The 70,213-nt window shown below is 45.7% G+C and overlaps 3 protein-coding genes across 7 annotated transcripts; 2 read left to right on the top strand and 1 right to left on the bottom strand.

Annotated features, from left to right (window-relative positions):
• Positions 1-1,381: 1,381 nt before the first annotated feature.
• On the top strand, positions 1,382-37,242 carry ADAMTS13 (ADAM metallopeptidase with thrombospondin type 1 motif 13). Of its 5 annotated transcripts, XM_082208088.1 has the most exons (32): positions 1,382-1,573; positions 3,032-3,098; positions 3,549-3,832; positions 4,502-4,643; positions 5,209-5,348; positions 6,478-6,561; positions 8,317-8,441; positions 9,175-9,321; positions 12,208-12,342; positions 14,383-14,533; positions 15,068-15,172; positions 15,459-15,610; positions 16,156-16,219; positions 17,765-17,894; positions 18,019-18,167; positions 19,915-20,035; positions 21,608-21,688; positions 23,063-23,244; positions 23,395-23,530; positions 24,286-24,415; positions 25,766-25,945; positions 26,512-26,701; positions 27,659-27,776; positions 28,778-28,907; positions 29,179-29,358; positions 29,549-29,731; positions 30,419-30,623; positions 31,560-31,896; positions 32,574-32,720; positions 33,644-33,820; positions 35,026-35,210; positions 36,669-37,242. In XM_082208088.1, exons 1-32 carry the CDS (start codon positions 1,499-1,501, stop codon positions 36,819-36,821), a joined length of 4,785 nt encoding a protein of 1,594 aa, XP_082064214.1. In that variant the 5' UTR covers positions 1,382-1,498; the 3' UTR covers positions 36,822-37,242. The 5 variants fall into 5 exon arrangements, with proteins under 5 accessions (XP_082064214.1, XP_082064216.1, XP_082064217.1 ...); XM_082208090.1 differs by lacking the exons at positions 1,382-1,573; positions 3,032-3,098; positions 3,549-3,832; positions 4,502-4,643; positions 5,209-5,348 and adding an exon at positions 6,042-6,219; XM_082208091.1 differs by lacking the exons at positions 1,382-1,573; positions 3,032-3,098; positions 3,549-3,832; positions 4,502-4,643; positions 5,209-5,348 and adding an exon at positions 6,046-6,061.
• Positions 37,243-39,467: 2,225 nt separating this feature from the next.
• Positions 39,468-52,658, top strand: CACFD1 (calcium channel flower domain containing 1). Its single transcript, XM_082208117.1, has 5 exons — positions 39,468-39,764; positions 43,998-44,070; positions 47,253-47,378; positions 48,781-48,888; positions 49,014-52,658. Exons 1-5 carry the CDS (start codon positions 39,629-39,631, stop codon positions 49,108-49,110), a joined length of 540 nt encoding a protein of 179 aa, XP_082064243.1. The 5' UTR covers positions 39,468-39,628; the 3' UTR covers positions 49,111-52,658.
• Positions 52,659-54,353: 1,695 nt separating this feature from the next.
• SLC2A6 (solute carrier family 2 member 6) lies at positions 54,354-69,645 on the bottom strand. The gene is made up of 9 exons (XM_082207367.1): positions 69,508-69,645; positions 65,014-65,220; positions 63,439-63,538; positions 61,487-61,698; positions 59,079-59,231; positions 57,892-58,000; positions 57,048-57,221; positions 56,173-56,318; positions 54,354-54,801 (listed from the first exon to the last, which is right to left on the bottom strand). The coding sequence occupies exons 1-9, from the start codon at positions 69,568-69,570 to the stop codon at positions 54,661-54,663; spliced, it is 1,305 nt and encodes a 434-aa protein (XP_082063493.1). The 5' UTR covers positions 69,571-69,645; the 3' UTR covers positions 54,354-54,660.
• Between the last annotated feature and the right edge of the window lie 568 nt (positions 69,646-70,213).

Here is a 70,213-nt window from a genome sequence, read left to right on the forward strand (position 1 = left end):
TGGTGGTACCCGACCGTTATCATGGGCTCCCTTTACACAGCAGTTGGTCATATTCCCTATAACTGTAGGGGCAAAACCTACATTTTTGAAAAGGATAAATTGGAAGGAAAAAAAACCCCTATCCTCCCAGCCTATTTAAACTAGGCTAAAACTCTTCATTCAACACTCAGTTTTCTACACTGGGGCTTTGTTTTTAATATTGAAGTGTATTCTGTCCCATGAGCCCCAACTACCATCCAAAATGGTAGAGCCTAGAGTTTACCACCTCATCAGTTGTTGTAGGAACTAGGCCTAGAAGCCTTCAAAAGGCCAACTCAGAAGAACATTTTTGATGCCTTAATTGCGGAGCCCAACTCAAAGTACAGGCTGTTCTCTTGAAAGCTGTAAATGAAATGTGGACAACCATTGGCCCTAGGGTCCACACAGAGTCTCATTTTATGCATCCCACATGTCTCCTGAATTTACCGGTAATCCCTTTTCTTCTATCCTAACAGAGCTTTTCTTTTCATTATTCACCCCAGCTTTGTTAAATGATTGGAAGGATAAAAATAAATTTCGTGTGTGTGTATATATATTTCTTGCTAGCACAGCATACGGGGGGGGGGAGTAAGGTGTAATGTCCCCCCAAAGTCTGAGAACAAATTGATAGGTTCTACCAGCAGTGTGGAGAACTGGAGTCTATGATATATGAAACCAGAGAGACAAAATTGTCCTGAGTTATCTAATCCAGAATAAAAAACTGCCCTGTTTCAATTTTCACTGAGGCTACCTCAAATTAGTTTTCAGTCCTGTGTAGATGTTCTGTAAAGGTGAGGAGCCCCAGCCTCACAATCTCTCACTGGAGAAGGGTGGATGGGAAATGTGCATAAAGATGAATGTATTAGTGAAAATAACACAGAAACATTAGGAAAAAATGCTTGCAAAAATGTTTACACTAGTCAAAACTGCAGAGAAATATGTGTTTTAATACAAGAAATTGACACCACAGTGCTGTAGAATTTTTGTGAGGGGTTTTAAAAGTTTGCAAACTGCTTCATTAATATGGAGAACTTGATTAAAGATTGGAAAAATGAGAAACTGAAATGACCAAAATTGACAAGAGCCTTCCATCCCTGGTTGACGCAAACCGGGAATCTGCTTGAAAGTAGAACAAATGCCTCTTCCATCCCCCTGCAATCCTGGGCTTGTCTTTTCTGTCTTGTTTTGCTGTGTGTGCATTTTCAAAATAACCCATCCCAAAGCTCCTATTTCCATCACTGATTGTTTGGCTGAGGCCAGTCTGTGCAAACATTGCACAAGCCTTCCTCCGCCCTTCAGCTCCTTTGGCAGAGCCCCCAGCTGCAGCAGAAAAATACCCTTTCCCCTGAAATGCCCCACCTCACTTGTTTAAACTCTCTGCCGTTTGTTGATTCTGCTCCATGACACGAAAAGGCCAAAAGGAAGCCCAGAGTTTCTCACTTGCTCCGAGGTGTACATTGTAGATCCTGCTGGTATCATCATGGCCCTAAATACCTGGGTGGTATTTTGTGCAGTGTTCCCCTTGGGAGTTTGCTGGCTGTCAAGAACCCAACGGGTAAGTTTGACCTGTAGAAAAACAGGGCTGCAAGGGAAAGAGTTCATTTCCTCCTGCAAAAGAAATACTTGATGGAGTTGATCCAGCTCTTTAAATAAAACTGTGGGGTAGTTCAGTGGTAAACCTCCATTAATTTGCTTTGAGCCTGCTCCCTGCTCCTGCATCTCAATGAATGGCACCATCTAGTCAGCAGTTTTTGTGTGGCTAGTATCATGCATGGAAAGAAGCACTCAGTCAGATACTAGGTTGAAAAAATATATAAGCCCAGATCATTGCAGTGGGTGAAGGGGGAATGTATTGCTGTAGTGTTGTCTCTGAACAATACACTTAAAATTTATTTATTATGGCACTTGGACCTCTTTAACCACAGACTTGTCAGAGCAGCTTACAAAGATAAACACTAAGATGGCCCCAGCCCACATATCACAATCTAAAAACACACACAGCACACAAGGAAAAACAAGAGGGAGGGAGGAGTAGAAAGTTCAAGCACAAGTCCTTTCAACTGCAGTTTTTATTTACAGCCAATGCCAGCAGAGGTTCTGGCACACTCTCCAATACTCCTCAGATGAAAATAGGGACATTTCTCCCCACCTCCCAAGTGACCCTCCTCAAATCCCCATTCCACCCCCCCCAGCATTTCCTATCAGAAGAAGAGTGGGTGCCATCACCACTTCACCAATGGGACACAGCACACACACCTTCCACCTTCCTGGAAAAAAACACCTTAATCTTTATTTGATTTTATTCTTTGGTAGATTTACAAAAAGAAAAATACACCAAAAATATCAAAGATTTGCAAGGGATTATGGGGGGGGGGTTAAATAAACCTTTTACAAGCGACACAAGTTTACTTAGAATGTTAGGGGTGCCTTTTGGGATAAAGGCTCCTGACACTTGGCTCCTTTTAGAGCTGGGCTATTTTTTTGTTAAGGGTCCTGGCTATTTAGTTTCTATGTCAACACGGTATCTGTATTTGACCTCTTTAGTTACACAAAGGCCTGTTCACAAAGGTAGCCGCTAAGGAGACAACTGTCAGATAATATAGGGACATGCCAGACCAGTCCCTATCCTCTTGACAACTATGGGTTCCCAAGTCCTGCTTTAAAATCATAATCAATGACACACAAACTAGCCATCTCTTAAGCAGCACACACACATCTTTCATTCCAAATATGTGACTACACTTTCTTGCTTTTAAAAATGGCCCTCAAATACACCCAGCTTAGGAGGGTGGATAGGGATTGGGACCCTCCATATTGCAGTTTCGTCAGGCAGGCTGTCATCTGAAGAAGGCCCCTCTGGTTCACCCCTCATAGTACCCAGGTTCCCTGTCTGCATTGGAGGGGGTGCTCTATCATCCAACTCCACTTCTTCAAAGGGCATCCCATCAAGCCAAGAGTCAGGTCCACACATTCATAGTTTCTGACTCTCTCCCTGTACTCTCGCCCCTTGCAGACGTTTCTGGATTCTTTGGAAACTCATGACACTTCCTCATATTTTGGCACCAATTCAGTTTTTGAAGGTAAGAAGTTAACTACTACCCTGCTTTTGATTTAGCAAGCCCAGTCTGGGTTCAAATAGGTTGTCTGCTCTGCAGTTGCAGGGGGGAAGCCTTCTATTGGCTACCAACTTTGTAACCTGGGTTTGGAGGGAGGAGGGGATGCTGAGTGTGTGTGTGTGTGTGTGTGTGTGTGTGCGCACGTGTGTGTGTATGATTATTAAAATTTGTATACCACCCTATAGACACGGGTCTCAGGACAGTTCACAGGATAAAATCACAACAAAATACACAATCAAAATGAAACAAAAACAACCAAATAGCACCCCCCTCACACACACACACATTGTAAAAGAGCATTTGAATGTCAATCAGCCAAAGACCTGGTTAAAGAATCACTGCACTTGTTTGAATTCTTCATCAATATCTATTGCTTTTATTAACCCCAGTTGTTTCCACTCCCAATTTCCACAGTGCCAGAGTTCAAAGTGGTATACCTGACTTGCTCCTGTGAAGAGGGCCATGCTGGACGGACATCTTGCAAAACCCAACTTTGCTCATTCAGAGCCTCCGGGGAAGTCTTTGCCTTCAAATTCCCAGAGGACCAAGCCCTCTTTTCCACTTCCTTCGTGAGCAACCGAAGGCTGAGCTCATCCGACAGTTTGCTACGCCGTTTCTGGGGCAACTGTTTTGCTGGGGGACAGGTCCTCAGTCCTCCAGGTGCAGAAGGCCAAATGACATATTGTGTAGGGCAGCTGGTGAGTTTAGTCTCAGAATGTTTTAGAAAGCAAAGATCCCCCATGAGGCAGGCAAATATCACATTTCTGCAAGTATCTAAAGTATCTAAAGAGGCCCTGTTGGTTATGTTGCATTTGGGGGTTACCAAGTTGGTGCTGACCTGGGACAGGGCCTTCTCAGTGGTGGTTCTCCATTTGTGAAATGCATCTGGCTGATAGATACTGTTTCTGGCAACTCTGAAATTATTAACTGTGAGGATATGTGATTGTTTCTATATATTTTACAATGTTTTTTTTAATATCGTTAATTGAGATGTATTACTTTTTGGGGTGGGTTTTTGGTTTGCCAGCCTGGGCTTCTTTGACAGCAAGGGAAGAATATAATTTTAATTTAATAGTCATAATCACATCACATAGTTAAACTATGGAACTCATTCCCAGAGTAGGCAGTGATGGCTACCAATTTGGATGGTTTAAAAGAGGACTGGAGAAACTCACGGAGGATAAGGCTTTCAGTGGCTCTGCCTCCACAGCTGAGGCAACAGTACCTCCGAATACCAGTTGCTAGAGTCTGCCCTAAGGGAGAGTGTTTCCTGCAGGCCACTGTGAGAGGTGGATGCTGGACTAGATGGGCCTTTGGCCTGATCCAGGAGATTCTTCTTACTTTCTGATGTTTTTACCTTCCCCTAGCAAGGATTTGTCATTGTCCATGGAGCTAAGATTCACATTAAGCCAGTTAAAAGACAAGACCAAGGGCTGCTGATGGGCCCACTCCTTCCCAAACCTCACATCATCTTAAGGACCCAACAGAACAACAAAACAACACAGACAGGTAGGCATTTTTGTCAGAGCCTTGTCAAGAACCAGGGGGTCTGGTCTGCGTGTTAGTCTATGTTGTTCAGCGTAGGAATGGGGAAGAAATTCAGTACAGTAAAGGTGAACCTACCTGTCCTCTGAAACAATATGCAAATCAAAATGCAGGCACCCCCTGAAATTCGCAATGCAGGTCTCCAGCCAAGTAATACATTTAAAATCGCATATAGTATGTATGAAATACGTTAGCGATAATGACATCCATAGATCTGAAGGCAGCCCTGTTTAGGGAAGCTTTTAATTTTGGTGAATTATTGTATTTTAATATTTTGCTGGAAGCCTCCCAGAGTGGCTGGGGAAACCCAGCCAGATGGGCGGGGGTATAAATAAATTGTTGTTGTTGTTGTTGTTGTTGTTGTTGTTGTTAACTGGATTATATCAGAGAAAACTGTGTAAACAATGTGTATATTAGGAGAACAAAGGAAGCAGCCTCATATCGGCTCTGAGCACTGGTCCAAATAGCTCAGTATTATTTACTGGCTTGGCAGAAGCTCTCGAGGGATTCAGTCTGTGTGCTATTGCAGGGCGGAGGTTCCCGTCCCGATACCGCAGAGGGGCTGAAGGGGACGTGAAACACTTGGAGCTTTTGGTTGTGGTGGGTCCAGATGTCTTTCAATTCCACAAAGAAGATACCGAGAGGTACATCCTCACCAACGTGAACATTGTGAGTTGCTCTCTGGCTGTATGCAGGTGTTTTCTCTCTCTCTCTCTCTCTCTCTCTTTTCCTGATCATGTGGCAGTTTGTATCTTTTATGTGATGCTACACTAAATTTTTTTAAAAGGTCCTGCTGCATCAGGCGTAAAGCTTATCTAAGAGCAGGATTCTCAGATCCCAAGGGCCAGCCTGATGCCCTAACAAGAAGTTTGCAAGCAGGGCATGAACGCACTAGTAGCTAGAGCACAAAAAATAGGTGTGACACAATGATATCTATACATCAGTAACATCTAGCAAACTCTGCCAACATCCTGATAGCGCTGGAGGTTTGCTTCCTCCCCTCCACCCCCAGTAAAACCCTTGCTTCATCAGACCAAACATTTGTTTTATTTTAGCACTCTGTTTCACTTCCATTGTTGGCCAGCCATGGGCTTCCAAAAAGCCAAGCCTCCTCCTTTGCTCTTCCTCCTTTCCACCCAGCAACTGGAATCCAGAGATAGTCTGCCCCTGGATCTGGAGGTTCCATTCAGTTAAGCGTTTGTTATGTATTGGGTTTAACACAGTTTATGTTACAAGGCGTGTTCTAACCAATCATATAAGCGCTGGTAGACGAACGTTCTAATGGCAAGTAAGTGCATGCCCTTTCAACGGTCAACGGTCAACGGTCTGTTCATGCTTGGCATTATTATCGTCCAGTCAGTTTGGTTCTTGTGTTCCTATGAGTGAGCTATTGTCACTGACAAATGTTGAATAAACTTAGTTGAGGAACTTGTACTGCCTTGGGCTTCTGACTTTTTCCAAGCATGTAACAGCGTTTCTAAGACTGTTTTAGCTCTCACATTTATTGCAACAGAGAATGCAAAAAACCAGTGTTTAAAAGGTGGCCCTTTCCTTCCAAAGCTTCACAGAACAAGTTGAAATGGCTTGTGTTCTGCACTGTAATTCATCTACAGCTGTTGATATGCTCATAGCTTTGTCTTAAACCAGGGACTTGAAGCCCTTCATGTAAAGTTAGATTAAAACTTCCATCTATGACGTTTGGCTATGCTGGGGCTGATGGGAGCTGTAGTCCTACAATATCTAAGAGAGCCACATGTTCCCCACCCTTGCCTTAAGCTTTCTTTCTTTTTCTCAACAGGGAGCAGAGCTTCTTCGAGATGCGTCACTGGGAGCACAGTTCAGGGTTCACCTAGTCCAAATGATTGTCCTCACTGAACCTGAGGTATAAATAAATGAAGACCGTGTAGGCTCTAGGCATGGGCAATGTATTGATTAATCACCCGAAAATGGTTTTGAAACCTGCATCACAGTGACAAATTCACGATTTTAGGCAAGGCAATATACTGTGAAAGCCAGCAGGTGTCACCAGTGTTTCATGCATGGCCTCAGTCCTCAGCTCTCCTCAGAGAGCCATGCAAGGCCACCTGAGGCCTCCTCCCTCCCTCCCTCCCTCCACTGCCCAGCCATCCCCATAGATACGGGAGTGGTCACTCACTCGCTCGCCCACCTGCGCGCTTGCCTGCCAGCGCCATCCCTTCTCCTGCCAAACAAGTGGGCTGCCTCCTCCTTTCTGCCTCACACTCGGCGCTGGGAAGCGGAAGCATGGCCAAGTCCTTTGAGCCCCTGAGGAGGCAGCACGCAGGGAGCAGCGGCAAGAGCAGTGCTAGCTCCTCTTCCTCACCTCCAGGCCCAGGCCTTCATGGTGGTTTGGTGGTAGCGGCGGTGGCCATTTCCCCTCAAGCGGCTGCCCGAAAGATGGAGGTTGTGGGACTGGTTGTGGCGCTGGCACCATGAGGCGCAGCATGAAGCAGTGAGGTCCATGGGGAAGACTAGAAGGGAACCAGTGCATCTGCTTGGGGGCAGTGAGAGGTGCTGAGGCGAGATGATACTATCGGTATATGCTGTCCTATCAGTGCAGATAGAAACTACAATGTGGTACAAAGGAGGAATGGCTGTGGAGGGCTGGTTGACTACTGAGATAGTTCAAACCGCTTTGAAGTCCTCCTTCTTCTTCATTTTCAGACATCATTTTATATATATATATATATATATATATATATATATATATATATCTCACTATATCACAATGTGGAACGCTCTGCCTCATGAGACCAGGGCCCTGCAGGATTTGATTTCTTTCCTCAGGGCCTGTAAGACAGAGTTGTTCCGCCTGGCCTTTGGCTTGGAGCCAAATTGATTCCCTCCCTCTCTTTTTTCTTTTCTTTTCCTTCTCCTCCTGCGAGGAGAAGGAAATATTTTATTAATATTAAAATATTAATATTTTAATGTTTCAATATTTTAATGTTGTATTTTAATTTTGTTTTTAAGTTGTAATCATTCAACTTGTTTTTATTATTGCTTGTAAGCCGTTCTAAGCCCGGCCTTGGTTGGGGAGGGCGGGGTATAAATAATAAAAAATATTATTATTATTATTAATGTTTGGCTGGTGATACATCACAATGTTGAAAAGCAGATATCACCCAGCCCTAGTCAGCTCTAGGTTTTAATTGACCCTGACACATGACACCCTTCGTAGGGACCTCTCGCACAGTGAGTCCGTCTCCTAAATGCATCAGGTTCTAGGGACTTTTATCAGTAGCGCGCCCTACTGGGAACCTCCTGGCCTATTAACCTCATATGGATCTGTGTACACTCGGATCCAGAACCCTCGTCACGCAGGAACAAACTAGCACTTAGATTACAATATTAAAGTGAGCCGTGGGCCAAGCTAGAATCAATAACTCGTGAATGGTAAATGAAATGAATCCAACTCACAAATGACGTCCCTAATTGGGTGGTTGTTGGCCATTGGGATGGGTAGGGGGAGGCAAGGAGCCCAAACAGTAGATGGAGCCCCAGCCATAGCCGTTGAGAACCAGAGACAACTAATTCTCGTTTGTGCCCATCCTCCTCCCTGCTGAGTTTTACAAGGGCACCCCTGAGACTAAAGTGGCTTCAGTGAACACCCTCTCTCTAGGAAGGCATCAACATCTCTACCAACATCACTTCCTCAATCATCAGCATTTGCAAATGGGCTGGGAAAGTCAACCCTGAGAATGATTCGGATCCTCACCATGCAGATCTAGTTCTGTACGTGACCAGGTAAATTAAGCTCTCTCTCCTTTCTTTGAGTGATGTGTAATGGAAGGTGGACCATAGGCCCAGTGTGTTCCAAGTTTTGCTTGCTTGAACCTCTCCCGTGAGCACATGGTCCCTACATGGATGGTGTGAGAGCACCCAGTGCTGGAACTTAGCAGTTAAGTAGGTCTTACAATGCCCATGGAACTGCAAAGCAGCTCTTGATAGCCTTGTCCAGGGACAGAAAAAAACTGTGGCCCTCCAGACTCTTAAGTCCCATCAGCCCCAGCCAATACAGCTAGTGGAAAGGGGATAATGGGAATCGTAGTCCAACAGCATGGGGAGAGCCACTGGTTTCCTATCTCTCCATCTGCCTGGGCTCCTCGAGACAACATATTTACTGAGCAATTGCCCTGATCTGCTTGCACAAAACTTACACAGAGGTTAGACAATGCCTGTCTTTATTGAACATCCATCTTGATTTGCTTGCAGGAAGTTTATATGTCTTTCCATTAGTCATTTCTTAACGCTGCACTTTTCAATGCATTCCCCCCCCCCCACTTTCCTAACTTCAAAAAAGTCAAACTTTGTTTAAAAGTAGATTTGTTGCACTAGGGCAACAGAGTTCTTTAATCCCACTTTAATTGTGCACAACCTAAATTTTCCAGTATGCACTTGCACTCCCACAAAACACATTCTGGAGGAACTCCCCCCCCCATTGTTCTAGTGTTCTTCCTCTTTACCTGTTTTGCTTTAGATTTGACCTGGAATTACCTGATGGAAACAAGCAAGTGCGTGGTGTCACTCAGCTGGGTGGGGCCTGTTCCAGTTCATGGAGCTGCATCATCACCGAGGACACTGGATTTGGTCTGGGAGTTACCATTGCCCACGAGATCGGTCACAGGTCAGTGGGCAAGGAATTAATCTCATCATTGTTATTTATTGAACTTGTATACAACCCTTCATCCGAAGATCACAGGGCAGTTCACAACATTAAAAATACCAAATGAAAACACAAAATGCATGATCAAAAACAAATCAATACCCCCCCCCTCTTTCATAAATGCACTGAAAAGGCCATAGAATGTTTAATCAGCCAAAGGCCTGGTTTTAGAGAAATGTTTTTGCCCGGTGCCTAAAGATATGTAATGAAGGCTGGAAGTCCTCTTGTGTTTTGAGGGAACATACAGAGCTAAGGGCAGATCCCTGGCATACATTTAAAGCACATCCAAAACACATTTAAAACACATGACTTTGCTCAAAGAATCTTGGGAGCTGTTGTTTGCTGAGGGTGCCTGGAAATGTAGCTCTGCAAGGAATAAACTGCTTTGTGCTTTGTGGTTTGTATACAGCCTCTGATATTTTTTCTATGTGACTTCTGGGCATAGCTGTCAACCTTCCCTTTTTTTGTGGGAAATTCCCTTATTTCAGCACCATTTCCCACTGCTTCCTGCTGCTATCCCGGATTGTTAGATATCCCGTAGTAGACTGTCCCTGGGACAGGTGATGCTGCTGATCCCTTATTTTCAAATCCGAAAGTTGACAGCTATGCTTCTGGGTGCTTTTATTTCACTTTTCTAATTTAAAACCATGCAATACAATTCAAACAGCAAAGAATGTGTTATCTATTGAAGTTTTCACCCTGGCCACCAGGGGTATTGTGTATGTATATACCGTAGTTTTCACTCAGGTCCATGTAAGTTAATATAGGCGGGAAATCCTGGGTTGTTGTTACAATGTTGACAGCCGGCTGCTTATAAAAGCAGGCCGACTGCTATGTCCACCTACAACTTAATAGAATGAACACTTTATTTTAATATATGGTGTGAATACAGCCAGAGTGCATGATCTGTCTTCAACCTGGAAAAACTTGGGGTTGGGGGGGGGGAGTTACAAGCATCTGTCTGTACCCACCTACATATCCAGCACTCACATGTATTCATACACACATTACAGAGAGATTTGGGCTCTTTTGCTGGAGTTATAACATGTGTCCATTTACAAATATGTGTTTTACCCTTAAACCTATACCCATAAAAGTTCTTGCACAAAGGAATAAAGCTTGGTTTGTTATATGAAATGAAAGTGACAGAATATATATCCGTATTTTGTGCCCCATAGGACGCACTGGCCCATAAGGCGCAAATAGTTTTTTTGGGGGAAAATAAAGAAACAAAATTTTATTTCCCCCCCCCCCCCAGGCACGGGGCTGGGGCGGGGGAAGCCCGAGCTTCCCCCGACCCCAGCCCCCAGAACAGGCTGCTCTGCGCAAGCCGTGGGAGCCCTCCCGCGGCTTGCGCGGAGCTACCCGAAGCCCCGGCGCGACTGCCCAGCGCGCCGGGGCTTCGGGATAAGAGGCAGCTCTGCGCAAGCTGCAGGAGCCCTCCTGTGGCTTGCGCAGAGCTACCCGGACCCCTCCCGCGGCTTGCGCAGAGCTACCCAAAGCCCTGACGCGACTGCCCAGCGCGCTGGGGCTTCGGGATAAGAGGCGGCTCTGCGCAAGCTGCGGGAGCCCTCCTGCGGCTTGCGCAGAGCTACCTGGACCCCTCCCGCGGCTTGCGCAGAGCTACCCAAAGCCCCGACGCGACTGCCCAGCACGCCAGGGCTTCGGGATAAGAGGTGGCTCTGTGCAAGCTGCGGGAGCCCTCCCGCGGCTTGCACGGAGCTACCCGAAGCCCCGGCGTGACTGCTGAGCGCGCCGGGGCTTCGGGATAAGAGGCAGCTCTGTGCATGCCGGGGGAGGGCTCTCATGGCTTGCGCAGAGCTACCCAAAGCCCCGGCGCCACTGCCCAGCGCGCCGGGGCTTCGTGATAAGAGGCAGCTCTGCGCAAGCCGGGGGAGGGCTCCCGGGGCTTACGCAGAGTTTCCTGGAGCCTGGAGAGGGAGAGGGGTCAGTGCTCACCTACCCCTCTCGCTCTCCAGGCTTCAGCGAAAGCCTGCATTCGCCCCATAGGACGCACACACATTTCCCCTTCATTTTTGGAGGGGGAGATGTGCGTCCTATAGGGCGAAAAATACGATAAATGCTACAGCAAAATCACTATTCAGCTGGCAGCAAATTCTTTCATATGTCCACACCTTGATCTGAAGAGTAAAAGATTCCCCAATTGTTTTTAAAAACCTAGAAAAGTGAGAATTTTGCTATAGAACTCACACTGAAAGTAAAGCAGAGAGCAAGGCGGGGGGGGGGAGTACACCCAACCTTAAAGCAAAGCAGGCATGGGAGCGCTGAGTAAGCTTTTTGCTGTTGGAGCTATGAGAGCTATCTAACTTGAAAATCTAGGGAATTATAAATTCACCCAAAGCCCTCTAGTGGAGAAGGGGGTGGGGTGGGCTTGAGATGAACAATTCCTAAAGTTCCAGAGTTATTGTGCTATTGATCTTATCTCAGTTTCTTGCCTGCTTCCCACTCTCTGTGTTTTGCTTAAAACAAAAGGTTGAAAGAATATGTTCCAAGTAAGCAATTGACTAAACCTGCCCATCCTTTTTTTCTACCTGCTGCCTTAAAATTATCTCACCATTAACTTGATCCCATTCATTCAGGTGTTGAACAGACTTTAGTGGCAACTGGCGTCAAGATGTCTTCCTGCCTGGCTTTTAGAATATGTTTGTGATAAGGCTGGTACAAGGGTCAAGCAAGGTCCATGCCATGATTTGCAGTAATAAACCACAGAATTTAAGTTCAGATTCATTCTCTCATTCTCTCTCTCTCTCTCTTTCTCACACACATACACACACACCTATTCACACTTCCTTCCTTTCATTCCTTCCCTTTTTATTTTCATTGCAGCTTTGGGATCCAGCATGACGGAGAAGGGAACCGATGTGCCGGTGATGGGCACATCATGGGCTCTGAAGGTGGCCACAACAGTGTGGATTTGACCTGGTCCGCCTGTAGCAGAGAGCAGTTCTTAGCCTTTGTCAGGTAAAAGGGCCAAGGGGCCCTTCGGACCATGTCTTTTGCAACCTCTTGGGCAGTGGTGGATCAGTGTTCCTTGGGACTGGTAGGAGCACAACAGTAGGGAGAGCCAGCCAACATCAGGCAGAGCCAACTAATTTTTGTTTTCCCCCCATAATCCGCCCTGTTGAATGCTCCCACCCCCTGGAATGATTGTAAGTAAGAAGGCAGGCAGGTGGGCAGGTGGGGGAGACTGAGATTGGCAGGGCTGTGCCCTGCTCACCACCTAATGGACCATCCTTCACTTGGTCCTGGGCACACAGTTAATGGGAACAAAACACCAGGCAAGAGAAGTCACATACACTTTTTATAGATCATTTTAAGAATGGGATTCTGGGATCACATCAGTCTATATACAGGAAGACCACCACTAGCGCTGTGGTCTAAACCACTGAGCCTCTTGGGCTTGCCGATCAGAAGGTTGGCGGTTTGAATCTGCGTGACGGGGTGAGCTCCAGGTTGCTTTGCCCTAGCTTCTGCCAACCTAGCAGTTCAAAAGCATACCAGCGCGAGCAGATAAATAGGTACCACTGTGGCAGGAAGGTAAATGATGTTTCTGTGTGCTCTGGCACTTGTCATGGTGTCCTGTTACGCCAGAAGCGGTTTAGTCATGCTGGCCCCATGACCCAGAAAACTGTTGGTGTACAAACACTGGTTCCCTCGGCCTGAAGCGAGATGAGTGCCACAACCCCATAGTCGTCTTTGACTGGACTTAACTGTCCAGGGGTCCTTTACCTATAGACATGGAGAAGTTACAGTGGTACCTCTGGTTACGTACCTAATTCGTTCCGGAGGTCTGTTCTTAACCTGAAACTGTTCTTAACCTGGAGCACCACTTTAGCTAATGGGGCCTCCTGCTGCCGCTGCGCCACCACCACGCGATATCTGTTCTCATTCTGAAGCAAAGTTCTTAACCCGAGGTACTATTTCTGGGTTGGCAGAGTCTGTAACCTGAAGCATATGTAACCTGAAGCGTATGTAACCCGAGGTACCGCTGTATTTCAGGATCTGTTCTCCACAGGGTGTGGGGAAATAAAACTGGGTAAATATCTCCTGCTATAAGGGAATCTTCCTTTTCCATCCTTTTTTTTTTAATTATTACTATAATCTTACTAACTCATCAATAGCAAAGCCCCAGGGCAAGTTAATGATTCATATAGAAGCAGTGCCGGAGCTTCATGCTCTGGCACGGGGGGGGGGGGCGGAGAGCAGGCGGGGGCGGGGCTGGCACGCGTCCTGGGGGTGGGGCACATCAGCTGCAGGGGCATGGCGCCCAGCGTGGGCGGGGGGAGGGGCAGCCGCGATGACACCCTGCAGGGATCGCTCTGCCACGGACAGTGCGCTCCCCCCGCACTATACCCCGCCAGTGTATAGAAGTCAGTGGAAGCCACTGAAAGCTGAGTCAGCCTTCAATTTCATAGCCCCACTTCCTTCATCTGCAAATACTAAACTGCACTCCCTGAGAGCTCAGCCAGATCCTATCTGAATAGCCCATCCCACTTCATCTGCATATTATAAACAGCCTCTCCCGGAGTGGCTTTGCTCAGCCCCATAGAACTCAATGACAGCCAGTGAGAGCTGAGGTAAGACTTATCTGCATAGTTATCTCCTAGCTACATGACCCCGCCCAGAGTGGCTCGACCATTAAGCGGACTGAGGTGCTTGAAGCCCCCAAAGGCAATATCCCAGTTTGATTTCAGCAAGATTCATGCAAATTGGTGCAGATACAGGGACCGCTTTTCCACCAGTGGTGGAGGTAGCAGGGCGGGCAGAAAAGTAGGTACAGCAGCAACCAGGCAACACTTTCCATTCTGCTTCAAGCAGCAAGACGGGCCACACCACTCCTGACTCCACCTCTTCTATCTGCATAGCCCTGCCCTAGCATCTGGACTATGATGGAACCCACTGGTTTTTTTAAGAGATCACTGGTGGGCTGCACATTTAATAACAGTTGGCACTCCTTGAAGCTAATCCACAAGCAATTTTTCTGTCTTGGTTTTTCCCCAGTACAGGCCAAGCAAGCTGCACAAATGACTTGCCAGACCTCAAGGATAATATCCCAGGAGGGAAGCCAGGCCTTTATTATGGGGTGGATGAGCAGTGCAAAACGGCCTTTGGGGGCGGAGCTACAGCTTGCACTTTCTCCAGGCACGACATTGTATGTATTACATTTATCTGCTGGATCATGCTGATATTACATGCAAATAATCATAGCATTTCCAATTCAGTTACGTATTACATTTTTATCTTATCTTTTCTTCAAAAAGCTCAAGGTGTCATACATTCCACTTCTCCCTTTGCGCCGGTCCCCCCCTGCCCATATTTTATCCTTGCAACAGTTCTGTGGTGTAGGACAGGTTGAGAGATGGTAAGAGGCGCAAGATCAGCCAGTGAGCTTTGTGGCTGAGAAGGGGATTTGAACCCTGGTCTTCCAGATCCTAATCTGACACACCACCACACTGGCTCTCAGATTCACTTTGCGTTTTAGCATGTTCAAAGCATGCCATGTATGTTATCTTTGTCATATTGGACAACAGCCCAGTAAGGTAGGCCAGTGTTGTGGCAGTGTGCTGAGGCTGTGGGAGCGCTTTCCCTTACACTCCCCACTCCCATGTTTTCCCTAAGTCAAATAAATAATAACCAATAAAGCAGCAGGTCACCTATCTTCCTCCCCCCCTTCTCCTATTTCTAGGATATGTGCAAAGTTCTTTCTTGCCACACTAACCCAGCTGACCAATCCAGCTGCACTCGGATCCTCATTCCCCTCCTGGATGGCACTGAATGTGGAATCAATAAGGTAAATGGGTCTTCTGATATGAAACAGCAGTAGAATGGGGGTGAAGACAATGTGGCCCTCTAGATGTCTAGCTCCCTGAATGTCGGCCAGGCTGCCTTGAACTGATGGGAGTCCCATCAGTCTTAAGGAACCTGTAGCCCTCCAGATGTTGTGGTCATGGTTGATGGGAGAGTTCAGCTACATGCATTTTGCTTAGCTTCTCTGTGGCCCTTCTGGGTTCACACCTCCATGGCCTTAGTTGTGCTGCAGTTCTGGTGCTTGATGGCCGTGCTGTTCTCAATTCCAGTGGTGCTCCAAAGGTCGCTGTAGATCTTTGGAAGAACTGATTCCTATTGCAGCGGTCCATGGGAAGTGGTCTACCTGGACCGCCTTTACTGCCTGCTCCCGGAGCTGTGGTGGGGGAATCGTGGCCAGGCGGCGACAGTGCAACAACCCCAGGTGAGTAAGTCCTTGTTAGGGCAGCGCTTTTTGGGGGGACTGTGTTCAAAGGGAGCCATAGAACCTGGGAGAGAGTTGGATGCAGGATGGTGGGGCAAAGCTCCATTCGCCCCAGTGGGACAGCCTCTGCGGCACTTAATTGAAACGAGATGAGTAAATGTCTGCTTAGTAGCGCAGTGCATATTCATAGGTCCTTCCATGACTCCTGGGCAAAGCTGCTTGTCGGCCAGGTGTGTCCCGGGTCTGTGCTGACCAGCATCTTGTCTATGCTCAGAGAGCAGCTTCACTTCAGAAACTGAGATCTGATGGGTCACACACCATGCATTTTTCACTCACCCAATGCAAAGAATCCTGGGGACTGTAGTCCCCCGTCCCCCCCATGGAGCTACAGTTCCCAGCACCCTTAAGAAACTACAGTTCCCAGCACCCTTAAGAAACTACAGTTCGCAGGATTGGGGTCAGGACTTGCTTTAAATGTACAGTGTGGGTGTGATTAAGATCCTCTCTCCTCCTGCCACACATACAAAGGTGTCCTTTCCTTCCAGACCTGCTTTTGGTGGACGTCAGTGTGAGGGAGAAGACTTGCAAGCAGAGATGTGTAATGAACAGGTAGGCAGGCAGCCATTTTTGCTTCTGTCCTCTGTTTAGAAAGCCCTGGCAGTTTTTCCTTTTGTAAATAGTAGGACACTCTTCATATACATAGGCTCTGTGGTGTCTTCCATGATTCCTTACATGTGGAATGTACCAGTTATGCCAGTTTTTGGAAAATCACAGGAGGGGAGAACGCTGTTGCACTTAGATCCCACTAGTGTGCTTCCCATAAGCATCTGGTTGGCCGCTGTGGAGAACAGGATGCTGGACTAAATAAGCAACTGGTCTGATCCAGCAGGCTCTTCTTACATTGGTGAGGAGTCTAGTTCAGCATCCACAGATGTGGACCTCTAATTCCTAGTTTTGTGTCAAGTTTCTAGTCCTCAAGTTGTAGAGAAAATCTCAGGTGCACAGAAAGCTGCCTGATACCAAGTCAGACCATTGGTCCAGCTAACTCCTTATTGTCCATACACTGTTTGGTAGCAACTCTCCAGGGTTTCAGGCAAAAGCCTTTCCCAGTTCTACCTGACTGTCCACCCCCGAGCTATACAGCTCTTCCCAATGGAGCATGTATAGAGGTTGCAATAATAATGATGATGATGATAATAATAATAATAATAATAATAATAATAATAATAATAATAATAATAATATACCCTGCCCATCTGGCTGGGTTTCCCCAGCCACTCTGGGCGGCTTCCAACAAAATATTAAAATAAAATATTCTATTAAACATTAAAAGCTTCCCTAAACAGAGAAAGAACACGCTCCAGATAGTAATGGATGGTCTTAAGGTAGAAAAAGGCTACACAAGGGAATTGCATGGATGTGGTCCCTTGCATACAGGACGCGGGTGGTGCTGTGGTGTAAACCACTGAGCCTAGGGCTTTCCGATCGGAAGGTCAGCGGTTCAAATCCCAGCGACAGGGTGAGCTCCTGTTGTTCAGTCTCAGCTCCTGCCAACCTAGCAGTTCGAAAGCACATCAAAGTAGATAAATAGGTACTGCTCCAGCGGGAAGGTAAACGGCGTTTCCATGCGCTGCTCTGGTTTGCCAGAAGCAGCTTAGTCATGCTGCCCACTTGACCCAGAAAAACTATCTGCGGACAAATGCCAGCTCCCTCAGCCAGTAAAGCGAGATGAGCACTGCAACCCCAGGGTTGTTTGTGACTGGACTTAACTGTCAGGGTCCCTTGCATAAGAGTATTAGCAACTAGAATTAGAATACAGTATGTGTGTACTTGTTTAAATTGAAGTATAGTTGGTGGACACAGGAAGGGTTAAGTACCCCATCTTCCCACCTGCCAATCCATCTCTAAAAGCACTGCCTCTCTTTTGATGCTATCTCCACAAATTCAGGTTTGGGACATGATATTCATCCCTTAAAAGCCCCTGCTTGGAATTAAGCTCCATTTAAATGAGCAGGACTTGCCTCCAACTCCAACTTGTGGTTAGAAGAATGAGCCATTTACTTGTTCCCCCAAAGCAAAGGGCAGCCCAGCTGTTATGGTGGTATGAAATGGCATGTTTGATCTCAGCCATTTGATCTGTCTCCTCTTCCACAGCCCTGCCCAACGACAACCCAGGTGGGTTTCATGGATGAACAATGTGCTTTGACGGATATGAAGCCACTTTACCTCAGCCTTGAGTTCCCATCCTTCTATAAGTGGGTGTCGGCTGTTGGCTACACCAAAGGTAATCCAAATTTGGGTGGGAGTTTTATGAAAAGGTGGTGGGGAGGGGAGTTCTAACATTTTCTCAAAAACCATTTAAATTCATTGTCACACTAAAACTCTTATGTACTTTCTACCCATCACAGGAGACGCCATGTGCAAACACATGTGTAGGGCATCTGGGAAGAATTTCATGGTGAGCCGAGGGGATCGATTCACAGATGGAACAAGGTGTGAGCTGAGCAGCCCTGCAGAAGAGACAGCGGTTGGCCTGTGTGTGATGGGCAGCTGCAGGGTAAGGACAATAGCCATGCAGAGGTGTGCCAGAGAACATCTGGCACTTCATTAAGGCAGGCAGGTCCTGGAGTTGTTGTTTGTAATCCTGTGCCTTTTTCTGACTTGCACCCATTCTTAGTTCGTCTCCTCAGTGACTCAGCCCAGTGAAGCTTTCCCTATAATGTATCTCCAGGACAGGAAAAGCCTTGCTTGTGCATTTATGTAATTATTAATGATTCATTTGACATTAGTTGCTCCCTGCATAAAAATATGCTTTCAAAAGATTAAGAGCTGAAGGCATAACATAAAATCAGAAAACAAGGCTTTGTTATTGAACATAAGAATTTAAGAATAGCCCTGCTGGATTGTGCCAGTGACTCATCCAGTCCAGCATCTTCTTCTTTCAGATGCTCCAGTGGAAATCCCACAAGGAGCAATTGAGCAATAACCCTTTAAAAGAAATAACCTGTTAAACACCACTTAGTTTAGTTTTCCTGGCTGCTGTTAAAGGCACAGGAGCAAGGCTGAAAGGTAAAGGTGGCAACCCTTAATTATGCCTCGCTGTAAACAGCCTTACTAGAAAAATTAACCAATAAACTGAAACTGACACGGGGACAAACAGAAGAAGACGCCTTCACCCCGGTATGGCTCCCCTTTATCACATACACAGCCCAACAAGACAATGACAAAAATCCACCAACAGCATACAAATCAATATGGCTAACCTGATCCAAAACACCCACCCACCCCACTCACACACAAAAACAAAGATCACCACAGCCAACCACAAATGAACAACCACACCCTAGGCCAACCCCAACCTCTCTCACCACCAAAGGAACACAAGTGAACAGCAGAGAACCTGCACAAGCAACACTGACACAAACCCTACATACATTAAGTAAAATAGAAACATTGCCACCCGACCCCACCCCCACCCATCTTCCCCCCTCCCCCTCCCCTTTTCTTTCTAATGTCTCAACAAATGAAACTGATTTGTAAAAATGTTACATGGAAAAATACGAGAGAGAGACATTACACATACTCCTGTAAATCAAGAAAATCTTTAATAAAAATACATTTTTTAAAAAAATATGCCTCCCTGTTTTCCCCATCATCCAGTTGCACAGAAGAGGAAGGGGCCTTAGGAACACAGGAAGCTGCCTTATTCCATGTCAACCCCTTTGTCCATCCAGCTTAGTATTGTCTACACTGACTGGTAGCACTCTCCAGGATTTCAGACCAAGTTCTCCCCCCAGCTTTACCTGGAAATGCCAGAGATAGAACCTAAGACCTTTAGCGTGCAAAGCAGAAGCTCTGCCACTGTAGTGGTTCTTCCACTGGCCACTGTGAGAACAGGACGTTGGACTAGATAGGCCTTTCACTTGATCCAGTAGAACTCTACTTATCTAGTAAACTGCAGTGGGCTGCACAGAATATCCATTTCTTGGGGGAGGGGGAATGGCAATGCTTAGAACCCCCCCAAAAAAGACCCCCCAAAAAAAACCTGCAACTCCCCTAATAAGTAAAGATATATTTAAAAAACAGACAGGCAACTCCCCTGCAATAGACAACACTCTCCAAACAACTCATTTTGGGGGAGGGAGAGGGAGGGGCGGAAACTAAGGGGTGATGGACTGAGGGCCCTATGGTGTCCGTGGGCACCATGCTGGGGACCTTAATCATATCCTATCACTGCATTAGGCCAGTTGTGGCTCCATCATCCCCTGGGCGAACTGAAGCAGCTTTCTTTCTTTTTTGCCCAGATGTTTGGTTGTGATGGTAGGATGGATTCTGTGAAGAGGATGGATATGTGCCGAGTATGTGGTGGAGACAACACTACCTGTTTTGGTGTGAAGGACTCTTACACGGAAGGAAAATCCAGAGGTATAGCACCGCTCCTTCTCTTTTTCCTTTCTAATTGTTACATTTTTATTATTCTTTTTCCTCCAAGAATGGAGCACACTGTTTTTTTAATTACATTCAGAACAAGCCTGGAAGGTAGGTTAAGCTGAAATATAGTGAGTGGCTCCTGGTAGGGATGGGGAAGAAATCAGGCTATCTCAAAACAATTTGCAAACTGAAATTTTGCTTGGATCTAAGTTTAGTTCAGTGATTAAAAGTAAAAAATTTAAAACCAATTTTTGCACTGGGATGCTGAAATCTTTTGGCATAGCTTTGGCATAGTTTTGAATGTCACATGGCTGGGGCTGTAAAAAAGAAGCAACTTCCATTCTGAGCTGTTCTTATCCCAACCAGCACTGTTTCCTTGCCCCTGCAGTTCGGTTTCCACCAGATAATATATTATTTGCCTTGCTTTCTGCTATTTCATGTAAGTTAAATAATAATTTCCATATAACCGCCCAGAGTGACTGGGGAACTCAGCCATATGAGCAGGGTATAAATAATAAATTATTACATTATTATCATATCGCATGTAAGTTACAAATTTAATGCAATGAACAACATAATAATTTCCTCATCATTCATTTAAATACAAAGAAAGCACAATTTAAACTGAGGGCGCATGAAAGGAAGTAATCAATTACACATCCTTTGCAGACTGAAAACACCACCAATTACCAATCGGTATTTGCTGTGATATGGAAGGGGGGGGGCATGTCTTCTTCACCTCCTTCTTCGCTACAATATATCCATTTATTTCCAATTGTCAATGTCAAAAGGGACTAAAATCTATAAAATTCATAGGAAATCAATGTGCCAATTTGCTCAATTTCTCTAGGACCCCATGACACCTCCCCTGTCCTCCATAATCCCTCAAGCAAGGTGTCAAGACCCTAATCCGGTCAAATCGCTCTGCCAAGCCCTTCCTCCGGGCGATGCCAGGTGACAGACTATGCATACATGGACCATTGTCTTCTCAGGATGTGCTTATCTGCGCATATCTCCAGCTCTGCATATTCCCCCCTCCCTCCTCCATATGTTAATCCGGTGTAACCCAACCTCTTCCTAATGTATTCGTGATGTAATCTGTGTAATGTATTCATGATGTAACTGGGATGTATTTTGCACTGTATTCTGGGACATGGAGGGAAATTTCAAAAGTTCATGTCACCCCTTTCTCGCTGTTCAATCTCGCCTTGAACCTGTTGTGCAATAAACTTGGATCTTCTGCAGTTTGCTCCTGTCCGGCTGAGCTCATTTTCTTCCGCAGGGACCCGCGGACCTAGTCCGACGAGCTGGGTGGCAGAGTAGCCCCGCACCCAGATTTTTCCGTAACAGCTGGATTGATTTACATTCCAAACACAGGCCAAGCAAATAAGCACCAGCAATTTCTGCTTCTATTTTTAAATGGAATTTTTCACTTTGCCTGTTTGTGCCTCAATCCCACACATTTTTAGCTGCAGACATCTTCTCCTGCCTCTCGTTTTTCCTTTCTTGGATCTTCTTTGGTATAAATGTGCCCCATTTCTCCCTTCTCTTTTGTCCCCCTTCCAGAGTACGTTACATTTTTGAGGCTCCCTCCTAACACCACCATGGTCCATGTGGTCAACCGGAACCCACTGTTCACGCATTTGGGTGAGTTTAGTAATGCAGCTTTTAAAAAAACAACAACTGAAATCCTTTAAACATATAAGACAAAACTACAGATAGTAAAGTTGCTTTAAGATTACCACAACCAACCTCAATAATTTCTAAAGCAAACCCATACGAGATTTCCTCGAGAATGCAAACATTTTGCAGAGGGAAATCAGTCACAAACCAGAAATATACATTTGCGTAATTAAAGTGGATTAAAGTGCTCTGTTGCTCTAGCACAACAAATTCACTTTTTAAAAGAAAAATATGACTTTTTGTAGTAATGAAAGTTAGGGGAAATGCATTAAAAAGTGGAATAAATGAATAAACACCACACAAGAAAATCGGGATGAATGCTCTCATTTGATGTATAACCTCCCCGCAGACAATTTTGAACAGCAGCTCAGTTAATAGGGTACGTTGTCTGGCCTCTGCATAAACTTTGCCCAAGGAAATCGGGATAAATGCTCAACAAACCCATCATTTTGTGGGAACCCCAATATTCCAATGTAGCAACCCCCCGTTTCCTTTAACCAAAAACCAATCCAAAAACAAATGTCTTGGGAGTGTGCCTACTAAGCCATGCTTTCGCAAAGCTCCATTTTTAATATGCTTATATTCACAGCAAAAGCTGTACCAATTAGATGTGGAGAATAGGGCTGGGCAAACATTGCCCGAAACTGGGTTTGAAACGGGTCATAGCGGTGACAATTTCAGTTTTAAGGTAGGCAGCATACAATGAAGGCCAGCAGGTGTCGCCAGCGTTTCACGCATAGCCTCCTCAGCTCTCCTCAGACTGTCAGTGCCATCGCTTCTCCAGCCAAGCAAGCAAACTGCCTCCTTCCTTCTGCCTCACACTGGGTGCTGGGAAGCAAAGGCAGGGCCGCGTCTTTTGAGTCCCTGTGGTGGGAGCACATGGGGAGCAGTGCTGGCTCCTCTTCCTCACCTCTGGGGCTTCATGGTGGCTTGGCAGTGGCACCAGTTTCCCCTCAATCTGCTGCCCGCAAGATGGAGGTAGTGGAGCTGGCTGGGACGTCGGCAATGTCAGGTGCTCCGTGAGGTGCGGCAAGGCCCATGGGGTAGGCTAGGAGGGAGCTGGTGCACCTGCTTCAGGGCGGCGAGAGGCGCTGAGGCGAGGCAATGCTGTCGGTATATGCTGTGCCATTAGCGCAGCAAAGGAGGAATGACTACGGAGGGCTGGCTGGCTACTGTACTGAGGCAGTTCAATCTGCTTTGAAGTCCTCCTTCCTCCTCATTTTCAGACATCATGATATATTACTCTACTACGATGTTTTGCTGGTGATAACATCGCAATGTTGAAAAGCGGGTATCTCCCATCCCTTGTGGTGACACATTGCTATTGCCTCCTTCTAGCTGTGAAGGTACAAGGGCAGTATGTAGTGGCAGGGAAAGGCAGAATCTCTTTCAACATCACGTATCCCTCGGCCCTGGAAGACAATCAGATAGAATACAAGGTCTTTCTCACTGTGGAGAACCTGCCAAGCTTGGAGGAGATTCATGTTAATGGGCCAACGCAGGAGGACATAGACATACAGGTAACACGGTACGCCTGATAGAGAGGGCTGGCAGGCCATTTGGCCTGTAGGCCTGAGTCTTCCCATTCCCTGCTTAAACTTATTGAAATCAGCCAAGCCATTGGTTGATCTCTGGATGCCATTCAAACCCTGGTTCCTTTTCCCTTCTAGGTTTATAGGAAATATGGGAAGGAGTATGGGGCTGCCACTAGCCCAGACATTGCCTTCAGCTACTTCAGACCAAGTGAGAAAGAGGTACATTCATGGGTACCCCAGCTTGGCCCCTGCTCCGTGAGCTGTGGGGAAGGTGAGGCACATTGTTTTCTGGCTCCACACTCAATTGTGAATGGGACATTTCTGTGATGAAGTTATCTGAGTGCAGAGGTGGGATTGCTCTCCAGGGTGCTGATTTAGAAAAGGTGCACTGGGGCAAGTGGAACACTGTCTCACCAAAACCTCTGTCTACCTTCTTACTTAAATATAGTCCACAGGCCCCGCCTGTCAGCTTCCTCCTTATTTGCAAGGGTTATTGTCATTGGCTATGGCTCCACCTCCTCTTGGTCTTCTTGCACACCCCACCGCTCCCAATTGACACCACTGGGTGTTATAGCCTCAGGTTTCCTGCAAGGGGTTGGATGAGGATGGTTGAGAATTTCATTTGGTCCACAGTTCTAAGTGGACTAACCTGATCCACCCTACTCAGGGCTAAAAGGCATTAACTTTTCAGTTTTGCCACTCTCAAATTCCTTGAGCCCCCCCCCCCAAAAAAAGTGGCAATATGTGTGCTTGGGGTTGAGATGTGCACAAAAATGAGCTTTTTTTGTATTAAATTTGTACAAAGATTCATACTTCACACGGCAAAGTATGTACTGAAAAGCAATTAGTTGTATCCAGCTAAGTTCTACTTAGAGTAGACCCATAGAAAATAATTCACCTGTTAGTTGTGGCCATCTGTTTTAATATTGTCTGTCTTGTCACCTATAGCTGTTCTGTCCAATCAGCACTGACTCCCCTCTTTCCTTCTGGCAAATCCTGATCTCCTTTACATTTCATATTTTGCAGGTGCTCTGAAGGTCAGTTACTCCTGCTTTGACAAGGCAAGGAATGAAATGATGGATGACCTACATTGTCAGAAGACCCCAAGGCCCCCTGCCAGGCAAGAGCCTTGTGCTTTGGCCCCCTGCCAGCCCCAGTGAGTAAAGGTCCTGCTAGTTCTCTTTGTGGGAAAGGAAGAGCCCAGGTGACCCATGTTCATCTTCAAAAACCTCTGCATAGCCCATTGCTGCCATCGCTGTAAAGGCTAAAGTAGGGTATCAGTGGTAGAACATCTGCTTTGCATACAGAAGGTTCCAAGTTCAATCCTATTAGGGCTGGGGATGCCTGAAATCCCAAGAGAACCACTGCCAGCGTGAGCAGAGAATATTGAGCTAGGTGGACCAATGGATTGACTGGGTACAAAGCAACTTTCTATGAAAGGGTTGTAGCTCATGGTTTCCATGCAGATGGTCCCAGATTTAGTTTCCAGCATCTTCAGGTAGGGCTGAAAATAATCCTCTGAAACTCCAAAGAACTGTCAGTGTAGACAGTGAGCTGGGTAACCAACAGTCTGGGTCAATATAGGACAGTAGGACAGCTTCCTATGTTAGTTATGTCCTAACAGTAAATATAGGTTAATTTAGGAGATGTGTACATATTGAAGCTATCTCAGAAGACCAACTCTGCATGAATCCACTAGTCCTAATATTCCAGTTTGGTTGCTAGAATTGGCTAGGCAAGTGTGGTGCAGTGGTCTTACTAGGTGGCACAGAGTCCCAGGAAGAGCATCCTCCTTGCATGCAGAAGGTCCCAGGTTCAACCCCCAGCATCTTCAGCTTGGGCTGGGAGAGATTCTCTGCCTGAAATGCTGGAGAGTCACTACTGAGCTAGATAGGCCAGTGGTCTGACTCATACAAGGCAGCTTCCAACATTCTTTTTTATTTCATCCCCTGTACTGAGAACCACAAGGACTAGAATATTGCTTTCTTTTCAAGTAAACTGCAGCAGCTCAGAATCTGCTTTGCTTGCAAAAGGTTCCAGGTTCAGTCTCCAATGGCATCTCCAGGCGGGGCTGGAAGAGACCCGTCTGAAACCCTGGAGAGCCACTGCCAGTCACTGAAGACATTACTGTACTATTCGAATCAATGTTCTGAACAGGGCTGGGCAATATCTGGTTTTCAACCTTGTGATATATCACCAGTTAAACATTGGTGATATACCAATACATCCCAGTGACTGAAATAAGAATGAAGCTTTGTTGAGGCATTGGTTGGCTTTCCCCACATTGTGATTTTTGTATAGCACATAAACACGCACACATCGTAATTTGTGATATATTGCCAGGTCAAGAATTATGAAACCGATATGATACGGACTTCAAACCAGTTCTGGGTATATTGCCCACCCCTAGCTCTGACTCTGTTATAAGGCAGCTTCCTGTGTTCCTGATGCCACTTCCTGCATGACTGTGGGGTGGGTGTGACAGGCCCTTCCCGTTTTCTCCAAGATGGGTAGCAGAGTACTTTGGGCCCTGCAGCGCCCCCTGTGGCGGTGGTGTGATGGAGCGACTGGTTTACTGTGCAAAGGAAGAAAGAGGATTGAATGTGACCCTGCCTGATTCAGAATGTGTGGATGCTCCCAAACCATCAGCTGTCGAGTCCTGCAACACTGAGATGTGTCTTCCAAGGTAAGTAAACATATAAGTCACCCATAAGGGACAATGGGTTGTCCAATGTCTTGGCCTCCTGTGATTCTTCAGAAGAGCAAGGAAGAACTGCAGAAATGTGCAGTGATTGGTGAAGATGGGTGGTGGCATACACATAGACCTGGAACCATGAGTCTTTTCATTGGTTCACAAAATTACATTGAGGGGTTTTTCTGATCTCGCCCAACTACACCAGGGAAACTTTGATCATTTCTAACTTAATCCAAGGAGAACATAGGAAGAGCCTGGCTGCTGGGTCAGACCAAAAAATTTAGTCCAGCACCCTGTTTTTATAGTGGCCAACCTGATTCCTCCAATGGCAAGTCCGCAAGCAGGACCTTAGTGCAACAGCAACTCTCCCCTCTTGCAGAGGCAGACTGCCTCAGACAATGAAGGGAAAACAGAACCATTGTGGTTAGAAGCCATTAATAGCTTTATATTCCATGAAAGATTCTCCACCCACGAACACACAGTGAATACAGAATCTGTTGCAGAGAAATCCAGAAGTGGCCAAGGCCATTCTGTAATGGCTGTTACTTCCTATCCAGGTGGAAGGAATCAGAGCCAGGCCAGTGCTCTGTGATTTGTGGCTTGGGGGTTGCCCCAGTGAATTTGACTTGCGTTCAACTCCGGGATGGGGTGGAAAGTACCGTGGATGCCAGCCTGTGCCCAGTGGATGAGAAGCCCCTAGCCTTTGTGTCTTGCATGGTGAACATCTGCCCTTTGGGATGGAACACGGTATGTAGAGCATAGGAGGAGTTCTGTTGGACTGGACTAAAGGCCAATCTAATTAGGGTTGCAGGGAAAGCCCAGTTTAGTTAGTGTCTGAAGAAAAATCTACCTAATTTGCCATTTCAAAACAATATACAAACTAAAACGCAGCCATGGTTCAAAATTTGCACTTCTCCGAGTTTGAGAATGCAGTTCTCCACGTATACCAAAATATGCATGTATTAAAGTGTGTATAAAAATGCATATAATAGTGGAAAGAACATACAAAATGCATTATATAAGGGAAAATAGAAATATTGGGGGAGATACAATTGCAGTTGAATGTAGCCACTGTATGCTAACAGCTCAAGCCATGTCTGATACACTTATTCAGCTTTTCTCTCCATCGACTCATGAGTAATATAGCTTTGCAACTGACAGAAACCCCAGCATATTTGTGACATGAAATGGTTTTCTGGAGGAGACTGTGTTGACAATGTAGCCTATTAAAATAAGTTGGTCAAGTACATAGGTAGGCAAACTAAGGCCTGGGGGCTGGATCTGGCCCAGTTGCCTTCTAAATCCGGCCCACGGATGGTCCGGGAATTGGTGTGTTTAACATGAGTAGAATGTGTCCTTTTATTTCAAATGCATCTCTGGGTTATTTTTGGGTAATAGGAATTCGTTCATTCCCCACCCCCCAAAAAAATAGTCTGGCCCCCCACAAGGTCTGAGGGACTGGCCCCCTGCTGAAAAAGTTTGCTGACCCCTGGTCAAGTATGTAGCATAGATGCATCCTCAAACTGGACGCATAAGCGCTACATACTTCATTACCCTGGGAGCTGTAGTACGATGAAGCTGCTGAGAAGATCCCTGTGCCAAAACTGGAGTCCCCTGGGTTCCCTAAAGGGGAGCCTTGACAGATATGTTACATTCCACATCCTAACTTGTTTCCCTGCCATGAGATATTGTACTCTTCTGCAGCAGGAAGACATGCCCCGCTCAGAGCTCTTGGTCCCGTTTTGGCCTCATAAGACTGGAAATCGCTCAGTGTATGTCTGGAGCCCTTTGGCTGGAGCATGCCCTGTCACCTGCGGGGGAGGTAAGGTGGTTTCCTAGGTGCTTCTTGTGCATTAATGAGCTCATCAAAGACTATTTTGTGTATTATCATTTTCCAGAAGGGAGTTTTGTCTTGACAACACTCTTATCCTACACTAATTGTTTGTTTGACTTCAAAGCATTTTCATTCTGCTCTTCAACCAAAACAGCTCCCAGAGTGGCTTACATATGATCAATAAAGCAAGACAATCCCTGTCCATAGGCTAACTGTCTATCCTGAGTGATGTGACATGAAAGAAAATAGGGATGAGGAGGGAAGAGGAAAAAGCAAGCTCAGGGACTGGTTCTTAATGTTAGATGGAATGCCTGATGGAATGCAAAGGCCATGGCTAGATGGCAGTTGAAGGCTGGAGAAGCCCAATGGAATTGGTCTCTCAGCAGAGCTGATGTAGTCCCAACCCTCACTCTGCTGCAGCCTGGTGGGATGGCTGCTGCCCAGCTGAGAGTTGAGATGAAGCCAAATGCAACTGATGTCTTAGTAGAGCCAGTAGAATAGCTCTGTTTTTATTCTCTTTTTCTGCTGCAGTCCAATGGAATGATCACTACTAGTTGTATGGGAGCCAAAGATGACTGGTGGAGTAGCCCTGCTTCTTGTTTCTTTCCCACTCCTCTGCATAGCTGTCAACCTTTCCCTTTTCTTGCGAGGAATCCTATTCGGGAAAAGGGAATTTCCCTTTAAAAAAGGGAAATGTTGATAGCTATTCTCTTCTGCAGCCTGACTGGATGGTGGCTACTAGGTGACAGTTGAGAGAGAACCAAAATCAATTGGTCTTTCAGCAGAGCCAATGGAATAGCACTGCTTCCCTTCTGTGCTTCTGGCTACACAGCCAGACGGAATGGCTGCTGCCAGGCTGAGAGCTGGAAAGAGGGAAGATCCAGTGTCCCTGCAAGAAGGAATTAAAAGAAATTGGAGCTCATCAAGTGGGCTCCTGGGGGGAAACAAAGGAGTTTTACATAATCCATTCTGGCCACTTCTCTTTCCAGGCTTGATGTGGCTGAGCTATGTCTGCCTGGTCTTTGACACCAGAGAGGAAGCAGAGGAGGAACGTTGTAACCAGGCACCAAAGCCAGCGAGTCAGCTGGAACTGTGTAACCCCACGCCATGTCCAGCAAGGTAAAAGTGCATAGCATGAGCATAAGTATGAATAAATCTTGCAGATCTAGCCTTGTAATCCTTTCACAGGCCCTTGAGGCACATTCACAGCCCAGAAGAAAGAAAAAAGAATCCACTCATGCGTTTACAAACGATTCCTTGCCTGATGGTCACCTGGAGATTATTCCTGCTTGCCACCGGTGACTGGATCCGTGGTTTTGTCACAAGCCCAAGGAAGTTGATGGAATAAGTTGATTTGTGTCTGTCTCCTCCTTTCCTGCGCTCTCTCCAGCTGGGAAGTGAAGGAACTCTCTCCATGCCCTGTGACCTGTGGTGGAGGAAAGATACCCCTCTCGGTCCGCTGCGTCCGGCGAGACAAGAACACAACCCGGACTCTTCCTCACTCGAAATGTAGCCGGATACACAGGCCAGCTAGCAGCAGAGAATGTGCTATGGAGCCATGCCCAGCCAGGTAAGTGCCAATCGTTTTGAGGGCAGTGGCCAAGGAGAGCCTTCTTTGTCTTTTATGATGAATTCACAATCTCTAGAGCCAGGTCTGGGATTGGCCTGTTAACAGTGGGTGGAACCGAGGGTGGGAGTCACATGTTGGCCTACGGGTGCTTTTGATTCAACAACTGGGTTCTGTTGTTTCCACCTGCCAGGTGGTCCTACAAAATGGGCACGTGTAGCACCAGTTGTGGTAGAGGTGTGATGCGCAAGGTCCTGTACTGTGCACGAGCAATGGGGGAGAAGGCGGAGGAAGAGATTCTACCAGACACGGTCTGTGAGAGCTTGCCTCGCCCTGAAGAGCAGGAAGTGTGCAACCTGGAACCATGTCCCCCAAGGTCATTCATTAGTTGTGGATTCATTTAACTGGAGTCTTTTCCCTCATCACCACAAATATTATTTTGTTATTATTTAGCCAATTTATAGACTGCTTATCTATCTGTACTATATATCTAGGAAAGTTGTTTTTTCAGTGTGCATTTGAATATTGCAACCAAATTTAGCATGATGGTTCCTGAGGTGAAGGAGCAAGTTTTTGTCTATATTGGAATACAGTTGAAAGCAATTTTGAATTAAGATGGTGGACTGAACCTTTCAAATCTTCAATGATTTTCTTTTGTTTCTTAGAATTCCCAAGGCATGCCAGCTACGAGGCTGCTAGTTATGCATAAATTATATTCAAATGGTTCAGACTGAGACGAAGACACTAGAACAACAACAACAAAATGTCAAGGGCTCCAAAACATGCAACAGCTCTTTACACATAAACAGATAACTTTAAAATGCCACATATAATTTTCTTATTACCTTGATGTTTTAGATTGAATTTGAATGTGGTGTGTAAATTGCTCTGGGCTGTATTTATGAAGAGCAGTATAGATAGATATAGATAATCTGATATTCCCAAATGTTTTGTGCAAAGTGGAATGAAAGGAAGGTCCTGTTAAAATCTGGGGATGGTGCGGAGGGCAGTTGTGTGTGTTCACTTGACTCACTGATCAACTCTCTTCTCTCTCTCTGAGAAGGTGGAAAGTGACTAGAATGGGTCCGTGTTCCTCCTCCTGTGGACTTGGGGTAGCCACCCAGTTGGTGACTTGCATGCAGCTTTCTGGGGGACAAGAGATTGAGCTGGCTAAGAGCCAGTGCCGAGAAGCAGAGAAGCCCCCCTTCAGTGTGCCTTGTGTGATCCGGGTCTGCCCTTATGAATGGAGGGTCACCAAATGGACACAGGTAAACCTTTCAGTCAGGGGTGGGGAACTAAAGCCTTGGGGTCACCTGGCCTCTCTATCTGGCCAGCAAAACTCTTCCCAGGCCACACACCCCATTGGCCTTGCTTCACATCTCAAGTGCTTTTACTTGGCTAGAATGTGTCCCTGAAATCTGATAATGCCTCTTGCTTGGATGGAAGATGGAGGCAGGGTGGGGTGAGTCTGCAAAATTTCCATCCATTGCTCCTCCTACTTATGCCTCTGGCCCCAACATGGAATGTGGCCTTCAGAAGGCTGCCTAGAAGGGAATGTGGCTCTCAGGCTAAAAATGGTTCCCCACCCCTGGTTCAGGCTTCAATACATTCAGAGATGTGTTGGAATTAGGACAGAGCTGGGTTGCTCTCAAGAAACCCCCCCCCCTTGGCATTTGCCAAGGCCCCCTGCCCCTCTCATTATTATTTTTTACTTTGAGGACTTGTTCTGTGGGCATTGCCTGCTTTTTTGTTAGTCTTTGTTTTTTGGGAAAGTGGTTAAGTGTTTTGCCTGTTTAGAGAGGGAGATTCAGTATCACCAGCTTTTCTTCTGTGAAATGGGCATTTTGTGGTGCCCACCACAGTTTTCTTAGATTTCCAGATGTGACCTCCAGCCCAAACTGGTTGTGGGGAGCCCTGGGTTAGACTCTTCGACTAGAGCTAGATCAGCCTAGCTTCAAATCCCAAATGCCACCCTTGTGGGAGTCATTCTTTCCCAGCCCACCCTTCTCACACAGAACAGGGAAAGCCATCTGTACTGCCTTGTGGTCTCTGAGGAAAAGGCAGCATAGAAGTGTCATAAGCCAATGATGGGAAAGTTGGGGGTGATGCATAAAAGTGTTTCCTGCCCATATTATTCCAGGGCTCCTCTCATCTGTGAATACTTACTGTGCATTTAAAAATAGCTTCTTGGTTTCTCCCTCCAGTGTTCTGCCTCTTGTGGGAATGGTATTCAGACACGACAGGATTTCTGCATCAATCCCGAAACTGGGGCATGGGTGAACCCCACCTTTTGCATGCACTCCCCTAAGCCTGTGATGCTGCGAAGTTGCTCCGTCGCTCCCTGCCTTGAACAGGCCACAGCAGGTCCGGTCTCCAGGACAGATCTCAGGACTTTGCCACCTCCCACAGAGCAACTGATGGCTGCAGTGACCACTGGCCCTGAAAAGCCACACCATAGAGCTTTGGACCTTCCACAGCCTGATGGACTAGCTCCTTCCATGAAACGATTTGAGGATATACTGTGGGACGCTGATGAGTACAGTTGCGCAGCTTGTATTTACTTACGTGTGATTATCACTAGACTTCGCCTTTTAACAGGGGCTGCCAACCCCTTTTAGGCCAGGAAGTACATTTGTGAGGAAGTGCAATTGGTGGGGCATATTTGAGAGACCACCTCTTTCCCTACAGACTCTCTTGGGTGTTAATATCAGAAAAGCCTTCAAAAGTTCAGGGGTGGTGGTTGCCTGGAAGAGAGCATTCTCTGTGGCAGCCCCTAAGTTTTGGAATTCCCTCTCCACAGAGGTCCATCTGGCTTCTTAACTATACAGCTTCCAGAGAAAGCTGTACAGATGTACTTTTTTACCCTGGCCGTTGACACCTGAGTTGTGTGTGGTTTTGGACCCACAGTGTACCTATGATTGCTAAGTGTTCTTAGTAATAAATTCCAAATGGTTGTAACCCACCTTGGGACCTGCAGGAGAAAGGCAGGTAATAATTTAATAATAATAAATTCATAAAATGGCTGTTGCAGGGCATGACATAATGACTTCAACGTAAGAGAAGCTGGTTCTCTGGTACTGAGCTATGCCCTCTTAAGAACATAAGAAGAGCCTACCTGATCAGTCCAAGGGCCCAGCTAGTCCTCTTCTCACAATTGCTGATCAGATACACTAATGGGAATGGCATTCAGAAGCATTTCTGTCTTTCTTCCTTTGCAGGTCCCTGTGGGCAGCTGTTCCTAAATTCCACTGGGTTCATCAACATGACTGGTGTGCAAGCCGGCGACTGCATTGTTGCCATTGGCCGCCCCTTAGGAGAGGTCCTAAGGGTCCAAGTGCTGGAGAGCTCCCTGAACTGCAGTGCAGGTGAGTGTTTGGTTCATAGCATTGGAGGACATGAGACCTGGGAAGCCACCAGTTCAAATCTTAACTCAACCAGGAGATGCTAGGCTGAAATAGCTTCTCCACACTATTCTGTGGCCTGAATTGAGATTACAGCTGCCTGCATAGTTATGTATGTCCCTGACAGCTCAGGATGAGAGAGAAATCCAACTGAATTTTTGCATTGAAAGACAAACCTATAATAATTCACATTTTCTGAAACAATGCATGACCCGAAGGAAAGCCCTCCTTCAAAATCTGTTTTGCAGTTCTCCAGCCTCAAGTAATGTGTGCAGGGAAACATGCTTTTGGGTGAAGTGCACATATAAATAAATGTATATATTAGTGAAAATGGCATACAAAAATGGATTTCATTAGGGAAAGGTGCTGTGCCAAAATATACATGTATTAAGCAAAATTGTGGAATATTCTACCAATAGAGATTCAGCAGGCACCTTGTGCTTCAGCACTTGCTGGAAAATTTTCTATTCTGTCAGACTTATACAGACGATTAAGAAAACATATTTCTAGAATAGTTAGCTGATTCTGATGTTAACTTTATACCGGGTTTCTATTGTATTGTTTCACGTATAGCAGTTTTTAAAAAATGAATAGTGGTTTATAAATATTTTTACAATTAAGATTACAAACAAGCATGTGCATATAAAGATAAAATAGCAGATTATAAGAAATAGCAGCTAAATGTTCACGAGGACCTTTTTAAAAATTACACACTGATGCAGAAATGCAGTGAACACAAAACTGGAAAAATTAGGAACTGAGAGGAACCAAAATGGACAGAATTAATTGCCCTTCCCTACTATCAGCAGACAATCTCATTTTTTTATAAAATGGTTGTGGATGATCAGTCTTACATGTTCCCCAGCATTCCTTGTCTTTTGCTCCAGGTGATGTGATGTTGTTTTCTACACGGATGATGTGGCGGACAGGCTGTAAGAAGCTGGTGCATTCCACCATAAACACCAGGACCAACACACTGGTGGTGAGACAGCGCCGCCTGGGTCCTGGGAATGGAGTTTCCCTTTGGTACAGCAGCAAAGTGGCAGCTAAGAAATACCATCAAGGTAGGTTTGGTTGCATACTGAGCTGGCTCCACTGGAAGTGAAAAAGGGAGATCTAAGAAGGGCTTAAGGGTGGCACTGTGGGTTAAACCACAGAGCCTAGGGCTTGCCGATCAGAAGGTCAGCAGTTCGAATCCCCGCAACGGGGTGAGCTCCCATTGCTTGGTCCCAGCTCCTGCCAACCTAGCAGTTTGAAAGCACATCAAAGTGCAAATAGATAAATAGGTACCGCTCCGGCGGGAAGGTAAACGGCGTTTCCGTGCGCTGCTCTGGTTCGCCAGAAGCGGCTTAGTCATGCTGGCCACATGACCCGGAAGCTGTCTGTGGACAAACACTGACTCTCTCGGCCAATAAAGCAAGATGAGCGCTGCAACCCCAGAGTCGGTCACGACTGGATCTAATGGTCAGGGTTCCCTTTACCTTTTAAAGAAGGGCTTAGGTCTCCATGAGAGACATGAGGTCTGTGGCTGGATCCTCTGGTGTCTTTTTCAGAGTGTAAAAATAGGTTGGTGCACGGGCCACCCTGGCCAGGCACATGTGTTAGAGGTCGGGCGCACCACTGGGCGGTGCACTCACCCATGGGAGCCTACCACTTCCCTTGCTTTTAATGTTTTGTTCTTGTGATGCAACTACAGTCTGTTTTCACTGCTACTTTGTCTCTGCCTTGCTCTGAGGAAGGGAAAGCGGGTCCTTTCACAGAGGGAGGCATGTGGGAAGGGATAGTCTAGGACATAGGTAGGCAAACTAAGGCCTGGGGGCTGGATCTGGCCCAATCGCCTTCTAATTCTGGCCCGCGGACAGTCCAGGAATCAGTGTGTTTTTACATGAGTAGAATGTGTCCTTTTATTTAAAATGCATCTCTGGGTTATTTGTGGGGCCTGCCTGTTGTTTTTAAATGACTAGAATGTGTGCTTTTATTTAAAATGCATCTCTGGGTTATTTGTGGGGCATAGGAAGTCGTTCATTTATTTCCCCACAAAAAAATATAGTCCGCCCCCCCCACAAGGTCTGAGGGACTGTGGACTGGCCCCCTGCTGAAAAAGTCTGCTGACCCCTGGTCTAGGAGAGTTCCTGGGTTGCTTTCATTTTTCCAGGGCAGCTAGGCATTCTCTTTCAAAAACATTTTTAAAGTTTTAAAGCACAAGTAAAACTCTGTCACAAACTCCTGGACTCATTGCTCCCTTCTGCATCCATTTCCTTAACCACAGATTGTGACGTGCAGTTGTTCGGTCCCAGTGGGAGAATAGTGACCCCTATGCCTTTGGCAGGCTGGGAACAACAAGGGGCTTGCAGGACATTTGTTGACGTGGCTCCAAGGCATCGCATTGCCATTCACGCTGCATATGTGGACCCAACAGCTGACTCCAACCAAACACACTCCAGTTACATCTCGGTGAGAAAACTGCACAGAGTAAGGGTCCAGGTGTCACACACTAGGAGAATAAAAGCAAAACATTAATCAGACGCAAGGGTGGGGAACCTGATCAGCACTCAATTTACAGCGGTGTGGGTGCTTCCTTCCGCACAGGGCGCTGAGCCAAGGGGGTGCAAAACAACAACAACAACAACAACAACCTGTATTCATATGGGTACCTACTGAGAAGATCCACTGTACCAAAAGGAATTATTGTGAAAATAAAAAATATGGGAGGTGGGAAGGGCAAGCCAGATTTTGTTCTCACTCAGGGCGACATATTACGAAAGTCCGCCACTGACCTATTGGTTGCATTCCTTCCTGGACAACTTTCTGGGAGCCATGGTGTGCAGAGCCAGAGGCAAAAGTGTGTGGAGCAATGCGTGCAAATGTTACCTTTGTACAGGAGGCTATTTTCTAACATGCAATCAGATTTTGTTGTTGTCTTCTGCTTTTTCTTTCTCCCGCCATCTCTGCTCCTTTTCCATTAAAATGTTGCTTCTACCCTGGACATTTATGGTGGAAGAGCCACTCTTGGGACCCCTCCAGAATCCATACTAGGTTTGGGTTGTTGTTGTTGTTGTTGTTGTTGTTTTTCTTTCTGAAATCATGTAACTTTCCACACCACAAATGTTCTGGTTTATTTTTTATCCCACATTTGTTGCCCTGTAGCAGAAGAGTTACCCTTCCAGGTAGTAATAGTGTGGTTCCATTTTGGGGAAGCATTGCAGAACAACCAATAAAGCAGAAGAATGTGTGAACAGTCCAGGATAAACCCACCACCAATGGCAACAAATGTAGGACAAAATAAATAAATAAATAAACCAGAACGTTTGTGGTGTGAAAAGTGACATGATTTCAGCAGGAATTTTATGGGACATGTGCTGACTGGAAATGGAGCAGTAAGTCCGCCTCGAAACATCTTCAGGTGCAAAAGTGTGGTCGTGTATAACCCTCCTGATACCATCATAAAGCACAAATCAAAATGAATGTAAAGTAAAACTGGAGAAATGAAGGAATCCTTAGGCACTGTGAACATAAGAACATAAAGAAAGCCTGTTGTATCAGGCCAATAGCCCACCTAGTCCAGCATCCTGTTCTCACAGTGACCAACCAGGTATCTGTGGGAAACCCGAAAACAGAACCCGAGCACAGCAGCAGCACTCTCCCCTCCTGTGGTTTCTAGCAAATGATGTTCAGAAGCATTGCTGCCTCCAACTGTGGAGTTAGAGCATAGGCAACATGGCTAGTAGCCATTGATAGCCCTCTCTTCCACTAAATTTGTCTACTTCTCTTCTAATGTTGCTCAAGTTGATGGCCATCACTGCCTACTGTGGGAGTGAGTTCCATGGTTTAACTCTGCACTGCAAAGTATAGTTTAACTGTTGTGGATGTCACGTTTCTGGGTCTTTGGCTGACCTGACTTCCATTCTTCAGATCCGAGACGTCAATGCCATGAAGACCGCAGTTTTCCATGGAAACCAGCCATTCTACTGGGAGTCAGTTGGGAGCAGGGCCGAAATTGAATTCAGCAAAGACTTTGCCAGCGTTGGTTTCCAAGCAGAATACTGGGTAACTTTGCCCAAATAAACACAGCCTCAAGTTATTTCAAGTGCAACTGTTCATTCAAGGGTTATATAGCCAGGGGGAGTTAGTAAACACAGTTTGTCTTGTAAGAGGGATGAAAAGCGATATCGTCTAAAAAACTCTTAGAGGTTGCAGGAACCCTTCTCTTTTTGCACCTGTTCCCATTGCTGTGGAAGGGAGGGGCTTCTCATGCCTGAACTCACCCTGGCTCTGCCACTGTCTCGGGTGGGGATCTCCACCGATTCAATTATTTTTCCTTCAAATGCTGCTGCTGTTGTTTTCGAGCAGGGTTAGTCCTGCTCCTCTCACGTGCTAAAGTCAACATACACATACCTCTTGGAGATCTGCCAATAAAGTCTTTATATGGTGTGAACCTGAAAAGTTATTAGCCTGAAATTAATAATCCCTGCACCTGTGTACTGTATCATGTAAGCCTGAGTTGGCCAATCTCTGCTGTCCCCTACCTAGAAATTATTATTCCAAATGCCTGTGATTTATAGATGAGGTGTATACAGTACTGTATATTGAAAAATGCAGTGTGTTCAAATATGTTTGCAGTTGTGTGTGTTATGCATCTACACTCACTACACATACAGGCTTGGCCATGGCACGCTGGAGGATGTGTAGACTCAGTTGCAAATGCAGGTTTTCCAACTCTTGAATGTGAGGCAAATAGTGTTGGAGTTTGGTATATATTTTCCTATATACTTAAAAATCAAAAGCTGTCATCATACAGCTCCCATCGGAGGATTTGTAGTGCTGGATCACACTTCTGGATTTGCCTGGTCAGGGTGAGGGAAGGGAGCAGAAGAGAAAGGAAGTTTTAAAATTGTGGTTTTAAACAGTAAGAATTGAAGGATGCAGGGATGGAGAGAGACAGGAGCTGTGAGAGGGTGGAGGGGCAGGCAGGCGGTAGGAGGGATTAGCGAGCAACACTAGCAGTGGCAACAGCCTTGAGTGTGTGTGTGTGTGTGTGTGTGTGTGTGTGTGTACACAGCAGAGTGCAGGAATAAATAGTTTGATAATGCTGCAACTTATTGCAAGTGTTGCTTTACTCCCAACACTCCTTCTGAACAAAGTGTGTCCGGTGGTCCCTGGGAAGCGGATTAGTGAGACTGTCTGAAAAATATTCTTAAAACTGAGGTGGCATGGGTGTAGCGGGGGGGGGGGGGGGCGCTGCCCCCTAAACCAAGTAAACAAATAAAAATGCTTAACTAACCGGCCAATTGCATTGCAGACAACTTGGTTCTGCCCCCCCCAACACAAAGTCTGGCTGTACCCATGTGAGGTGGTGTAAATAGTTCTCTTTTTTCCATTATCCTCACAACCAGTCCTTTTTATCTAGAAAAAGAGGTGCAGGTACCCTTGAGTACCCCCTGGAAAAAAGCATTGCTTGCAACCAGCCTGTGAGGTAGAGGTTAGGTTAAGAGAATTAACTGCCCCAAAAGTCACCCAGTGAGCTTCATGGCTGAATGGGTATTTGAAAACTTCCATATCCTAGTTCAGCACTCTAACCCAAAGCTTTCCAAGCTTTTCATGTTGGTGACACACTTTTTAGAAATGCATCATTTCGTGACACAGTAATTCATTTTTACTAGCAAACCAGAGGTTAAACCTTTCCAGCCCCTAGAGGAGCGTGGCGGGAGCATTCGCGTGACACACTTACACACTGCAGCTGACACACTAAGGTGTTGTGACACACAGTTTGGAAAGCTCTGCTCTAACCATCACACCTCACTAGCATCTTCTTCCATTTGCACTGGGAAGCAAGATTTTAACTTGTTTCAGAATTCAACTTCACATGAAAATTCAGCATCACATCTTAGAAAGAGCATAAACATCGTTATGTATTTGCTGCTATTCCTCCCCTTTTTTCTTTTTTTTAAAGGGGGTGTGAGATCTCTCAGCTACCAGTTTCCTATAGCATACCCTCCAACACTGTAGGAACATACGCCATACATCTGACTGGGTTGCCCCAACCACTCTGGGCAGTTTCCAATATATACATTGGTACCTCGGATTAAGCACCACTTTAGCTAAAGGGGCCTCCCGCTGCCGCTGCACCACCGGAGCACGATTTCTGTTCTCATCCTGAAGCAAAGTTCTTAACCTGAAGCACTATTTCTGGGTTAGCAGAGTCTGTAACCTGAAGTGTATGTAACCTGAAGCGTATGTAACCCGAGGTACCACTGTATATATAAACATCATAAAACATTAAACATTTACCAAAAAACGAAACAAAAACCACCCCTATACAGGATTGCCTTCAGACGACTCGGGGGTCAGATAACTCCATACCCTCCAACATTTCTCCAATGAAAACACGGACATCCTAAGGAAAAGTGGGACATTCTGGAATCAAGTCAGAAATTGGGACAGCTTCTTTAAATCAAGGACACCCCTGGAAAATAGGAACACTTGGAGGCAGTTTTATTACGTGGCTTCAAAATTAACAAGGGAGTTGCAGCCCTTAACAAACAAAGGTCAGTCTACTTTTCCCTCCTTAAGTCTATGGATGAGAGATGTAGACAGCCCCTCCCACTTCATCCTCTTGCAGAGGAGGAGGGGACCCAGAATGCAATACAAAGGGAGACGCTTGGGGGGGGCAGCTGGTTGGGGTGGGCGGGGCTGTCTCCATTGTCAGCTGGAGCTGCTTTTAAAGGGACAGTGGGTGGGCAGTGGGTGTACAGCGATGCGCTGAGGACTAGGATCCTGCCCAGTGCTGGGGGCGGGGGAGAAATTACAGTGGCAAGCAGCAGAGGAGAAAGGTGGATTTACCTGTCGTTTTAACACACATACCCAAAGGCAGGATGAATTCCCATGAAGAGCAGCCTCAGTCAGATGCAGCTACTGCTGCTGCTACCCCGTCTTCCACCGATGATGATGATGGGATGACCTGGTGGTACAAGTGGTTATGCAGATTGGCTGGCATCATTGGGGGCATCTGTGAGTATTTCCTTTACTCCTCCCACCCCACAGTTTTCCCCTCCAGTGATTCCCCTATCCCCGCACCTCCAGAGCAAAGTCCCAAGATCCAATTTGCCTCCTATGCTGGGGGCTTGCTTTGCACCGACTGGCTGATTTTGTGTCTTTGGGGATTTTTGCTTTAATTTTCTCTCCTGTAGGGGGCAGGGGAATAGCACTGCAAACTTTTTGTACACATGTTTTGGGGGGTGGGGTTTTTTATATATAAAAAAACATGTTTTGTCACTCTTCTGTTGTGAGCTGTCAAGAGGACTAGCCTCTTTACTGCCTTCGTTTAAATATAGTTAGTAGGTAAATAAATACCTACATCAGGGTGTGCAATATGCAAAACAGATCAAAAGTGCAACAGGGTAGTGCCTATTTTGCATTAGCAAATGTTTGTATTTCTGCATTGCATTTTGGTGTTTGATTGAGTTACTCAGAGTCACTTCATTTTTTTTAAAATATATATTAATATCCCACCTTTTCTCAAAGGAGCTCAAGGCTCTCCCCCTCCCCATTTTATCCTCGCAACAACCCTGTGAGGTAAGGTGAGGCTGGGAGGCAACAACTAGTCCAAACTCAACCAGTGGTCTCTCTCATGTCTCAGTCTACAGTGGTGTCATGTGGGGGACAGCCACCCAGTCTCTGCTTGTGCCTAAATGTCCCCCACCCTCCTGATTCATAAGAACTCCATGACCGAATCAGATCAAAGGTCCAACCAGTCCAAAACCCTGGCCAGCCAGATGCCACCAGGAAACCAGTAAGAAGGGTACAGTGATATTAGCCATTCCATATTCTTCACCTCTGGATCTGATATTCAGTGGGTACTCTGCTTCCGACCATGGAGGCTCCACTATCTTATCAGGGCCAGCCGATGTTGACTCAGGTCACATCTGCACTACACATTTAAAGCAATAACATACCACTTTAAACAACCATGGCTTCCCACAAAGAATCCTGGGAACTGTAGTTTGCTAAGGGTGCTGAGAGTTGTTAGATGACCTCCTATTCCCTTCACAGAGCTACAGTTCCCTGAGTTCCCTGTGAAGAGGGATCAACTATTAAGCCACACTGGAATTGTAGCTCTGTGAGGCAGGGGCATGAGAACTGGGACCTTATTGGTGGTGACTCCATGCTTGTGACACACCCTTTCAAGTTATTTGCATATGTCTGCCATCAGTGCAGCTGGACTTTTTATATAAAAACCACACATTTCCAGGATCTTTTTCCTTGAAAGATTTAGTAGGGCAACTGGCCTGAAACATTTGTTTTAGTTTTGTGTTGTTGCTGGCTTTTTTTCTAATATTAAGTTTGTTTTCATTCACTACAATGGCCCTTTGCCAGCCTGTGGGTTAGTTAAGGGACCTGGTTTGACTGGTTCTTGATTTGTTTTTGTTTTTAATCGAAATGTAATACTGCATTTTGTGTTTGCCGTAAGCTGCCTTGCAAGAGTGTTGCTCTAAAAGGTGGTCTGAAAGCATTCAAATAAATAAAAGCAGATAGATAGAATGAAACCCTTTGCAAAAAGTGCACCCTCTCTTCATTCAAGAATGGAATGGAGGGCATGGCTGCCCAGCCAACTGGGTACAGGAGCACTCTGTGCTGTACCATTTTGTTGCAGAGCCCATTTGCTCATTCTCTGGTATGTTTGCATTTCTAAGCAGAGTTTACTTTTGTAGAAGTCAGTGTCTTTAAAAAGCGTTTTGCAAAGGCTGATTAAGTTGGGGACAGTGCCTGAGACACTTGCTTACGACTTGAAAGAACTTCTCCCTTGCTGCACCCAGCCCTGGATACCTGTTCCCAGTTGCTTCTCTGTGATGTGATTTCTTACTCATGGTTTAGGGCACACCTGATAGCGGGGTTGAACTTTGCTCCTGCTGTACTTTGCTCCCTATGTTTAAACTTGTTGAGTAATCTTTCGTCAAGCTGGTATTCCTCACCCCCAGGCCACTCTTTCTGTTCCTTGGCTCTCTCTTCATGCAACATCCCTCACCAGCCAAGTGTTGACCCCTCCTTGAGCCGAGGCACCAGGTTGCCCCCAAGATTGAGGGGGCCCGGCATCACAGGCACGATTCATGTGCAACTTCATGTCCTCAGAAGGAGGCCAAGCACTCTGGCGGAGGCTGGGTGCTGAAACTGCAGCACACACAGGGTCCCCTTCAAACAAATATTGAGGAGAGTTTTTTCCCTTGAACTCTGATAATGCTTCCTACATGTCTACATTGAGGTTAGAGAGGGGTGTGTGAGGCTGTAGAATCTGGCCTACTGTACAAAAATTCACATTCACTGTCCCAGCCACTATTCTCATTGCTTCATGGGCGAGCTGGCTCTGGCTATAATAGAATTTGGCTGGGTTCCACTCTCTGCTTCTCCTCCCCACTTGTTAGGGAAAGTTTCACCTGCTAAAATTCTCAGACCTTTGGCTGCTTTTAAAGGCAGCACTTCCCCCTGCCCCTCCCCACCCACACAAAAAAGCAACTATGCCCTGAACAGTCCGAAAATAAGCCTTGGAACCACCTGGGATTTGGTCCTCATTAAACTTGCAGCAAGGTTCTCTGCATCCGATACAGCATCAGACCCCTTTCGCAGTCGTCAGCAGGTAACTTAATCCCAGTATTATGCGACACTGCTCATGAAAAAACAAGGGCCAGCAGAGCTGAGTTGACAAGAAATAATGGCACAAAGAACACAGATGCACTCAATTCTCCCACCCCACCCCCCAAAAAACCCTACAAAAATTAGTTTTGGAAACATTGTCAGAGTTTGTAGAGAACAAACGTCCAGTTCTCAAAGCTCTCGGAACCCAGTCTGGTTACGTCCAGGAGAATCACATCAAAGTTTTTCCTCTGCTATGAAGGCAGAGCGTAACCTTAGGCAGGTGACTAGCCCTCGGTGTCAGAACCTGTCCTCAGAATAGCCACAAAATTTTGTGATCTTCATCATGTGAATGTGATGTCATGTTGCAGCTTCATTTCTCACAATCCATGGCTGAACTGTGGAACTCACTCCCACAAGATGTAGTGATGACAACCAACCTGGATGGCTTTAAAAGAAGATTCGTAGACAAAATCGTGGAGGACAAGGATATGGATCCGATGTTCTACCTCCACTGCTGGAAGCAGTGAATACCATTGTTAGTGTGCCTCTTGGAGTGAAGTTAAACTGCTGTGACCTTCTGTGATGTGCAAGCCTGGGCAGTATTTGGGGGTCCTGGGTTGCCCAGACTACAAACTTCTCAGCCTTGCTGATGTGGCCCAGAAGAAAGCAGAGCAATATGTTTGGCACCAGCTTGGCTGCAGGATTTGCTGGAAGGAGGACAGCGAGGTGCCATCCATCCATCTTAGGGACTCCAAATTTGTGTAGGATTTACTCCTTAGCCTTCCCCGCCCCCTGAAGATATCCCACAAGACAGTGGAGGTTTAGGATCAGAGTTTTTCTTCAGCTAGATGGGCTAACTTCCTAGAAGAGTTTGGATTTGATATCCCGCTTTATCACTACCCGAAGGAGACTCAAAGCGGCTAACAATCTCCTTCCTCCCCCACAACAAACTGTGAGGTGAGTGGGGCTGAGAGACTTCAGAGAAGTGTGACTACCCCAAGGTCACCCAGTAGCTGCATGTGGAGGAGCGGAGACGCGAACCCAGTTCTCCAGATTACGAGTCTACTGCTCTTAACCACTACACCACACTGGCTCTCCTAGGTTGATGAGCCCCATCTGCCCCTCACTTCTCTCTACAACATGAATGCAATGAGTATTGGACCCAGTATTGGTCTGATCCACTCAATCCACCAGAGCCTGTCTTCACATGCAAGGGAAGTCCCTAACTCACCAAGGGTTTGAGACCCATCAGCTACCTTCACCTGGTTAGCTGGCCAGTTGAAGCTGCTCCTGGGTTGTGGCCGCTGTCACATGCTGACAACTTCTAGGAGCCACAGGTGAGAGCTGGAGGGGGGGAGGTGGACAAGCTACCCCAGAAGTAGCATGTTATTTCCCCTGCCAGAGGTACTGCCCCTCCCCTAACACCTCATACACCCCAGTATATACCAGTGTAGACAGACCAGTTGCTGGGAAATGCAAGTAGACAGAGTGTGCTGTTGCACTCAAGACCTTCTTGGGAGCCTCCCAGAGGAGTCAGGTCAGTCACTGTGAGAACAGGATGCATTGACCCACCAGGGCTGATCTTAACATTTTCTACCTGCTTTGTCCATTCAGCGTGTGCCTTTGCTGGCCTCTTTAACTGTGTGACCATCCACCCTCTCAACATCGCAGCTGGCGTTTGGATGATGTAAGTAAACTTGACTTCCTTTGCGGTGACTATTTGTTTCGAGTACTGGGGTTCTGCAAGTCAACACCAGCTGAGATGAAAGTCTGTTGCAAATGCAGAGGCGGGCAATGAATGATTTGTCCTGGTGGGATGTGTGGCCATTGCACTGCCCACTCAGCACAGTCTCTGGCCTTCCTGCTAGTTCCAACCCCCCCCCCCGGCTGAATCTACACAGGTATAAAAAACACTGTGAAAGTGCTTTTTTAAAAAAAATTTAAAAAGTAGTAAAGTATATATGGAATTTGCCATTAGCTCACCAGTGCCACCTAGTGTCACATTTGTTTAATACACTTAAAATGCACTTAAAACGTTATACAGTGGTACCTCTGGTTGCGAACGCAATCCGCACCTGTGTGTCTGCATGTGCGTGGGCCTCGATTCACCGCTTCTGCGCATGCGTGTGACGTCATTTTACACACCTGTGCATGCGCAAGTGGTGAAACCCGGAAGTAACCCTTTCCAGTACTTCCGGGTCGCCACAGGACACAACCTGAAAACACTCAACCTGAAGCAAACGTAACATGAGGTATGGCTGTATTTGCAGCTGAGTCCCTGTGGCTCCGAAAATAGAAAACCGTTCAGAGTAGCTTTGTGAGAGGGCCACAGCTTACTGGTAGAGCAAGGCTTAATCCCTGGCATCTCCAGGTGGGGCTGGGAATGTCTGATACTCTGGAGAGCCACTGTCAATCAATGTAGACAGTTCTGAGCTAGACGGACATGGGGTCTTACTGAGTACTAGGCAATTCCATGTGTCAACTGGCTGTTTGTTCAGAACCACGAGGACTAGAATCTTACCTTATTTTTAGGGAAAGAGCCATAGCTCAGTGCTAGAGCATCTGCTTTGCATGCAGAAGGTCCCAGGTCCAATTCCCAACATCTCTAGGTATGGCTGGGAAGTCTCTTGCTCTTAAATCCCAGAGAGCTGCTGCCAGTTTATTCTATGCAATTTTAATTGAAAATATTTTAAAGCCACTTTTCTGAGTAAATGCCCAGGGCAAGCAAGGTGGAAGATTTAAAACAACAATGCAGTACAAACTGGAAAACTTTTAAAACACTACAAAATTTAAAACACTTAAAACTAGAAGTAAAATAAAGCACAGAACCCAAGAAAACATAATTGAGTCAGACCAAGCTAACAGTCACCGTACCTGGAGGGTCGGCTGCATTTAAAGGCACACCAACCACACCCACACTTTCTGAAACAACGAGAACTGAAACACAGCCAAATATTGAAATTTGTGCTTCTCTGGATTTTGCAGTGCAGTTCTCCAGCCAGCTCATGTGTCCAAATTTGCATAGACAAAGGTAAAGTCTGCCTATCAGTACATAGATCAGTGAAAGTAACATATAAAAATGCTTTATACAGTGGTACCTCAGGTTAAGTTCTTAATTCGTTCCGGAGGTACGTTCTTAACCTGAAACTGTTCTTAACTTGAAGCACCACTTTAGCTAATAGGGCCTCTTGCTGCCACCACGCCGCCGGAGCACGATTTCTGTTCTCATCCTGAAGCAAAGTTCTTAACCCGAGGTACTATTTCTGGGTTAGCGGAGTCTGTAACCTGAAGCGTATGTAACCCGAGGTACCACTGTATATGGGGAAATTGCCGTCTTGGCTGTCTCTTAGTCCAGACCCAGGTCACTGAGCCTGAGCTTCTACAGCCGCTGCCTGCCATGAACCAGCAATGGCAGGATTGGCAGCAACAGCAGCAGATATGTTCTATGCTTAAGGTAATTTTTAATTCTCTTGCTAGTGCTGTTTTAAATGTGCATCTTATATTTGACGTTATTAATGTTTTCTTTTGAAATCTTTAAGATAATTTGTTTGTTAACATTGCTGCATTAAATGGGCATTCTGTAGTTGGCTTCTTTTGCAATGTTTGGTTTTGAAATCTTTAAGATAATATTTTAGTTTCCTGTTAAATATCATTGTTTGAATGTATACTTGAATTTCTTTAGTAATGTTTTATTCTGGATTGTTTTATCTGATGTTTCAATGTCGGTTCTAAGCTGCTTTGAGATTTCTTAATTAAGAGTATAAAGCAGTAGAGAAATGAATAATAATAGGCAAAAATTCATAACAAAATGTGCACATAGGAAAAAGTTTGGGGGTAATTTTTCATGTGGACTTTTTTTTTTTTTTACAAAAGAAAATATTGCAAATGTGTAGAAACATAGAGAACTGAACTTAAAATCAGAAAAAAATGAGAAATTGAGAGAAACCAAAACTGGCAGATTTGCCCATTCCAATTCCAGTAGATCTCAAATGCCTTGGCTCCCCAACAATACGATTCCTGAACGATTGAAACCCAAAAGTGAGTGTTCCAGTTTTCAAACGAGTTTCGGAAGCTGAAAGTCCGGTGCAGCTTCCGCAGCCTCTGATTGGCTGCAGGATGCTCCTACAGCCAATCGGAAGCCACGCCTTGGTTTTCGAACGGTTCTGTGAGTTGAACGGAATTCCGGAACGCATTCTGTTCGAGAACCAAGGTACGAACTGTACTAGCTAAATAGCCCTCTGGCCCCAGTAAGGTTATAAAAGCTTAGAACCTAAAGCAGCCTAAGAGTTTCACTGGCTGTGGTGTCTAGTACTTTTGAGAAAAGGCAAGCAAGAGTTGACATGGTAGAAGTTCATAAAATTATGCATGGCATGAAGAAAGTGGGTAGAAAAAAGTTTAAATCCCTCTCTTATAATGTTAGAACTGATGGTCATCCAACATGGCTGAAAGTCAAATAATTTAGGACAGATGAAAGGGTGGACTTCTTCTCTCAGTGTAGAGAAGAACTTGCTCCCACAGGAGGTAGTGATGGCCACCAACTTTAAGATGCCTTTAAGAAAAGATTAGGTAAATTCATGGAGGAGAAGGCTATCCATGATTTCTAAACTATGATGGCTCTACCCTGCCTCCGCAGTTCAAAGCAGCAATGCTTCTTTGCAATGCCACAGGAGAAGAGACAGCTCTTGTCCTTGGCTTCTGCTTGTGGGTTTCCTGTTGGGGCAACTGGTTGGCCACTGTGAGAACAGGATGCTGGACTAGATGGGCCATTGGCCTGATCCAGCAAAAAATTCATGCGTTCACCAGATGGGCCCTTTCATTATGGATGGGGTGGGTTCTCTCTGGTTTTGAATGTGACTTCTTGCCCCAAAGGTTGAATGCCTTCGTCCTTTTCCTGTGCGAGGCCCCCTTCTGCTGCCAGTTCATCGAGTTTGCAAACGCTGTGTCAGCAAGGGCAGACAAACTGCGCCCATGGCAGAAAGGTGCCTTCTACTGCGGGTAAGTGTGTCTTGGGGTTGGGAGTGTCTCTGGATTACCAGTATTGTGCCAGAGGGATTCAAGTGCATACCAGAGCTCTAAGTTTGCACAATTAAAGTGTTCTGGCATAACAAATCCATGATAAACACAACAAAGCATACTCTTTGTGGTTTGGAAGGTGACGATGACTAGTGAGAAGAATCACAGAATCATAGGATTGTAGAGTTGGAAGGGACCATGAGAACCATCTAGTTCAAACCCCTGCAATGCAGGGATCTTTTATCCAACATGGGGCTCAAACCCACAACCCTGAAGTTAAAAGTCTCATGCTCAACTGAGCTGTCCTAGAGTTCATTTATATATATATATATATATTAAAAAAGCATTTGCATCCTACTCTTCAGCCAAAAAGGTTCCTAGAGCAGTTTGCAATACAAACAAAACAAGACAGTCCCTACCCACAAGCTTACAATCTAACAAGAACCCACATGACACACAAGGGGTAAAGGGCAAGGAGGGTAGAGGAAAACAAAAAACACAAGCACAGATTTCTAGACAGTTGGTCCTGTATTAACCATCTGGTCCTGTATAGGGTCAGGAGGTGCCTGATGAAGCTTGGCCTCAAGTAAAGCTGATGAAGTGAGCCTGGCTTCCTGGGGTGGAATGGCTGCCCTCAAGTAACAGTTAAGGAAGAAGAGGCCTGGTGGAGGCTGGCTTACACCCTGGGAAGAGGGGTTGATAATTAAAGAACTCTGGGAATTGTAGTTCTGTGAGGGGAATGGGGGTTTCCTAAACATTCTTAGCTAACTACAATTCTCAGGATTCTTTTTCTGAGGGGAAGCCATGACTGTTTAAAACTTATCTAATAAAGCTTTAAATGCATGGTGCAGATGTGGCCAAAATCTTTTAATTATTTTTTTTTAAGTTAATGAGTGTTGCCTGGCGTATGCTTCCTAGAAAAGTTGTTAATGTGCAATATCTCATATTTGGAGTAGACCTGTTCAGTCATTTGTCCAGTAACTTTCAATGAGTCTACTCTGACACTGACCTGTTGGATATCACCCAGTATGTTTAAAATACAAATTGTTCTAAACTTTTCCCTCTTGAATGCCTTTGGTTCTTGAAGCTGGGTATGTTTTCCCTCTCCACAGACCCCTTTCCAATATCTGCGTTTGTATGTACCCTAAATCTGGTTGTGTGATTAAAACGCATTGTAATTCATGGGTATGCCTAACTTGGGTTCATTCACTTCAGTAGGTCATTTCAGTGACCATTTGGAAGCGAAAAATCTGAGATCACAAAATCCTGTACCAGCAAACTGTTGATCCACATTTAGGTCCTTGTTTTGCTAGGCATCCTGTGTTGAAGTGGATTGCAGCACGACACTGCCTTAACTTCACAAATTTCCTCTCTTTCCCCCCAGGATGGCGATATTTCCAGTTATACTGAGCCTGACTCTGACAACTTTATTAGGCAATGCCATTGCCTTTGCGACAGGAGTGCTCTATGGACTTTCAGCATTAGGCAAAAAGTAAGAGAGAAGAGTTTTCCCTCCCTCCCTGTTTCAGCCAGTGGATTGCTGGTCTGTCTTGGGTGCTGTGCCTGTCAAAACCACCACTCACTCCAAGCTCCTATGCTGTCTTTTGCCTTTTGTAGGGGAGACGCCATCACGTACGCAAGGATGCAGCAGTTGCAACGGAAGCAAACAAACGAAGAAGGGGTGACAGGAAATGTCGAACCGCAGGCCGTGTGACATCGCCATTCTTTTGAGGCCAGTCATTCCCATCTCATTGAAAAGCAAAGCTTGGGAATTCACTCCAGCCTTAGAAACTGGCCTTGGAATCCTGTGCTGTGAAACTCTTTCAAAACTTCTAATTTCAAGCCGGAGAGTGCAGAATGAAAACATACCTTCTCCTTTGTCCCCAGAACATTTTTTAAAAAACAAAAACACATTTATGCAACACTGTGAATCTTATATGCTGCAGCTTTAAGGGGGCAGGATTTAATGTGGGGTCCTCCCTTCTCCCACCCTGCTCCTTTCTCAGGTTGGTGTGGAACCAAATAGGGTGAACAAGCCCCATTTGTCACATCACTGTGGTGGACTCTTAGTCGCCTGTGTTGCAACAGCCTTTTGATACAGTTTTAGCAGCTCAATACGGTACTTCTGAGATCATCAGAAGCTACATTCTGGGCCTTGATTTTATTTTGACATTTGGGGTGATGGGGAAGCTATTTTGGGAGCTGGAAAATGTGGTACCAAATGAATTCTAGGATCTCAGCGTTTAATATTTTAGCCACCAACCCAGTCTCTGATTTGGTGTTCTCTCTTAGAGTTACAAACTTTGGGGGCTTGATGGACCTTGCTGTCTTCCTACTTTAGAGTCTTGTTTTCCCACCTCTGCATTGCAGAGAATTATTCCCCCGATGAATTTTTAGACCCATTTCTTTAGTAATTTTAGAACTGACGTTTATTTAGTAATTTAACAACTGAGCAAACTGTGTGTTGATTTGTGAGATGCATTTTCTTAAGGAGAGAAATTACTTGAAAACCCTTAGTTTGTTTGCATTTGATATTTTTCCTTTTAGGATTCTTCAGCAGTGGGAGCGGGGGGAGGACTAGCTTTTGCTGCGGGGGAAAAGGATAACTTTTTGGAGTGATCCTGGCTTCCAATGGTGGAAAGGGCAGCCATTGTTGCATCCCAAAGTCTAGCAAAGGACCCCCTGCTTCCTTGAGAAAACTGTTGCTCTCACTTTGCAGCAAAGATGGCCAGAGGTGGCATGAGAGAATTATTGGTTTACAATACCTCAAAGCATTTCAAGTTAAGGGCCCCAGCAAGCCCCTTCCCCATCCCCCTTAAAAAACACTTGAGCTGCAATCATAGGCATTTTTTGTACATGTAAAAAGCACAAATCTTAGGTTCCATAATGCAATACTGTAAAATGGTTCAAGCAGCTGGCCAGTTTTGTTTCTGGTCATCGCTTTTTATAACTGGAAAAAAAAACTTCCTTGCCTGAAATGGTACGCAGTTGCAATCTTCTTTGCTACTGTTTAACCTGTTTTACTACTTGATAATTCCACTTTCCATATTTATACCCTGTAGCTAAAATTTAATTTATTATTCCTTTTTCTTGTAATTTGCTTTGGGAAGCATAAAAAATGTATTATTATTATTATTATTTATTTGGAGTTCCTCGAACTGTTCCGGTGGGGGATCTGTTCTCTTGGGGGATAGAACATGAGACAGGTGCTTTCATTTGCTGGGAAACAATTTCTGTCTAGTAGTGTTAGGTCACTGTCTTTTTAGGAAGAGGAAGATGGGGCTAGTTGGGAACTGAGTAGGGCACAGAAATAGTGTGAAGAATTAATTAAGTCTATAGATGTAGTTGATAGAAGGGCGTGTGAGAATCTTACTTGCCAGATGCAATGTTGTGTCCCACCGCTAAGGGTCAGTATTTTCAAATGCATTATCAACAAGAAGTGATGGTATTATAGGCTTCCTTTAGGAGGAAATGCTTTGCTAGAGATTCCCGTTTCTTGTTGAAAGATAAGGTTTCAGAGGAAGGGACCTTTGTCAAAAAGCTCACCCCGTCTCTGAAGATTGAACAAAGCTGGATCACTGCCATTTTGAAAGAGCATAAAAGAATAAGGCAGTCTCTTCTCAGGCGTAGTTATTTTTTCTGAATAATTATTGGAGACTCTGGATTCTACATTGTAATACCATTTCTTTTTCTTTTACTGTGCTGTATAACGAATAATATTTTCTTGTTTCTAGGATGCGTATTGCACAGTATTGTCTGATTTTTCCCTTCAGGTGTTTTGTTTTTTTTAGCATGCAACAAACATACCACTTGTATTCACCAACACTATCTTTCAAGCAGGTGGAAATGCAATAATTTAATTCTAGGGTCCCTTCTGAAATTAATTTATCTTGTATTTAATGGCGGAATGAAAAGCTATTGTTTGAAAGACTGTGTATGCACCCTAGTGCAGGGGCACAGAACCCGTGTCAGCCCGAGGGCCACATTCCCTTTTTGACAACCTTCGGGGGCCACATACCAGAGGCAAAAGTGGGCCAAACGACAGGTGTAACATTTGTACAGTAGACGAGTTTCAGCACACACTCACACACGCCTTACTTTCCTCCATCCTGGCAAGCAAGCAAGAGGCATCTTCAGGACCCTGGGATACATTTCAGCCTGGCAAAACCACCTGAGGATGTGATGCAGGGCTGCTGAAGGTTGTGGCTTGGGGAGCTTTCTGAAGGCCAGCTAGAGAGGCCTGGAGGGCCACAGCTGGCCCCTGAACCTGAGGTTCTCCACGACTGCTGTTAAGGGGCCTCAGCAAGAGCTGTGCTGGATCAGACCAAAGGCCCATCTATGTCAGCATCCTGGTCTTATAGTGAACAACCAGGTGCCTGTGGGAAGCTCATAAGACAGACCCAAGCACAACAGCACTCTCCTCACTTGTGATTCCCAGTAACTGGCACTTAGAGGCAGGATGTAAACCACCTTGAGAGCTGCAGGTATAGGGTGGTATATAAATTCAATTAACAACAACAACAACAACAACATCATCATAGCGGCTGTGGCCAGTAGCCTTATTACCCTTCACAAATTTGTCCTAACCCATTTTAAAGCCATCTTTGCTTGGTGCCCCTCACGGAACAACTCTCTGGAGTAAAATCCATAGCTCAACTACGTTCTGTGTGAAGAAGTCCTTACGCCTGTCTCGTGAATTATACGATGCACTAGGGGAGGGTTTTGTGTAGAGTAATGTCCCCTAGATGTTCATGGACTACAATTCCCATCAGCCCCTGCCAACATGGCCAATGGCCAGGGATTCTGGAAGTAAGATTCTGGAAGGCAACTGGCTGGTTATCTCTGGCCTACAGGATAAGCAACCATGAGCAGGTGGCCTCCTCCTTTTCAAGGATGTGAAGCTTTAGGACCCATGAGGCAGATGAAGCAGCCCAGCTTAGGCAGTGGAATCCCATGGGGTTGTGCAGCTGTGGCTTCCAGGGAGATTTCGCTAGAAGTCACCATACAACTCCAGTAAGTGAGGCTTTGAGGGGGTGCTGATGCAAGGGCGCACCTTCCCGTTTCTCCTCAGTTGGCAAAATGGGATGGGCCACTTCTGTGAAACTGAGACTGCTGGCTTGCATCACTGGTCTACGGGGAAAGGGTTGATATGAGTAAACCAGTTTTTATTCTGTGTAGAATCCTTGACAACGCATCAGTTTACTGAACCTGCCTGTCACTGATCCTCTTTTTGTGTATGCAGTGAATAAAAAGACCATTCTACCTCTGGTAATAAGTTATTCAGTTTCAAAAGCTACTTACTACAGTGGAATGTGTGTGTGTTTGTGTATGTATGTGCTTCCTGCTGCTAAAGAATGTACTCTGGAAACAGAAAAAGCAGGATACATTCTATAGAGCTGATTCCTGTGGATTAACGAGCTTCTGACCCTTTTGATCTTTTCAGAGCTATTTCAGACTTAGAGGAGCTACTTCCTATCTCATGAAAATTGCACGTGTTTCACTTTTTCTGAAAGTTCCCCAGTACAGAATTGGGTGCTTTGCATAGCTTTTCTTTTTAATCACCCCAAGTTCTAACCATCACGATTCCAGAAGATAGCTTGAAAGTATGCTGACATGGATGATGAATGTTCAAAAGACCAAAAGTGAGGGGGAGGCATCCAGCTATGAGGGTTGTGCGGAGTCTTGGTACTACTGAAAAGCTCCTACTTCTTCTGTAGTTGTTGAGCTTAACCTAGTCCAGGCATGTCCAAAGTCAATTTCGGGTGCCTAATCTGGCCCGCTGGTCGGTTTAATCCTGCCCGTGTGGCAATTTATTTCCTGGGGTAAAATCCTAAAAAACCCTCAACAACTTCAATCCTGAAAAAAGGTTGACAACTTTGGTCAGCCCTCATGGCCCTTCACTTCATCAAATCTGGCACTCATTGAAAAAAGTTTGGACACCACTGACCTAGTCCATAAAGCCCTCCCCCTTTTCTCCATTCCCCTCTTGCGCTCTCTTCTTTGCCAAACAATTATTCATTATTTGAAATATGGCACTATTAAAGCAAATATATGCGTATGTGTGCTTGGGCTGCAAATACAAGAACAGAATGCAATGCCATTTGCTGACATTTTAAATACATAAACATACTCCATCTAGTTCAATTAATAGTTGGGGCTTCCTCTTCTCCTTAGAAGTAGTATGAAACCAATATGCAGTTTAAAAAGCTAAAGCTGCCTATGGTTAATGCACATAATGCATTCTGATGCTTGGCGTTGGATTCCATGGTGTGGTCGTTGGGGCTGCCAACTTTTTCAACTGGTTCCTGCAGCTGTGCCTCTCACTGCAGTTTTCTGAGCAGATGGCTTTTCTGACTTTGCTCTCCATGATATGAAAAGAAACCCCTGTTTATTTCTGCCAGTGGGATTTGGGTCCTTGACAGACTTCTTAAATGCTATTGGCTAAACATCTTATGGACTGGGGCCCATAGCAATGTAGTGTTCTTTTCCATTTCCATTGTCTCTCATGAACCAGGAAAATAGGTGTGGTGATTGTCGGTTAACCTGCTAGACCCACGCTGAGCACATGGGGAAATGACAAATGGTGCCTCTAGCCAATATTTTGTAGGAGGGATTTCAAACACATACTGAAATGTCAGATTTGCTTAAATAAAGAACTCAGTTGCTCTAGTTCAAATAAATCCATTTTAAAAGGGGGGGAATGGAATGTGTGGTTTGGATAGTGATGGAGAAGTCCATTGAAAAGCATGGGATGAACAAATGATTAATTGCACCCATGGCACTTTCTCAAAATTCCAGATATGCTCACTGGCTCTCAGATGTTAGCGGCCCCTGATTTATAATGTTCAAAATGCTTCACACACATCCTAATAGCAGCCCTTACAATAACCTTGCAAGGTAGATCAGTATCATTGTTTTCATATTGCAGACGGAGGGAGCTAATAAAGAGAGAGCGGCTTGCCTTCAACCATTTAATAAGTTTGTGACTGAGGCAAGGTTCCAGCTGAGAACTTTCTGTTGTGTATTGCAACCTCTTAGCTGCCATGGCATCTGTCAGTTTTAAGGAAATTAATAAATGCATATGAGCAAGATCTCACTATATCTGCCCCACCTCCCATCCCAGTTTAAGGACTGGGGAAACTTGGATAATAAGTTGTCACAGTGGTCAACCTGTCATGGCCTCAAAAGTCTCTCATTTGCTTATATTGTAAGGACTTGAATTGATGTTGAAAGTTCATTTAAGGTGGTGGAAAGATTCCATAAATTATTTCTGCCCAGTCCTGAAGTATGATTCAATCTGCTCCAAGGACCTTCCTTTGGTTTCGGGAATGAAAAACGTGAAGATAAGGTTCACTATGCAGATGGCCCCAAAGAAGAAGAAAGGAACCTCCAGACCATACTGTGCCTGGAAAAGAAACAAGAAATTATCCTTTGGACAAGCAGAGAAAGAGGACATGGGGCAGAGTGAAAAGTACTTATTTATGCATTAAATCTATTTCCTAGATGCTCCTCCCACTTTTGACTGTGGCCTTGCCCACTAGTCATATGTGGCCCCTGTGGTAAAAAAAAAACATTCCCCAACCCTGCTCTAGACCCTGGTGAGGGTACTGAGACTTTGGCTTCATTCACACCACTATGCGCCATGGTGGTGCTATGATGCCACTTTAAACAGTCATGGTTTCCTCCAAAGGATTCTGTGGGTTGTACAGTGGTACCTCGGGTTACAGACACTTCAGGTTACAGACTCCACTAACCCAGAAATAGTGCTTCAGGTTAAGAACTTTGCTTCAGGGTAAGAACAGAAATCGTGCTCTGGCAGCGCGGCAGCAGCAGGAGGCCCCATTAGCTAAAGTGGTGCTTCAGGTTAAGAACAGTTTCAGGTTAAGCACGGACCTCCGGAACGAATTAAGTACTTAACCCGAGGTACCACTGTAGTTTGTTAAGGGTGCTAAAGGTTCCCAGGATCAGGGGTCAGACTGTTAAAGCAGGTTAGGGCTGTGTAAATGTTACCAGCTTAAAACACCGCTAGGTCCTTTTTCTCAGTTTCACCTGAAGCTGGGTTTGTGGGGAAAACACATCAAACCATAATATTCCATAAGAAATGACACGATAGATACAGATTGTGGTGGGGCTGCACTGAAGGTGAATGGGGGTGTGTACACAGCCCCTTTCTGTGGCATATCTTGCAACATGTATGAAGTCTCTTCTTCAGGGCTCTCTTAAGCATATGCAGTGCTGAGGTCCAAAGATCCACCTGGCGCCCCCCAAGTCAACATTTTTTAGGGGGGGCCCCCAAAGTTCTTGACATTTTTTTAGGGCGGGCCAGCGAGGTGCACACAGCAGAGCTGTCTGGGCCGGCCACCTCAGCAGCAACAGAGGAGCATGAGGCGGCGGCGGCAGAGCAAGGCTGGGGCCAGGCGCCGGGGGGGGAGGGGTGGGCAAGGAGAGCCCAGCACAACAACAGTCGAGCCCGAGGTGGCGGTGACTGAGTGAAGCCAGACGCCTTGTGTGAGCAGCGTGCTCTGGGCGGGCCTCTTGACGGCCCACCAATCCCAGGCACGCAGGAGAGTGGAGTCAGCCGGCTGCCTCAGCACCTCGCTTGCCCACTCTGACGGGCTCTGCTCCACTCGGCAGCGGCTGTCGGCTCTTCCCAATCCCCGGACTCCAAATCTCAGCCCCAGACTCTCGGCCTGGCACCCCTGAGAGCCCGCGCCTGAGTGCCCCGCACCCCTTGCACCTATGAGTAAGATGACCCTGCTCTTCTTCCTCTACTTACCTTAACCAACAGAAAGACCTTTGTCAAGACAAAGGCAGTCAACCAGCTCACAAGCACACACAGCCCAGACACTGTCCCTCGGGCCTTCAGTGGGAGAATCTCAGCCATCAGCAGCCAGGTGATGGGGCCCCAACCGATGGCATAACCTAGAGACAGGAAAGAGGAGCCCCTCTGAAAAACCTGGAAGAGGTGAGGCCTCGGGCAAAGCTGAATGACTAGTCCTTCCTCAAACATGTTAGTGTGGCAAACCAAAACAGCTATAAATGTCAATTTTGATTTAGTTCTGTTCTATAACAGCAGGTGTAGGGAAGCTTTGGCATAAGGAGAGCCCTGCTGGCTCAGAGGAAAGGCCCATCTAATCCAGTATCCTGTTGTTATAGTGGCCAACCACATACCCCAAAGGGAAGCCAACAAACAGGTTCTGAGCACAACAGCATTCTCCCAACTCATGTTCCTCAGTCACAGGTACTGGAGGTAATACACTTCCATCATGACTGGTAGTCATTGACAGGCTCCTCTTCCTCCATGAATTTGTACAGTACTCATTTAAAGTCATCCAAGCCGGTGGTCATCATTGCCTCTTGTGAATTCCATAGTTAAATTATCTTACTGTGTTTCTCTGATCTGTCCTGCATCTTCCAACGTTCGGCTTCACTGGATGTCCATGAATTCCAGCATTATGACAGACAAGAGAAAAGTTCCTCTCTTTCCACATTCTCCACACCTTGCATAATTTTATACTATAAATGCCCTGTGATCCTCAGTTGAAGGATGGTATATAAATTTAATTTGCAATAATAATAAGCCACATCAAGCTACTGCTTAAAACATTCAGAGGGTATCTGGGTGGCTTCCTGTTCTTGACAATAACATACCTACAATGAAGACCATGGTGGCGATCAGAGGGATGACGGTGAGGCCACTTATCCAGCTGGTAGCCAGGCCCTCGTGGCTACTACTGTTAACCATAATTGCTGAATTATGGGAATATTGAGGTATGAAGTGGATGTAGAAGCCCAAAGTCAAGTTTGAGGCAAGCATAATGATGGCTGTCAAAAAAGAAGAACAACAGTGTGAGATGTGAGCTTTTTAATGTCTGATAATTTCCTCAACCTGCTCATTATTTCACACCCAGTCTCTGGATCCTGACATTCTAGGGAGATGGTCCTGTGGCTAAGAACCTACTGGGTTTTCCCCCCTGTAAAGTGCTTGGGGGTAGGAGAACTTTGGCCTACCCCATGGATGTTGCTAAACTACACCTACCATCCCTAGTGTAGTTTAATGACCAATCTCTCTTCAGAAGGAACTCCAGAATTGTAGCTCTGTGAAGGCCATAAGGGGTTTCCTTAACAGCTTTCAGTACCCTTAATTACAGCTCCCAGAATTCTTGTGTGCAAACCATGACTGTTTAAAGTGGTATCATAGTGGTTTAAATGTGTGGTATGAATGTGGCCTAGGCTGGCAAAGGCAAATGCTGCAAAGCACCAGCGGCCCATTTTACTTTATTGGGTATCTGGTTTGGGGGTGATGGGGAGAGAATGCCCACCCGCACCCCACATGTTCAGTGCTTTCAATTTAATACTTTCTCTCTCCCCGCCCCTCTCTCCCCCACTCCCCCAATGATTGAGCCAAACAATTTCCCAAAGCTGGTTTTGACTCTGCAAAATAGATCTATAGATGCACCAGGTGGGGTGTAATAAGAGTGGACAAAACCTGCACCTGAGATACACAGAAGAACCTTCCTTCCGACTTTGTCCATTGAGAAGGTGGCAACTGCCACTGATGCTAAGCGTACAGCCCCCACGATAACAGCATCATATTGCGGTTCCTGCAAAGGTAAAAGGAGAAACAATTTAGCATATCTGAGGCTCCTTCTTCCCTGAGTCAGCATTTTCTTAAAACAGACACACACAGCGAACAGGAGATAACTGGCCAAACTGGACATGATAATAAATCCTCCCCCACCCCCAACCCATTTCCCCTTTTTCTCGTGTCTCTTTAGGTTGTAAGCCTGAGGAAAATGAGAGTTGTTGTTTTTTTCTGTTACGAGAACGAATTTAATAAACTAAGAATGATATTATATTTTTTCTTAATCAATAGCGGATGTGGATGAGGAGCAATTTTTTATGGTGATTCCAAATGCCACATTTAGCTTCATGCCTAGTTTGGTGCTGGGGTGTGGGGAACGTACAGGTTGTAAAGGTATTTTATTTTATTTATCACCTCTATATGCCGCCTTTTCTCAAGGTGGTGTACATCGTTTCCCTCCTCCCCAACTCATCCTCACAAAAATCCTGTGAGGTATATTAGGCAGAGAGATGGTGACTGGCGCAAGGTCACTCAAGCAGCTTCATGGCTGAGTCAGGATTCGAACCCTGGTCTCCCAGGTCCTGGTCCAAAACTCTAACCATTGTGCCACAATGGTAGAAACTAAACACACAGTGAACAAGCAGTGCCTTCACTTCTGTAGGCTGATTTGGTATTTGACTCCCTCAATGCTGTTAAATTAGAACTCCCATCAGCCCATCAGCATAGGCAATGGTCAGGGGAGTTGCGGGGCAGGGGCTGTCTGTATAATGAAAAACTTTAATAAAAACATGGGGAAACACCCTCCCCTTGGGCAGTGATACTGATGTAGAACAGAATGTCTCTCCTTTCGTCTGAGGAACGTTGGAAGGCATGCTTTAAAGACTAAATTACATCTGCTCCATAAATTTAAATCACTCTCTTACTACTTTAAGCAGTCATGGCTTTCCCCCAAAGCATCCTGTGAACTGTTATTAGGAAGCCCGTTCACAAATGAGAGTTCGCAGGATACTTCAGTGGAAGCCAAAAAAGGAAGGCAGTGGGTGGAATGGGGGTGGGGACAGGTCCTGAGGAGAATTTTGGATAAGTGGCTAGCTTACCAATATGACCTCTGTGCTGTTAAATATCACCTGCAAGTATACAAGAATGGGGGTAACCCCTGAGAGCTGCTGCAGGAACCTCATCAACAAGGTGATAGCCAGCGGTTTCCAGATGTAGGGCTGCTTGATCTCTCTCCAAGAAATTGGTCTGTTCTAAGGAAATATGGATACAAACGGCTCAGACAGACCCATTTCACACACACCCAGGAACAAGGTCAGGATTTTGTGGAATGGCCTCCAAGGAATGGAATGACGCCTTTCCTTTTGCTTGGCTCTCCCTTTCGATAGACAATTGCTCCTATGTGTAGGGAGCCTTTGGCCTTCAAGAGAGTGCTGAAGTACCATTCTCCCCTGGGAGTTGTAGTTCAGCAGCACCTGAAGGGTCAATGGCTCATCACACCTGTTCTACATCAAGAAGAAGACAGATTCACATCGCACTTGAGGATTCGCTGCCTTCCAGATGAACAGAGGAGGAATTGCTGTGGGAAACTATTTCCATTCAGGGGTATATTCTAGACTTGGCCAACCTTGTGCCCTCTTGGTAGTGGCGCCCTCCCTGTGGAACGCCCTCCCACCAGATGTCAAAGAGAACAACAACTACCAGACTTTTAGAAGACATCTGAAGGCAGCCCTGTTTAGGGAAGCTTTTAATGTTTGATGTATTACAGTATTTTAATATTTTTTTGGAAGCTGCCCAGAGTGGCTGGGGAAGCCCAGCCAGATGGGCGGGGTATAAATAATAAATTATTATTATTATTAATATTACTAGATGTTTTGAACTACAATTCCCACCGGCCCCAGCAAGCATAGGCAGCTCGGCAGGCTATTTCAAAAGCTTCAAAGGTGGGGAAGACAGTGCGGGGGAGCCAGGGTCGTCTTAAGCATATCTGGCGCCATGGTGCAAGGATCCCTCCGCTGCCCCCCCACCCCCACATTTCCTTCTAGGCAGGCAGTGGCTGGAGGGCAGCTCCTCCAGCGGGGCGGAGGCTCCTGGTGCGGCGCGGCATGGAGGAGGCAGGTGAGGGCGGCGAGCTGATGTTGGGAGGCGCCACGTCCAGCCTCTGCCTCTTCCCTTGCACCCTCCAGAACTTGGTGCTGTGGAGCCCCACGCCACTAGCCTCTATGGCTAAGACACCCCTGGGGAGAGTGTGCAATACGACTACCATGTTAAGTAATTGTAGCTTTAAAACTCCAGGCCACTTTGCAAAGGAATCTGCCAGACTGCAGATTCTAAAATGGGCCACTGACCTGCCCCTGGTCATAATCCTCTTGGGTTGGATTAAGTACTGTACTTTTCCATGTATAAAACTATGTTTTTTACTGGAAAATTATGTTTAAAAATAGGGGGTTGTCTTACACATGGGTAGTGCCTAGCGGGGACGTGGGATTTTCTTAATTTTTAGTCCCCCAAAATAGGGGGCATCTTATACACGGGGGCGTGTTATACACGGAAAAGTACAGTAAGTGAGATTTAGAATCTGAGTAAAGGCAGATTCCTCCTTCAGCTCTACTTTTGAGACACAATAGTGTAATTTGGGAGCAGGAGGCACAGAAGGAGATCAGAAAATTGGGGTGGTGCCACTTTAGACTTCTCCTAGTTAACTGCAAACTGCAAGGCAGTTTTTATATTAATATATATATATATATATATATATATATATATATATATATATATATATATTACAGGGTGGGTTGGAGTATCATTTCCCATCATTTCGTAGCAGTCATAGCAGTAAGGAAGGGATAGGGGGAGAAATTTGGTTTGGTTACCAAGTTCACTGTTTCCAAAACAATATACAGTGGTACCTCAGTTTACGAACTTAATCCGTTCTAGAAGTCTGTTCTTAAACCAAAGCTGTTCTTAAACCAAGGTGCTCTCTCCCTAATGAGGCCTCCTGCAGCTGGCGCCCTTCCACCATTCGGCTTCCATTCTTAGAAAGAGGTAAAGTTTGCAAACTGGGACACTACTTCCAGTTTTGCGGAGTTCATAAACCGAATAGTTCGTAAACAGGGCTGTTCTTAAACTGAGGTACCACTGTACAAACTAAAACACAGCCCTCCTTCAAAATTCACACTTTGCCAAATTTTGCAGTGCTCCACTTGAGCCAAGAAAGATGTATAAAAATGAAAATGCTAGGCAAAGCATCCATAAAAATGCATATATGAGTGAAAATTGAATTAGAGAAAATTGGCCTTGCCAAAAATGGGGGGGGGGGGAATTAGGCAACATTTCATAAAAAAATGTGTACAGTAAGAGAGATTCACACAAAAATGTTGACAAATTTTCACAGGAGCTTTTTTTTTTTTTTTTGTAAGTTGCAAAAGGATGTGAAAATGTGGAGAACGGAATTTACGACTGGAACAAAGGAACTGAAATTGACATGTTCGCGCATCCTTCCATTGCACACCTGCTCACTGAAGCTTTCCTTGATTCGCTCGTATTCCCACCAGTACTCTGCATTTGCTCCTCTCAGCCATACCAGGGCATCAAGGGCCTTATCCTCCCTCCCCTTGGAGACCAAAAAACGAGGTGAGTCAGGCATGAAAGACAGCAGTACGACCATGAGAAGGACGGGCACCTGTCCAGCCACCGCCATCCAGCGCCAGGGAACAACGAGGCCTGCAGTGGGAAGAGGACAGCTGCAACAGTAATAAACAACCATACCCCTCTATTCCCCATGTTCAGAGATGGTGCAGTCCACACTTGGGGAACCTTTGGGCCTCCAGATGTTGCTGAATTACTGCTCCCATCATCCCTGGCTGTTGGCCATGCTGACTGGGGCTGATATAGTTCAAGAGTATCTGGAGGGCCAAAGATTACCCATACCTGTTGTAGTCCATTATCAGCTGGAAGACACCATGGTGATTGCCCCAGCTTTGGGCACAACAGCTTAAATGTATGGTAATTCCGGTCCTTTTAATCATCTTGGGAAGGCCTACAACATTACTGCTGGATCCCCTTTCTCTCTCCATTCCTTTACCAGGCAGGCTGTTTCAAAAACCTTACATGTTCTGACTTAATTGGCAGGCGCCCTGAGCGACTGCATTATCTCTACCCAATCTGTTGTTTCGATCTCGGGTTTTGCAACCAAGAGCCTGACTGAGACATTATCGGCTCCCCAATCCTGTCCAGTGTGTTTGGTCTTCCGTGGGCACTTCCTGGCTCTTGCGTTACGCAGTCCTTGCCTCTTGAATGTCAACCTGAACATTTACAGAAAAGGTTGCCTGGCCCCTGAAAGAATAACCTGAAGAGCCAGTGTGCTGCAATGGTTGAAGAGTTGGACTACGACCTGGGAGGCCAGGGTTCAAATCTATCTGATTCCAACAGGAAGTGCCTTTCGTGACTCCAACCATTGGTTCATCTAGCTCAGTAATGCCTGCACTGGATGGCAACAGACCTCGAAAGGTTTCAGATGCAGGTCTCTCCCAGCCTTAACTGCAGAAGCTGGGGAGTGAACATGGCATGCAAAGCAGATGCTCTGTTATGGTGCTATAGCCCTTTCCAGGAATATAAGAAACCACCTTATGTTGAGCCAGCCCATTGGTCCATCTAGCTCAGCGGTTCTCAACCTGTGGGTCCCCAGATGTTGTTGGACTACAACTCCCATCATTCCTGAGCTCTGGCCTTGCTAGCTAGGGGTGATGGGAGTTGATCTAGCTCATTACTGTTTGTACTGACTGCAGCAGTTCTCCAAGAGTTTCAGACAAAGGAATAAGAGCCTGCTGGATCAGGCCAATGGCCCTTCTAGTCCAGCATACTGTTCTCACAGTTGCCAACCCGATGCCCCAATGGGTAGCCCGCAAGCAGCACCCAAGATCAAGGGCACTCTCCTCTCCTCTGGAGTCTTTCACAGCCCTACCTGGAGCTACTGGCTATTAAACCTAGGACATTTCTACATGCAAAGCAGATGCTCTGCCACTGATCTGAAGCCCACGCCCCAGACATTGGCTAAGCTCTTATAACCAATGTGTGTTTCTGCCAAAGGTCTGAGAAAGGGTTAAATGCAGAATGACTTCAAAAGATCAGATAAATAGCTTGTGAAATTTCCAGTGTTTCTCCAAACAAATAAACAAGGAGTCTCTGGGTTGGAAACCCTGCAATTTGGGGAGGTCCTGAGCTGGTCTTACTTGTCCAACCAGAAGACTAGGCCCCTGTATTGGAAGAGGGGATGCAAGACTCTGGCAGGGGGAGGAGAAGGATACCTTAATCCTTCCAGAACAAACAAAGCATTCCAATCATCTCTGAAGCCCAGTTCTCCTGTCTGAAGACACCACTGATCTAAGGACCACCAGCCGCTCTATGTTTAAGCCAATAGTCTGACGCTGATCTGTTCCTCCAGAATTCACATCTATTACTTGCCTAAAGCATAGAGGAAAAGGGCACCCAAGACGGCCATGATCTGAGGGCAGGAGCCCAAAGCTCCCCGGACTCCAGGGTGAGAGATCTCAGAGATGTACACCTGGAGGGACAGAAAAGGAAGGTAAGTTGCCAGAATTTTAATCAGCAGAACAGGGGTGTGTGTGTTCAAGTAGGCTTTGCACAGAGTAGACCCAGTGAAATTAATGGACCTAAGTTAATGGACATAGCCACAGTTAGGGATGGATGAATGTATCAGTTTCAGCTCCTCTCAGTTTCTCGTTTTAACAAGCATAACGTCAGTCATTCACGTTTGTACATCAGCCTGCATTGTTTTTTTATAAATAATATGTCCTCAAAAAAAATTCATCAACATTTTTTGTGCAAATGTCTCCTACTCTACATGTTATTTCTGAGCAGTTTTGCACTTCTGTAGGTTATTTTCACTGATGTATGCATTGATGCACTTTACCTTAGCACATACATTTTTTGAGGCATTGCGTGGCTGGAAAACTGTAGTGCAAAATCCAGATGCGTGGGGATTTTGTAGAATGGCTGTGTTTTGGTTCAAATATTGTGTTGGGAATTGCATTTTTTTAAAGTTTACATTTGAATGAGAACTTAATTTCTCCCCTGTTCCTTGCCACATACTGTCGGATGCAATATGCCTCTGACTCCCAGTTGCTGGGAATCATAGGTGTAGAGTACTCTGAGTTGCACTCAGGGCCCTACAAAGGTAGGTTAATATGAAAATCAAACAGCTCATTATTGTCAACACTGATTGGCAGTGACTTTCCAAGATTTTAGCTGGGGAAATTTTCCCAGATAACAGGGACCTTCCACATAAAAAGCAGGTGGCTCTACCACTGAGCTACGACTGTTCCCCTAAAATTAAATTAAGTTTTCCAGTCCTTATGGTTCCGAATAATGGTCTGGTCTAAATGGAAAAACTTGGGAAGCTGCCTTCTACTATGTCGGATGCACTGCTCCAGTATTGTTGACTTTGTTAGTGGCTCTCCAAGGTTTCAGACTGGGGATATTCCCAGCCCTACCTGAAGATACCATGGGTTGAATCTGGGGCCTTCTGTATGCAAGGCAGATGCTCTCCTATTGAACTACAACTCAGGACACCACTACCTCCAACTTCCCTATTTTAAATATTGCTTAACCAAATTACACTGGCTCAACCAGTAAATGGAAGAGGAGGGAGGTGTGTGTGGCAAAGACAATTATCACTTTACCATCCAGGCTCTTTGGCACATGCCCGAAAGCAGCTGCAGAGGCAAGAAAATCTCTATGACCCATCCAAGTTCCAGTGTGGGCTTGGCAATTCCTGGATGTTTTCTGGGAAGAGGGACTGGTTATTACACCACTCTCAGAATGGTGGTTTTGGGAGGTGAACAGGAGTCATCTAATGATTCTTGGCACCCTGAACAAACTACTGTACACTTCCCAGGATTCTTTGGGAGGAAGCCATGACTGTTTAAAGTGGCCTCAAGGTGCTCTCAACGTATGGTACACAATCTGAGTTTGCTGGAATGAGATTGAACCTCAAGGAAAAGTACATTGTTGACTTACTGGGATGGAAGCAGAAGTCACTCCCCCAGCAAATCCCGTTAACAGCCTGCCCACCAGCAGCATCCAGGTCCCTTGGGCGCTGGTCATGAAGAGATATCCGATGACAGATGGGACAGCAGAGAACATGATGCTCAGCTTGCGGCCCAGGTAGTCGTTGAAATACATGGTGCCCAAACCACCTGCTGCGACTCCAAGGGTGAACACAGACTGCCAGACACACAAAGAAACAGAGGCAATATGTTAGGAAAGCAAATTTGATCATGATGGTGGCCTGAAACCATAGAAATAGGAGTGCAACTAGTAAGCTTTGAATTCAGCACCCTGAGAAATCTGGTCTGGGGGGAAAATAAATTTTCTATGATGAAGGAAAGATTTGAGGGAGCTGGGTATGCATAGCATGGAGAAGAGCATTCTGGGAGCTAATATAAGGTAGGGCTGCCATACGTCCGGCAAACAGAATATGACGGTATTGGTTGTTTGAGATTTTGCAAAAAAAACAACACTCAACAACTTTTGTTCGAATTGCGTCCGAAATATGGCCACCCTAATATAATGGCCGAAGTGCTGTCACATGGAAGATGGAGCCTTTTGTTTTCTGTTGCTCCAGAGGGCAGGATCTGAACCAATAAATTCAAATGATTAAAAAGAAGATTCTGACTAAACGTAAGGAAGATATTTCTGACAGTAAGAGCTGTTTGAGAACAGTGGAATGGACTCTCTCAGGAGGTGATGGACTCTCCTTCAATGGAGATTTCTGAACAAATGCCAGGTGGCCATCAGTTGGGGATTCTTTAGCTACAATTCCTGCATTGCAGGGGGTTGAACTAGATGACCCTTGTGGTCCCTTCCAGTGGCGGAGCTTCATGCTCTGGCACCGGGGGCAGAGATCAGGCGTGGGCATGGCTGGCGCGCATCCTGAGGGCATGGCACACCGCCTGCAGGGTCGTGGTGCCCAGCACGGGTGGTGGTGGGCAGCTGTGATGGCGTTCCATCGGGATTGCACTGTCGGGGGTGGTATGCTCCCCCTGCTCCCCTCTTCCTCCGCCAGTGGTCCCTTCTAGCTCTCAGGGTGATTAGCTTCTCCTATATAGAACTATGAGTATTTTGCCCAGGAAGGAAGCATCACAAGCAAGTCTAGTGGGTTGTATGGTCTGTTCATTAAAGTTGTGTTTGTCTTTGGAGTCGGCAATGACACCTGAACAATTACTCTCACTAGAATGAAGATTACAAACTAGGGGGGCTGGGATAGGTTGTGGAAAATAGGCAGAGCTGACATGCCTCTTAAACCCACCCATCAACTATATTTAAGTATATTTGCATATTGTTAAAGCCTCAGTGTAGGCGATGTTAAGAGAAAGAAAGGAAACATATGACATTATGGTTTAATCAACAAAAAACTCCCACATTGTCAGACAGGAAGGCCACTTTTAACACAGCCTCCTCTGCTAGAGCAACACACTGGAGCCAAAGCAGCAGCACCCAGTGGATGTATTTATCTCTCTGCCCTACTGGTTAAAATTAGCATCCGTTGACTAATCTGATGGATTTGCAGATCGCTTCCCAGATTAAAATTCTTAGGCCTAATCATCTCTGCAAAATGCACTTGTTTAATTTTGCAGAATCCTAGAGTTGGGCAGGGTCTTGTAGGCCATCTTCTAATTCAGGTCCCTGGAAAATCTTCCCAGGCCATGGAAATGTAAAGAAACTGAAGGTACATTCTTTCACCTTTGGTGGATGTGCCCAAGGATTAAGGCTTTCTGGGAAATGATATATAATGAACTGAAAAAGGTATTTAAATATACCTTCTTGAAGAAACCAGAGGCCTTCTTCCTGGGCATAGTCGGCCAATCGGTGTTAAAGAAGGACAGAATTTTCTTTATGTATGCTACAACAGCAGCAAGAATACTCATCGCAAAGTATTGGAAGACACAAGATCTACCCACTTTAGAAGAATGGCAGATGAAAGTGATGGACTACATGGAATTGGCGGAAATGACTGGTAGAATCCGAGACCAGGGAGAAGAGTCGGTGGAAGAAATTTAAAGATTATTTGCAGAAATATTACAAAATTAATGAATGTTAGAATGATGTTTGATTGAAGTTAAGTGGTTTCTAGCTGTAATGATATAAAAGAATATGGAAAATTGGATTTCTAAATAGTAAAAATTTAATGTTACAATATATTAAGATTAAAGATCAGGATAATAAGGAGGGAAAGAAATTGCTGAATTAATTAATTGAATTGGTACACAAAAAAGGGAGGTATGAGGAGGTCAGGGAAACAAGGATATGAATGTAAGATATGGAAAGATTGATTTTTTTAATTTTAATTTTTCCCCCTTTTTTCTGTAAGTGTACTTACTGTTTATTCTGTATTTTTCTTGTATTTTTATTTTTGTCTTTTACCTTTGTATTTTTTGTTTTTATGTAATTCCTTTTTCTGAAATTTTAATAAATATTTTATAAAAAAAATAAAAAAATAAAACGTTTTATTTGCAGCTGTAAAAAAAAAAAATCTTCCCAGGCCACAACCCTCACCAGCCCTGCTTTGCATACTCCTCGAGTGGTTGAAATGAGCTGGATGAAGGCAAATACCTCAAGGAATTGCCTCTTTCCATATGAAGCAACTTGGACTCCGAGATCATCTTCTGAGGCCCTTCTTTGTGTGCCTTCTCCACGAGAGATCCTGAGGATGGCAACACGAGAACGGGCCTTTTCGGCAGCGGCTCCCTGTGTGTGGAATGTTCTCCCCAGGGAGGTTCATCTGGTGCCTTCATTATACACCTTTAGGCACCAGGGGAAAGCATTGTTCTTTAGCCCATGCATTTGAGAGATTGACATCCACTGCCCTTTTAAAATGTGTTGGGGAGGAGGGGATTATTGGATTGTTTTTGTTTTTATTATTTATTCTCTGTTTTTACATTGTGGTTTTATGTTCTAACTGCCCTGAGACTTGCAGGCATATACAGTGGTACCTCAGGTTAAGTACTTAATTCGTTCCGGAGGTCCGTTCTTAGCCTGAAACTGTTCTTAACCTGAAGCACCACTTTAGCTAATGGGGCCTCCTGCTGCTGCTGCGACGCCGGAGCACGATTTCTGTTCTCATCCTGAAGCAAAGTTCTTAACCCAAGGTACTATTTCTGGGTTAGCGGAGTCTGTCACCTGAAGCTTATGTAACCTGAAGTGTATGTAACCTGAGGTACCGCTGTATATTCATTCATTCATTCACCCCGCCCACTCTGGGCGGCTTGCAACACATATAAAACCACAGAAAATCATCAACCATTAAAAACTTCCCTATACAGTCATACCTTGAGTTGAATGTGCACGTTGAATGTGTTGAATGTGAACGGAGCACGTTACTTCTGGGTTTCGCCTCTCGCGCATGCGCAGACGCTCAAAATGACATCACGCGAATGCGCGGAAGCGACGAAACGCGACCCACGCAGACGCGCCGTCATGTCTTACGTTCCATTCAAGATGTGAAAGGGGCTCCGGAACGGATCCCGTTCACATCCCGAGGTACCACTGTACAGGATTGCCTTCAGATGTCTTCTAAAAGTCGTGTAGTTATTAATAATAGCATTTGCATTGTAGTTCCACCCACTTTTGCCTCTAGCCCCTCCCACAACTGCTTTGCAGCCCTTGGAAAGTTATCCAGGGGGGAATGTGGCCCTTGATTTATTATTATTATTATTATTATTATTATTATTATTATTATTATTAATTTATACCCTACCCATCTGGCTGGGATTCCCCAGCCACTCTGGGCGGCTTCCAACAGAATATTAAAATACGATAGTCTATTAAACATTAAGAGCTTCCCTAAACAGGGCTGCCTTCAGATGTCTTCTAAAAGTCTGGTAGTTGTTCTTCTCTTTGACATCTGGTGGGAGGGCATTCCACAGGGCGGGTGCCACTACCAAGAAGGCCCTCTGCCTGGTTCCCTGTAACTTGGCTTCTTGCAGCGAGGGAACCGCCAGAAGGCCCTCGGCACTGGCCCTCAGTGTCTGGGCAGAACGATGGGGGTGGAGACGCTCCTTCAGGTATACTGGACCGAGGCCGTTTAGGGCTTTAAAGGTCAGCAGCGACACTTTGAATTGTGCTCAGAAACGTACTGGGAGCCAGTGTAGATCTTTGCAAAAAGGTTCCCCACCCCTATGCTAATCCAACCACAAGGTCACAGAAGAAAACTTAAGAGTAAGAACATCTCCAGGGCTCATCAGGTTCCAGCTGAAGACTTCCAAAGCAGAGGAGTCTATTCCTCCTCTTGGTAATTGGTTTGTTGCTAAACCTCTCTTACTGACAATATAATTTTCCTAACGTTCCATCTAAACCTACCCTCCTGTACCTGAAGCCTATGAGATCCACTTCTGCCCTCTGGAGCAGCAGAGAACCATTTTGTCCCCTTACAGATTTGAAAAATGCAATCATGTCCTCTCAACAACCCTGCAAGCGAGGTAGAGTCGACCAATCCAAGATACAGCAACTTGCCCAGAAATAGAAGGCATATCCTTGCTTCAGCCTCACCCCCTCACTCAGCTTGGATTCTTCCATTGCAAAGGTTGAAGCAGATTCTGGGGGCCAACAATCTTTTGGTTGAGCCCAGGGCTGCTGGGTCTCCTAAGGCTCACGTGATGGCATATAGACCAGGGGGTGGAGCCTACCAGGATGGGGTGGGGCTTGGTCAACATGGAATGGGCCAAACCACAAAAAGGCACACACACCCCGTCACCATCAGCAGTGAAAGAGTGAGTGAAGATCTACATCAGGAACAAGGGGGATGGGGGGGATAAAGACATTCTTTGGGAACAAGGGTGGATGGAGACTAGCAGCACTTCCTGTATAGCAAAAGGCCACTGTAGAAGTGGCATGGGGGTGCTGCCAAGGAAGTGGCAGATCTGGCCTCCAAGAAGCATGCTGCAGCTGCCACTGGGTAGAAGCGATAAATTTATTGGAGGGTGGATCTGTTTCCCCTCTGAGTCCTTCCACCCTTGTGGATCCTGCTTCATAGGTGGACCAGCCCTGGCTAGCAGCAAAAGTTCCCAAGCAGAAACTAGACCACCCCATCAGTCTTAGATTTTAATATTTCCCATGGAGACCCAGAGAAAGAGGCTAAAACCCTGCAGCTTTGGGTCATATTTTGAGACCTGGCACCCCTTGGGAACACTGCAATCCAACCGATGGCATGCACCTCTCA

This window comes from Podarcis vaucheri, assembly GCF_965113315.1.
Source record: "Podarcis vaucheri genome assembly, chromosome: Z".
NCBI classification, from domain to species: domain Eukaryota; kingdom Metazoa; phylum Chordata; class Lepidosauria; order Squamata; family Lacertidae; genus Podarcis; species Podarcis vaucheri.

Coding starts and splice junctions, on each gene's coding strand:
- SLC2A6 (XM_082207367.1), bottom strand. CDS start 69,570: ATGGAAGAATCCAAGCTGAGTGAGGGGGTGAGGCTGAAGCAAGGATAT. Junction 59,232..61,486: donor AGGAAAGCTTCAGTGAGCAG/GTGTGCAATGGA, acceptor ATATTTCCTTAG/AACAGACCAATTTCTTGGAG. Junction 54,802..56,172: donor AGGTCTTTCTGTTGGTTAAG/GTAAGTAGAGGA, acceptor TTTCTTTTCCAG/GCACAGTATGGTCTGGAGGT.
- CACFD1 (XM_082208117.1), top strand. CDS start 39,629: ATGAATTCCCATGAAGAGCAGCCTCAGTCAGATGCAGCTACTGCTGCT. Junction 39,765..43,997: donor TGGCATCATTGGGGGCATCT/GTGAGTATTTCC, acceptor TTGTCCATTCAG/CGTGTGCCTTTGCTGGCCTC. Junction 44,071..47,252: donor GCAGCTGGCGTTTGGATGAT/GTAAGTAAACTT, acceptor CTTGCCCCAAAG/GTTGAATGCCTTCGTCCTTT.
- ADAMTS13 (XM_082208088.1), top strand. CDS start 1,499: ATGGCCCTAAATACCTGGGTGGTATTTTGTGCAGTGTTCCCCTTGGGA. Junction 4,644..5,208: donor CAACAAAACAACACAGACAG/GTAGGCATTTTT, acceptor GTGCTATTGCAG/GGCGGAGGTTCCCGTCCCGA. Junction 23,245..23,394: donor AGGAGGACATAGACATACAG/GTAACACGGTAC, acceptor TTTCCCTTCTAG/GTTTATAGGAAATATGGGAA.